Source organism: Phyllostomus discolor, chromosome 13, assembly GCF_004126475.2.
Source record: "Phyllostomus discolor isolate MPI-MPIP mPhyDis1 chromosome 13, mPhyDis1.pri.v3, whole genome shotgun sequence".
Lineage (NCBI taxonomy): Eukaryota > Metazoa > Chordata > Mammalia > Chiroptera > Phyllostomidae > Phyllostomus > Phyllostomus discolor.
In genome coordinates this window covers 28,937,716-29,009,804 of record NC_040915.2, presented here as the reverse complement: position 1 = coordinate 29,009,804, position 72,089 = coordinate 28,937,716, and the positions used below count along the sequence as shown (strand labels likewise).

General features: G+C 40.4%; 1 protein-coding gene across 1 annotated transcript; it reads right to left on the bottom strand.

Moving 5' to 3' along the window:
* Nucleotides 1-15,077: 15,077 nt before the first annotated feature.
* GABRA1 (gamma-aminobutyric acid type A receptor subunit alpha1) lies at nt 15,078-67,763 on the bottom strand. Its single transcript, XM_036013670.1, has 10 exons — nt 66,977-67,763; nt 64,609-64,700; nt 61,116-61,231; nt 48,814-48,881; nt 41,385-41,605; nt 39,039-39,121; nt 34,098-34,241; nt 26,280-26,432; nt 21,540-21,742; nt 15,078-17,988 (listed from the first exon to the last, which is right to left on the bottom strand). Exons 2-10 carry the CDS (start codon nt 64,683-64,685, stop codon nt 17,677-17,679), a joined length of 1,377 nt encoding a protein of 458 aa, XP_035869563.1. The 5' UTR covers nt 64,686-64,700; nt 66,977-67,763; the 3' UTR covers nt 15,078-17,676.
* Between the last annotated feature and the right edge of the window lie 4,326 nt (nt 67,764-72,089).

The window sequence follows — 72,089 nt, the reverse complement described above, 5'->3', positions numbered from 1 at the left end:
TCTTAAACTTACACAATATCATGTCAGTGATGTCTTAAGAATGAGAAAAAAAGAGCCAGAGAGGAGAGGAGAGGCAAAGAGAGGAAGGTCAGGTTTCCTGGAAGACTGATTGATTATATTCTTTCAAATTTGAAGAGTTTATTTGAATCATAACACTGTGCCACAACTGCTCTTAGAATCATATTTCCTTAATCAAGAGTCAGCTTCAGTTGTGAAAATAGATCTTTTTTTTCCCCCTCTGAGGTCAGCTTGTTACAGATGGAACAGCACGACACTGTTTATACTGAAATGGGTTTTGAGCTGTGCAGGAGCAGAGGTGGTAATACACGGCATGATTACATTTAATTTATATTTCATTTCTAACTCTCTTGAGCCCTGGCTCCGCTTTCTCATTTTCCTTTTTTTGTGACTTTGGTGTGTAGGGTGAGGACTACAGATTTTCATCCCTAATTCCCAAATACCTGCTTGCATCTGTATGAAAGCAACCTTCTTTCTAGAACATTTCCCTTTTGTTTTGCCTTAGAAATTTCGTGATTTTCTTTGTCCCTTGCCATCTCTCTCTGTTCCAGAAATATGAAATTATCTGAAATCTGGGCTGCTGTTATAGTAACTTAAGAAGTAAAATTATTTAATTGATTTAACTCAGACTATATTAAAACTTATTAACATCCGTATCTTCTAATTATTTGCTGTCAAATTCCAGAAAAAAATTATTTTTATTTCCTCAGAAATTGGTAAAGAACATTATTATATTTCCTATAGCTGCGGAAGAGACAGAAGCTGAAGTCTGAGCTTTGCAAAAGCCTCCATCATTAACAAAGCAAAATTTCAGGTTATTTATCATAGTTTTCTTACATGTCCACTTACTAAGGTTTTCTACCTTCTTGCATGTTAACCAATGCCTGCAAGTTTGGGACACTATTGTTTTCCTCTATGGCCTTTTTTCTTCTCAGACAAAGATTCTCTTTTCTTTTATATCATAAAATTTATGTAGAGTGCACTAAACAGTTTATAAGTGTGCATTATGCCTCTATATTGTGTGTGATCTTATTTACTGACATTTCATTTTTTAAATTAAATTTACTGAGGTGACATTGGTTAATAAAGTGATATAGGTTTCATATGTACAATTCTATGATACAATGGGGGGGGGCTCCACCCACAGGGCCCCCCTCCAGCCACCACAGATGAGAACAAGTCTACTAAGACATGATCTGCTTGGGGAGGAAAGGTGGCCGATCTCTCAAAGGAGAAGGACCAAGAGCCTTTTCCTCAATGGGCTTTTATTGGGTTTGTTTGCACAGGAATACAGGTAAAGCTCATTAATCATTGTTAGGCGGTAAGGATCAAACAATAGATAACATACAAAGAACTACTAAGGTTTATTCTGAGTCAGGGTCTGTGAGCAAAAGGGCTACAAAACTTTGGGAAACAAACTCATTTCCTGCTTGGACCCTTATCATTCTTAGCAAAGCAGGTTTCATGGGATTTTATGCATTCTTTCTTAAGCCTGATCACCTGGGGAACCCGCCCTTTCCACCACAGGGCTGCACTGCCCTCTGTCATTGTTTCAGGCTTAAGTCAGGCAGGGGAAGTAGGCAGCCAAGAGATTAGGAGACTTCTCACAGACAGAATGAGGACTCAGGCTTTGTCAAAGCTGTGGGGCGAGGGTCTATCACCCCCCTTTGCTGTAGCCCCCAAGTCCTTCCTTGAGGGCCCCCTGTGATCATGCCTGTCTTAGATTGTCCCTCCCTTGAGGAATCTTACCCATCATTGGCTAACCAATCATGCATTGGGGGCCAGGCAGGGTGAAGTAAAAGAGGCAGAGGTGGCGCACCTGCCAGGGAGATAAACTTTGTCTCTTTAGTAGCTTATGGTCTGAAGGTCGCTCACTCAGCCTTAGCCATGTGGGGGTTACAGCTTCTGAAACCAGGCAGGGTGGTTCCCAACAATAAAGGGATTCAAAATACAGTGACAAAAGATTTGGCTTGGGGTGGCAGACACACAGTGCAATGTACCAATGTATCAAGTTACTCTTTCAAATGAAGTAATTTCATTCTCCCTATGAGCAAATGTGTACTTTTTTATAATTAGGCAATAAAACTATGAAATTGTGGAATTAAAGGTAAATACTATTATTTATGTACAAAACAAGAACAAGTTGAACACTTTGAGATATAAAGTGTGGAATGTATACAAATGCTAAAATGTACTAAGAACTTTCTAAGAGAGTTGTGCATCTAAGTCATATGAGTAGATGTTTAGTGAGCTCTTCCTTAGTTCTTGGGAGTATTTTGGCTGCCATGATTTTATGTGCGTGTGTGTGTATAGTATCCCCTTGCCTTTTTCGTTCTGCAGGATTAGTATGTCTTGAATTAATATTCTTCTCACGGTGCCTCCCACCATTTCATTCTCCTGTACTAACTACCTGTTCAGTTATTATTCCATTGCTCTCAGTTTAACATTCAAATTTCTAATCATGATATTGTAGGCATCTTTTGAATTTCTTCTTTATCTCTTACGGCTCCTTTCACCAACACAGCACCCCGCCATGCATATTTTTGGGGGGTGGGGAATTACCCCTCCCATTTCATGGTGTTCTGTTAGAGTCATCAATCATGGCCTCTCCAAAGAGTGAGCACGTGATACAAGCTAGACCAATCCAACTTTTCCAAGAATTGGCTCCAGAGTAGAGGGACAAACAAGACCTGAAGTGGGTGGAGTGGAGTCATTGCAATGACTGTGTTTGAAAGAAAATTCCATGAATTCCTTGCACGGAAAAAGATCCCTTAGGAACCTTTTAGTTCCTGTATTTCTTGTCACCTAGCATAGCTTCTCCATCAATTACATGGCTTAGTCCGTTCGATAAGTTCCTTCATTTTCTGGAATGTTACCTACAAGTTAGTTTTTATTACTTTTAAGGACTTTATTAATAGACTCCTTCCCAGAGCTTCAGACTCATCCCTTACTATCCCCCATTTTGCAGCTGAGACGTAACTCTCTGTCCTTCCTTATGTCACCAGCCGTTTCTCCTCATTGTTCTCACCATGTGTCCCCATTGTTTCTCACCTGGCGCCAGACATTTGCACCTCGTGAAAATCTCGTCTCACTTGTCTGTGCATCTCTAATCCCTCAATATCCTCTGCAGTTCAACCTACATTTTCTCTGGGAGGACTTCCTTTATATTCCAGATGCTTCTGCTACATGCTTCTATAACTCTTTTATCACACCTTTCAGTGGTTGCTTACTTGCTGTGAAAGAGGAAGTTCCATAAGTTTAGAGTCTGCGTCTACCTTATTCATATTTTATTCATAGTGACTAGTTCATAAACACGATATAGCAAATATTTGTTGAATAAGAAGTAAATGAATTAACAGAAGACACACTCATCTAATTCTATGAGACATTGTATAATCATGCTCCAAATGGAGCATAACTATGATTCAGGCAGTGGGTCTTTTGGCTACTTAAAAAAAGCAAAAATAGGGAAGGAGGCAGGAAGAACATGGAGTTTGATTTGGTCTGTGAAGACACACAGGATCCAAGGAGATGCAAAAAAAAAAAAGAAAAAGAGAGAGATTTTGGCCCCAGCATTGTAAATTTTGTATTTCAAAATGGTGCTTGTGAAATCTGTAGGTTTTTTCTATGGTGGCATTTCATCGCTATGTAGATGTGTTGATGAGTAAGTTTTATCTCTCATGTCAGTTCTGGTTAGTGGTGGGATAATGAAGCCTCATTCAGTACTGACATAAATGTCTTGGTAATTAATTAGCAATATCTACCCTGGAAGAGGATTGAGGGAATGATAGGTATTTTCCACTCGTAGACCGATATAATCTATAACCCCCTAGTTGCCTTTCTGAAGTAAATGATCCCAAGAATTTCCCAGGGAGACTGAGAAAATGCCAGTTGCACTAAGAAATCTATTGAGGGCTCATATAAAATTATAGAAACCTACGATTGTCAATATGTCTCAGACATACTTATTTACTTTACAGATTTGTAAGTCAAGGGCCAGTGAAGAGAAGACAGCCTGCCCAAGAATGCCCACCAATCAATGAGCAAAAATATTACTTTTTCTATTTCCTTGTCTGGAGTTTTGGGTTACATAATCAAGTTTAAGTTTTCTTTTTAAATCAAAGACTCTGAGTTAATCAGTCATATGTCAGTTGTACCAAACTAATTTACTTTAGCCCTTCCATTTTCAAATAAGTAAAAATAATTAATAATTAGAACATGCCATACTATATATACAATTACTAGCCAATATGTGGCACATAGTAATAAACTAATAAATGCTAGCTGATATTTCCATTGTGATAGTTTAAGCAAAATATTTAAGTGACTCAACTTCCAAATTTTTTGGAAGAACTTTATGTCAGTCTTTAAGCCTTAATAAAACCATTTGTGTTCAAGGGAACAGGACCACACATTATAAAGGGTTACTTATTCCATTATGACTTCTTTACAAAACCTTTTCCTCTAACAGGGGCATCCAGCCCACAGCCCACAGGCCCCATATGGCCCAGGATGGCAATGAATGTGGCCCAACGCAAAATCATAAATTTACTTCAAACCTTGTTTTTTTGGTTCATCAGTTTTCATTAGTGTTTGTGTATGTAACATGTGGCCCAAGACAACTTTTCTTCTTCTGATGTGGCCCAGAGATGCCCAAAGGTTGGACACCTCTCAAACAGCACGGGGGTGAAGATGGTCTCGAAAACTGTGGGTAGGGCTCGGGTCATGGAAGCAGGTGGGGAAGAGCACCGGGAGACAGCAGGAGGTCGGAAGGAGGAGGAAATGGGGAAGAGAGGCAAGTGATCATGTGTGATATTTTAAACAAGGCTTTCTCTAATTCCATCTCTTTTGTAATCATGTTACAGTTTTCAAGGTTAAGTTTTCCTTTTTTCAGTATAAATTTTATGGATTATCGCATTTTATTTATGCAGGAGAAGTGGTGACAGCAGTGGCAGCAGGTGTGGCTTCGGTACTCTGCCCAGCACTCTGGAGCCAAAGTCACTAGTGTTAACGAAACAATGAGTGATGAGCAGAGGCGGCAAATAGAGAGTGATGCTGTAGACCAGGCGCTGAGCCGATTGATTGTTCATTCATATTTTCTTAATCACTGTCATAACCTAAAAGAAAGTTGTTCCCATTTCGTCGAAAGGAAAATGAGGCTTGCAGCAGTTGACCTGTCCACAGTCACATAGGTAGCAACCGAGTATAAAAGTACAAAACCTCATTGTCAACAAAGTCCATGCCTTTAGCCACTACAATAGACTGTAAGAAGCACTCACTTCCCTCCTCTCTCTCCTTGTGATTTTTACACGTAGGGTAGCACCCTCCACCATCCCTATTCAAATCAGTGCTGAACAAAAGCCAGAACCTTAGGAAGCCCTCCAGCCCCACCTTCTGTCCTGGCTGCACAGGAGTGTCCTCCAGGTGCGCCGTTTGGCTGAGCTCCTCTCAACTGTCTGGGACGGCTTTGCACCTGCTGTTCCTTCTGCTTAGAAGGTCCTTCCTCAGGCTTGTCAGCTCATTAGTTCTGTATCTCGGAAACATTACCTGACCTCCAAGGTATAAATCAGGTAAACTCCTCATCCCTTCAGCCCCTGGGATGGTTCACTCCACTGTGGGAGACCCAGGACTTTTGTACTTGCCTTAGTCACATTGTGTATGCCATGGTATTGAAACTGTTGACTAACTTTCCATTCTCTTCAGTAGATAATGGCATGAGAATAGGAGGTCGATTTTATTCTACTTCTGTCCCTAGTGCCTAGCACAGTAAATGCAACCTAAAGATACTCCAGAAAACATTGTATGAATGAATCATGAATGTTAATAGTAATATAATTTCTGAACAATTCTATGTGCTAGGCATTATACTTAGTTTCTTCGTGTGTTACCTCATTCAGTTTTTTCAATCAATCTGGAATCCAAATAATAATATTTCCACTTTATATCGGGAAAATAAGATCTAGAAAGGATATGGGATTTACCCTTGTTTACACGGAGAGTTAGTGCCAGAGGAAATTTGAAGTTTGGTCTCACTAAAGTAGACTCCATACTCATAAGCATAAGCACTGCCCTCCCTTCGTGATGGAAATGATGCAGACTTCAAGACACGTGATTGTGGAACCATCACCTTACCATGTAAATGTCATCTGTTGCTCTCCCATTAAAAAAGAAAAGAGAATGGCTTAAATGGCCCATTTACCCCTTGTTCTCACACTGCCCCAGTTGTTTCTGAATTGGAACCTCTGTCCTTGGGTACCTTCCCCTGGTGAGCATTACCTCCTGCCTGTTTATTCAGTCCTTACCTGTCCATTGGGAATAGCTGAAGTAGTGTTCTTCCCTGATTTCCTGAGCTCAAACTCACACTGTATTTTGTCCCTTCAATTTGTAGTTTTTCTTGTGTTTTTGGTGAAATTATGTTGAAGTTAAGAATGCAGTTTTTGGAGTCGATCAGAGCTGAGCTTGTAGCTGACTCAACAGTATACTAGCTTTGCCTTAAGGTTAATACTGATTGTATATGACGGATGCCTCCATGGTGAGTTACTTGGCCAGTAAGGATCTCAGGATGCATAGACGGGTGTGGGAGTGAATGGGTTAGGGCCTGAGACTGTGGGTGCCAGGCAAAGCAAATGAAGGCTGGATTGCTGGTGAAGAGAATAAGAAGAATAAGACAAACTTGAAATTAGATGAGAGGAAATAAGAATGAGAAATTGATTGAAAACCAAAGTTCTGCCTTAGAGGTTGGAGAAGTCTGCAGAGGTTGAGGTGTGTCCCATAAGGCAAATACTCACAGGGACTGTAACTTTTGGCCCAGGCACGTGCCCGGTTGCATGCAGGAGAACGTCATCTCCAAGGCAGCGGGGAACAGGGGCCGCTGAAAAGTACCCAGTCTCTGAGATCTGCAGAGATCCTTGGCTTTGTGGTTATCTCTACTCTTTCTGCCTCTGACAAACAGGCTTTTTTTTGGCTATTGTTTTATTTTTTCTTAGGTTTGTATTTACTATCTTTATGGCTAGAAAGAAGCTTTCTGGCCTCTCAAAAGCAGGCCCCTTTGCTCTTGAAGACATTTGCATTGAATGGTGCAGAGCCAAAAGGAACAGGTGGAAAGGGAATATTCACTTATATCTCCCGTGTCACACCAGGATGCCCGGCCTCCATGCCACCTGCATCATTTAGCGGTCCTGATGACAGAGCGCAGGGCCTGGCAGTGTGCTCAGGCTGCTCCCTGGGCTGCCTGGACTGCTGGGGCTGCTAGCTGCGCTGTGGTCTCTAGACAATCTGTCATTTCTGCTTTGTCCCAATAACCTTTGGCAACAACAAAGGCAAAGAGGTATCTGAGAGCCAGGGATGCCAATATAGAGAATTTTCCCTTTCTTTATTTTAAAAAATACAGGTGTCATTAGCACCACAAGAAGTCATTAGGTCTTGAGAACATTCATTTAGAATCAAGATCACCTATGGGCATGTTACAATTTTAGACTAAAAAATATAGCACCATCTTTGTTATGCTTTTTACCCCCCCCCCTTTTTTTTTTTTACCAGGTTCTGCGAATAGGAGGAACTATTTGGAGAGATAATAACTACCTATGTATGAGTATGTATGTGTGTGTCTGTATCTCTCTTTTACTCTATTTATGTATCAAAAGAAAGAGAGGGAGAGGGATGCAAACAGACCCTGACACTACATAACACACACACACACACACACACACGAAGTTATTTCCCCAAATATGAGAGAAAGAAAGAGTTAAGTGCCCACTGCACCAAAAGTCCAACAGCCCAGTTTCCATTGAGAGGCTGGGGATGTCCGAATGCCCACAGAGCTAAGAAAGATAATACCGACTACAGAAGCAGGCCTGTGGCTGGGTGGCGGGGACAGCACCACAGAGGGCGACGAGGGTATGAAGACCTGGAAGGCTCATGCCCGGTCTGAAAGGGGCAGCAGCCACTTACCTTATTTTCACCATTGCCTTGCAGGGCACAAGTCCAGTCAGTGTTGCCAGACTTTCCTGTCTCGATAAAACTGGAAAGTATACATAAACAAGCAATTTTAAATAAAAAATAAAACTGTGGACATCTACTGTATTTTTGGACTATAAGATGTACTCCTCCCCCCCCCCCAATTTGAGAGGAATAATGGTTGTTAATGTTGAGTTCTGTTTACATTGGCGAAATATTATTTTATGTTATTAAATATTTTACCACATTTTTTGCTTCAAAATCTTTCCTATTTTCCTCCTCTAAACCCTAGGTGCATCTTACAGTCCAAGAAATACGGTAATTTTCCCATTCCAAACACAGCTTCATTTATTATCCATTATCCAGTTGTTCCTTTTTCATTTACTGTTGCCCGTCTTTCTGTATATGTGTAGGTTACACCCTGGGCAATCGCCTCATTTCATAGATGAAGTCACTAGGGCACAGAGACATGAATTGCCAGTTTGCAGTTCATGGCAGAGGTGGTGTCTCACATGTGATCTCAAGTCCCCAGCCAGTGCGGTTTCCAAGATGCCTTGTTCACCTTTCTATCTAAACAATGCATCGATATCGATGTTACTAAAACCACTGAACTTTATTGTAGATATTAGCTTAGGGAGAAGAAGCTAGAGAAGATCCTTTGATTACATCAACAAATGCATATAATTACACTTCCCACGTTTGCATGTAGGAGCCCAAATTACATTTACCAATTGTGGACATCTGGGATTTATTTTGTTGGCTTCAAAATAATAGTATGTCTCAATAAGAAATATTTTCTAATAGATGGCATTAGGGTATTTCTCACTCCCGACTTCTGTTCATTGAAAGCACATAGAAGGGCTTCCAGCCAAAACCCAAGTCTCATCTCTTCACGTCTGCCACGCTCTTCTGGGATTATTTATTTGAACTTATATGTCTTTATCAACTCAGAGCTGGGTTATGAGCCTTTTATGCATTCTGTCAAAAGTAAGAGTTCCAATGCCAACGTTTCACTTAATATATAAAAGTTACTAAATTACACGTTAGAATATAAAGACTACATGGATTAGTATAAACTACTGGCCCATTTTTCTCATGAAAGATCAATTTATAAGAACAGAGTGCAGGATAGGCAGAAAAAAAGAATTCTTTTCATTTAGAGAAAGGGGTGGTTTTGGTAAGCATTTGAAATAGGCCTTGCAGGTAGTAAAGTCTCATGTGAGAGCGAGAATTAGATAGTATGTGAAAATCATCTAGTGCAACTTCTGACACTAAGAAAACAATACATCATCAAGTTATTAATTAGTGATTATTATCACTGTTATATTGTACAATGGTTCATTTTCCTGTGGAGAGGTTTATTTAAGATCCAAGGAAGACTCAGATGTGATTGTGCATCAAGATTGGACTTTTTCCTGGGGCATCAGCCAGAATTTGTTGAGAAGGCAAGGGCCACTTTCTGTGGGGCACACATCACTTTCATCTTACTTTTGAATAATTTCTAACTTAAGAGAAAGTATTTGTTGAATCAAAAAGGTTCTGGAGAATGTCTTTAACCAGTAGCACCAAAGGCTTGAATTTAAAAAGACTTTTGTATACTATTTCTTTCCATTTTTGCATTGTCCATGACGGGAAAGAGCTGAACTCATGTGGACAGCTGACTTCCAATATGTGGATTCAGTCCCCACACATCAGTTCCCCAGCTCCCAGCGGTGGTCCCTGCAGAAATAGGACTGTGGAGGGTCACCAATGTTAATAAAAAACAATTCAAAATGTTTACCTTTTAGTACTTGAATGATTTTGTTGAAGGAGAAATGCTCTATGGTAATTTGAAGAGAGCCCATTGCACCTCTCACCCCTAGATAATCATGAGTCCAGAAATCCAGCTTGTAGTCAACCATGAGGCGTCACAGCCTTCAACGATGTGCGGGTCTGGGCGGTGCTTCCTTATGACGTGCACACGGGCCACACTCTAAGACGAGATCCTTCCGAGCAGAAATTAAGCTTCATCTTTCAGGATTGTAAAACATTGATACTTATAATATCCAGAGTCATTTCCCTGCTCTTCATCAGTTGAAAACTGGAGCGAATGGGCAACGCAAAGATAGCCACAAATAGCAGGAGCCAGTGTTAACTGCCTGACCTGCAAACAGCTGTTCTGTGGTGCTGAGGGGAAATGACAGTCTTATGTATAACATCTAAGACTGGTTTTCCTCTTAAAGGACAAAGCAATTCAATTTTCAAAAATATTTGAGTTTTATTACGTAAGAAAAGCTTCTGATTTAAATGGGTTTATTTCTTCATTTTATGTTTACTCTTTCCTTTGTGGAGGACATTTATTATAGTTACTGGCCTTATATTAAATAAGATAAAATCTCCAGATTTATTTCAGTAAAATTTTTAATTCCTTGTCATTGTCAGTAAACTGTATATACTTTTCCTAGTAAAATCATACTTTACTGCTTAAATCTTTGGTCTCCTCCCACCTTCCTCGCACCCAGATACTGTTATTTTGGTTTCTGAAATAAAACCAACAAATCAGCAAGTGTAAATTGTGGGTAATGTTGATACCACATGTAAAAAATAAAATAACTTCTCAAATATGTTTTTGAGCTCTAGTAATTTAATCATTTTGATTATTTCCAAGTCCTGATATTCCCTTTAGACTTACTTTTTAAATGATTTTCACCTCCTTATTGAGACTCCCTGCTTAGTGTATCCTTGTCATAATATTTTCCTTCCTTATTTGAGCATCACTTATTTCATCATTTGTACGAACTAATGGTGCAGTAGCTCCTCTTCGTCCTCGGGGGCCTTCATCCTAAGACCATCCAGTGGTGTCCAAGACTGCAGATAGCATCCAGCCCTCGGTGCTAAGTTTCTCCCTGCGCGCACAGACCTGTGACCAAGTTCAATGTATAAGTTAGGCACAGTGAGAGAGTCACAATAATTAGTAATAAAATGGAACATAAGTTATGTGAATGTGGTTTCTCACTGCAAACCAGCAGAAATGTCTTTGTTCACAATTTTATGCATCAAAGATTTGGTTCTTACGATAGATCTTAGCAACCTCAGCCTATGTTCTTTATTCTTTCCTTATTAAGTTGAAAACTGCTACTTTTTTCACTTAAAGATAACACTTCATGGCTCCTCTCTGGCATCTCTGAACTGCCAGCATCCTCGTCCCTGTGCTTTGGGGCCGTCATGAAGTAAAGCCAGGCTGCGTGAACGTCGTCGGCACCGGCAGCGCCGCGCAGCGACGCTCAGTCTAACTCAGACGGCTCCGGCTCCGAAGGGACTGACGGGTGGGAGCGCGCGCAGTGGAGGGACTCCGCACCCAGGGATGACTCACATCCTGGGTGGGTCGGAGCAGGACAGCATGAGATTTCATCATGCTGCTCAGAGGATGCACAAGTTAAAACTTAGGAACTGTTTATTTCTGGAGTTTTTCGTCACTGTGTTCATCCTGCAGTTGACTGCGGGTAACTGACACCATGAAAAGTAAAACCACGGATGAAAGGAAGGTAGCGTAATTTTTTTAGGTTAGCCCACTATCAATGCCTTATTTTCCCCATCTTCCTGTTAAATTTCCATTTCTGGATCTTCTGGTGTTTGTTTTTTGTTTTTGTTTTTGTTTTTTTCCCTCTCTCTCTTCAGGATGGTGACTTCTGGTTACCTTGGGCATTGGCCTTTCTGTTCATTTGCCTGTAAGTGTGCTGCTGTTTCCATCAGTTTCTGTGGATAAGGAACTTTTTCCTATTTTGCCCCAAATGGAGTAAGGAGTCCTCTGTGATGACGGTTTGCTTACACAGCTCGCCCTTCACTGGCAGCATGATAGTGGAAATGGAGCAGAAGAGGTCATGAGCCCCGTTCCAGGTTAAAACACCACATACAAACATTCTTACAGAAGTTTTAGTACTGCTTTCTGAATAAGCCCCTCCTACTTGGTTGAATGGCCTTGGCCTTTCTATGAACATGAAATTACTTCTTTAGACCTGTCAAGTTCTATCGCTGCATTTGGGGAGTAGATTTGCTCAGGCCCTTATCCTGCCATTCTGGTCGGTCTGCATTATTATTACTCCTCTTTCCTGCAAACACGAGGTTCAAAAGAAACTGCTGAGAGGCCCAAGTCAATATGCAAAGTGAGATTTCTAATCCCAGTGGCCGCACTCTCTCTGCTGCAATAGCGGAGTGTCACAGAGAGCCCACCTGTCTGTGACGGGCTGCCCTCGTCGCCCTTACTCAGGCCGAGTTTCCCTTATCAGGGTGACTCTTATTGTCATGATACGTCCGTTCTTTTCATAGTGTGTGTGATGTAAGATTATTCATTTTTCAAATAAAACTTACACTATTAGTCAAGGGCATTCAGTATAACTTTTTTAAAGGTGAGTTTTGGAAATACCAGCTTTCTATGGAAGTACATTTTTAAAAAAATCTAGCAACATCACTTACTTTCAGTGTTTTGAGGAAAACCAACATACTTTTATGAATTTCTTCTCTTGTAACCACAGTGCTTATAGTAAGAATCAGAAATGTAATATGCATAATTATACTTTGATGGACAACTAATGAAGAAATCCTTTCCATATTGATGTGTGCTACATGTTATAGTTTGAGAAAGACAGGTAAATTATCAAGCAAAACCAAAGAGCACATTAATATTTTACAACACCATGGAAATTTGACCTCCATTTAGACTATAAGTGTCTTGTTGCTAAATAATGTAACTTCCACAAATGTAGATAATTAGCATTGGTTTAAATACAGTTTTACAGTTTGCTGAGGAGGATGACCACTTTCCCTTGGTGAAATAATCCTAACATCAAACATAATATGGCTGCTCTATGAACGATGATCAAGTGAATGTATGAATCTGTACAGACATTCTGAAAACAGAGATCACTAATTAGTTGAATTAGCTAAATTCAGCTGGTTTGTGTGTTATGCTTGACAAACAGCATAATTTCAAAATGGAAATGGTGAATTTCAGTATCAGGTGTTTTTCTGTGACATCAGAATACATAATAATACACAGCTTAGCTCCCGTCTCCACCCAGCACCATCGGCCAGGGCTGAGACCGAAGACACCAGGCATGTCCTGTTTCCCACAGTCCCCAGTGCTTCCTTTGGTGTCATACTGGGCCTGGTTCACACGTACATGCTAGTTTCCTGGCAGTAGCCTTTGTGACACCCAGAGTTAAGTTTTCATGTATTATTGTCTTTGACTGAGAGGTCTGTCCCTTGTCACCAGCAGCCGTCCCTAACACTAATGTGCCTGATCAATGTTGAATCATTCTTAAAAACATAGCTCAGCCCTGGCTGGTGTAGCTCAGTGGATTGAGCACGGGCTGCGAACCAAAGCATCGCAGGTTCGATTCCCAGTCAGGGCACATGCCTGGGTTGCAGGCCATGGCCCCCAGCAACTGCACATTGATGTTTCTCTCTCTCTCTCCCCCCCCTCCCTCCCTCCCTTCCCTCTCTAAAATAAATAAATAAAATCTTTAAAAAACATAGCTCAGCTGACACGTTCATTTGAAGACTCCCATCAAACCACTTGGCGAGTATAATAAATACCTATTTATTGGTAATTGTACATCCTGTGCAATGTGTTGTAATTTTAGGTTCCCTTGGATTCTCTATGAAATCATGAATTTTCCAAGAGCATACTGTTGTCTTTATCTCTGTAATCATGATACCTACCACATTACCTAAAGGATCTGCAGGTCTCAAACGCGAGCGATTAAATGGCTAAAGTCTCACTGGGCTGAGGCTATATCCCAATCCACTGACTTGTGGTCCAGGGCCACCTCACTTGTGTTTTGTTTGACCTTAGACATTGTTATTCTTACAGCTTCAGTCATGTAACTTTCTGAAGAGTGGCAAGGTACCCCTGTTATGTGTATCTTATCTTTTACTTCTCTCACAGTATTTATATTGTCTTCCTTTCTCATCAGAACTGTGATTTTCTTAATGAAAAAGGCCATGAAATGTTCATCTACATTTCTGTCAGCTGGCACAATACTTAACACAGGGTAGAGATCCAGCAACGTTAAGCAAAATTTAGTTTAGTTTAAAGTAAAATAACATTTGGAGTTAATTTATTTGACTAAATTATGGCTATAATGTAATCAAGTCAGGTAATTGTTCTTGTTTACAAAAGCTGGAGAGATTTTGGAAAACTCCAACAGAAGGTCTTAACGAACAGGTATAATGAAATTCAAACAGATGGTCAGCAGCAATGCCAAGTTCGTCCTTGTTTTGATTCCTTAGGTAATTATTATGGTGAGCCTTGGCATGGCTGTCGTTTGATAGCCTAAGTGATCAACATTCACTACGTTTTAGGAGAGCCAAGAAAACAATGAATGTGGTGGTGTAGCTAGTTTACAAATGGCAGTTTTATTCGGGTTGAGTCAGTCAGGCGAGTTGGAAGATTTTAAAATTATTAATTTTGCTAAGTCCGGAATAGCTTTTTAGGAAAACACAGGTTTTCTCTGTACAAGTGCAGTTTGCTTTGCTTTTGCCCGACCCCCAGTGCCGCACACAGATTTGGCCTTGTGTGTGGGAACCAGGTATGGGTTTATGCCTGTCATTTAAACGATTTTTCACTTGTCTTTCAAGTAATTATAAGGCAATTTCTGTACTTTAATCTGACTTGGTGATTTTAGAAACATTAAGGAATGTAACCGCTCTGGGGGAGTTTTCAAATGAAACGATAACGCTCAGTTTCCTCCTCCAAAACAACCAACCCCGTCTCCCCAGAGGAGATCAGAAAACAGGTTTGCTGTATTCACAATAGATAGGAACACACTGTACTTTCATTTAAGCATTTTGATTCTGTTCGCTTTACGTTTGCTAAATTTTGAGTTGAAGTGCTACCGGTAACATTAGATACCAGGTGTTTAATGCTCCTTCTCTTTTAAAGTGATTTATTTAAAATGATCGTCTAGGATCATTTTGCTGATACTGATACAGCTTCAGAAATCTGTGTAGCTGAAGTCCCTGCCAGCGCCTGGCAGTTCTAGGTGCTCTTACCTGAAAATGTTTTAGAACAGGGAGAGGGCAGGTCCTATTGATAATATGAAAAAAGAGTCAAGCATTCTGTCTTGTTATTGAATAATGTTAGCTTTATTATTATAATAGAATACAGTGTGACATAAAATTAAGAGCTTTTGCTAAACTCTGTAAAGCAATACATGCATCTGCCATAAACAACCCCGATTCATATTAGGTTTTATTGCCACTTCACTGCACTAGTGTGCAATAAACATTCAGTGTCATCTTTTAAAAAATATTCCTGGGCGTAAACAGGAACTGTCCTCTATAAGAGTGTAACTTTATTTTCAAGGAAGACTTAACTAGTATTACATGGTTTAGCAAAGCACTGTAGAAAAGCTACATAGAATAACTTGTCTTTGATAAATTATGCAATCAATTAATACAATAGAATACTATCCACATGTACCAACATACTCAGAAATGATAGAAATGCAGTCACTGTGTAGCAGAAAGCAGACTAAGAAATATTCACATCTAATGAGCAAAATACAGACCGAATGTGAGCTTTGATGAGTCTGGAAGATAAAATGCTCTTAATAAATACATTAGATTAATGTCGAAAAATAACAAGATAAACAGCAACACAGAAGGTAGAGCCATATTTTACTTTATTTTCTATACATGATATCTACATAAAATACCAGAGGATGAACATCCTCAGTTCAGCCTTTCTCGGCCTAGCTCGTGAAATTTAGGCAGGACCAAATCAAACAATAAAGCACATTTAGAAAGAAAACCAGAGTTTGTTGAGGAAAACACAGTGTATTTTCCTGCATCATTGGATAGCAGCTTTTGGAAATAAACATTGCCCCAAAACTTGTGCATGAATCCCAACTTCCTGGCTTGGCGATCGTGCTGACAGGTTTGTGATTTGGCATTCTAAATGTGTGTTCTAGACCATGACCTGTGGGTTCTGGATGCTAACCTTAAATAGCTCTGAAACTCTATCAGACAAAAGGAGACTTCAAAAATACCTTCTGCATAAATATTTATCTCTAAAACGTCTGGGAAGGAATGAGACAGACTAGAATTTCCATAGGGAGTATTAATGGACCTCTTGTAGTCAAAGCCCTTACATAGTATACCTACAAATATATTGCTACAGTATAAATGAAATGTAATAATATTACTCCATAAAAGCTATTTTCTATACATTCTTTCATGTATTTTTTTTTATATTTGGTGCTACATAATGGTACAACACTTATTGGAATAGTTGATATCAGCAAAGATAGCAGTAATATACAGTTGATTTTCTAGCTCTCATTAAAAGCTTTCCCGTTTTCTTTCTATTTGACAGGAGCCGAATTTAGGGAAGTGTGGCGAGACGTGAGCAGATAGCAACTGATTCCCTGCTATGCACCAGACAGCAGTGGGAAGTTACAAGCCTTCTCTGCATAGGCGAGCTTTATTCCCGTGTATCTGAAGTCCCATCTGATTCCTACAAGCTGTTCTAATCTTAAATGCAGGCTCTAAAAGTATTTCCGTAGCACTTAACATTCTAACAGCTAACAGCGGTGAGTCTTATACAGTATTTTAAGAACACAACTTTAAAAAAAGTAAAAAATGTACAATCTCATGCTGTGTATTTACATATATAATTTAAATATTCTATTTTTGTTCACTAGTCATAAATTTCAATCTAAAGCTTTTAATGTACTGTTATATAAAAGAATACATTCAACAACTCTAGAGCTTGCAAAATATTTTTGCCCTTCTAAAACATCTTTATAATGGGAATGAAGTGATTATTGGGCCCATGTGCTACCTGGAAATAGGCATGATAAGGAAGGGAATCTTTTAAAAGTATTTTATTTATTTATTTTTTGGTTTTTATTGTGTGTATATCTTTGTTAAAATGATTCCTCATCAAGTCTAGTGGCAAAAGCTGAGGTGATAGTGAAGCAGCGTATTGAGAGCATTTCTCTCCGTTGAATTAAATGTGCTCTACAGTGAGGAAATGCTCCTTTGCTTATGCAATTTCCACGAGTTTTAGAACAGCATTTAGCAACAAAATAACATGTTGGGCATTTGTAACAGGAGAAATGATGGGGTCTTTAGCTTTGGAAACAAAAAATGTTCACATTATACATCAGTTTAAAAAAAAACAAAACAAAACTGTGAGCACACCATAGTTTGTGCAATAAAGACATAGATTCTTTGAAAATTAAACATTTCTTCATTAAACATTTATAATTTACTCTTTTAAACACCTTCACATAAAAATATTTTTGACATATACAGTATCTTCTTTTTTTTGAGAATATTTGGAAATATATATCTACACGTAATCTAGAGTTATAGTTAAGTTTGACTTTGCTTCTCCTTTTCCTCCTGTCTTTGGAACTGTGCCCCCTTCTTCCCCCTCCCTCTCTCTCTCATTCTGTCTCCTCCGTGGTCACTCGGGCTCCCTCACTCTCCTCGCTCTCAGAAGCCTGTCTCTCCGCTGCACGCTCCGCTCCGCTCCTCTGCTCTGCTCTGGACTGCCCGACAGGGGCCTTGTTGTTGTTGTGTGAATTGTGGAAATAAGAAAACCTTCAGATTCTTAAGACAGAGGCAATAAAGCAGATGGGAATTACCGCATTGAGGACAGAAAGCAATTTCCAGTGCAGAGGACTGAACAACAAGAATGTGAATAAAAAGGACCTATTGATGCGGGGTGGGGGCTTTTAGCTGAGGCTCTCGGTTTAAATACGTAGCCCAGTAGACCAAGTTAAAGATTCCAAATAGCAGCGGGAAGGCTATTCTCGACAGCCGGTCAATTTTGCTGACACTGTTAAAGGTTTTCTTGGGTTCTGGTGGTTTCGTTTCTGGCTTCACTTCTTTCGGTTCTATGGTTGCGCTCTTCGCAATGGTGGCTAAGCCAGGGTCACCCCTGGCCAAATTAGGGGTGTAGCTGGTTGCTGTGGGAGCATACGTGTTGTTTTTCTTAATGAGAGGGTCCTTCACTTTCTTTGGCTGTGGAAAGAAAGAGTAAAAGCATTTTGTTCAGTAAACTGGGAGAGGAGCAAGTCTATGATTTGCTCAGTAAAAGTGACCTTTACTTTGGAACCTAAGTCTGTGCTTTATTTAAAATTTAAGAAATGTAATTTAGGACTGTATTATTGGGGTAAAGTAAAAACGCAGACAACAATATACAGTTACAAGATTAACAGTGTGGGAGATCAATGTGCCGCATGGAGATTATAGCTAACAATACTGTATCATACATACACTTGAATGTTGCTAGAGAACAGAAGTTAAATGTTTTCACCACAAAAAGAAGTGGTAACGAACTATGTGACTGGAGGGAGATGGTAGCTAATGCTATGGTGGTAATCAATTCACAATATATAAATGTATCAAATCAACCGCATTGTACACTTAAGCACACTTAAACTCACACAGTGATATGTTTCAATTATATCTTGATAAAGCTGGAAAAAATGCAGGCACAATGTTCTCCCAGTTTTCCTGTCAAGAGGTGGGGTCTGTTTCCCCACACACTGAGTCTAGCAAGTACTTGTGACTTTGAACAGAGTGATGCTGTCCCAGTGGAGGAGCCTGCCCACAGAGGCTTTGCAAACTTGGCCTTTACCATCTGGAAACACGCCACTGCCGTGTGAAGACACCTGGACTGGGCTGCCGAGTGGCAGAGACCATGGGAGACGCCCAGCCAGCACCGGGCCCCAGGCACGAGAGAGGGGCCACCAGGGGTCTGCTCGCCCTGACTGACAGGGTCCACAGGTTACAGCAGCTACAGGAGCGAGCCCCAGTTGGACTAACGGAAGTACCACCAGGCTGTCCCCAGCCGCTCGGTTGGTATTCCAGGTCACTAAGTTGGGGCATGGTTTGCATTTCAGGGATGAATTGCTGAGCCAATTACTATTTGCTCCTTCTCCCTATGTTTCAGGTGGGCGAACGATGAAGCAGAATTATGCAAAAGTATCCCGAATTCCATTCTCAGTCAGTGTTAGCTGTGCATCAGTGTCATCTATGCATTGATTGACAACTGTGGTATTTCTGAGGGTTTCTGTCATAGATATATTTTTTTAAGAATGAGTAGATCTTTGTAGTTGTGTGTCCCAACACTGTGGCCGACAGCTGCCTGGGGCCACTGAGCAGTGGAATATTGCCAGGCTGGCTAGTGATGTGCTGTAAGTGTAAAAGACACAGAGGGCTTTGAAGACTTAGTGTGAGTGAAAAAAAGAATGCAATATATCTCCTTAATATTTTGTATGGTTGGCATGTTGTAAAGATAATATTTTTGATATAGTGGCTAAAGTACATTATGAAACTTAATTTCACCACTGTATACTTTAAAAATGAAGCTAGTAGAGAATTTCAAATTACATATCTGGCTGATATTTGCAGTTCATTTATATCTCTTCTGAAATGTGATAGTCCATAAGAATGGTCTCATTCTTTTGTGTACAGTATGTTACCAGTTAAAAACTTCTCAAGTACAGTGTCTTGGACACAGTCTCACATTTTGATTAGGATTCCTTAGGATTTGAACCTGGTTATTGACATTGCAAAAATCTTACCCAGATAATATTGATGAGCAGCTAAACTTGAATCACCAGATGCAATACTCTCTGGATAATTTGTATTTTTAAATTATTGGATCAGAATAAATTATTACTTCCAGAAGACCTGGTTCTTTTCACAAGGCAGAATAGCCATGAATTATAACTGGTTAACTTACTTATTATCCAGCTCTGCACTCGGTCTGCAGCTTTTTCTCCTCTCCACATCCTTACACATACTTGGGGACTTAAAAAAAGCCATATCGTTCTTTTTTCTAATAATACTTCATTAAAATAAGGCCACTTACACCAAGTATGCATGCATTTTGCAGCGAAAGCAAAATTGGTCAAGTTTTATGAGGAGTGACAGAAATTTCCATAATTAAGTAAAAGTGATTTTCTCTGTAGTCCAAATGAACAAAACTGGTATGATTTATTTCAACACACTTAAACAGCCAAACTTACCTTATATTGAGTTCATTTCTTAAAAAGTGACAGTTTAATATTAAAGAATACATTAAAACGTGTGTTACATCCTTTGATAAAATGGACAATGTGTTCTGGTGCTGAAGAAAGGCAAAGGGCTCCAGTCTAACCGAAACTTGAGAGGAACAGACACTCCATTAGATAAACCGAAATGAATCATCCTCAAAAGAGACAGTTCGTGGAGATGTCATCTCTCCCTGTGCCAATTTTTCACAATACTCCAATACTAAAAATTCTCGAGCTAAGTGCCTTTTTTTTTTTTTTTGCAATATCACATGGAATACAACATTTGGAAATACTTGTTTGGCTTATCAGAAAATGATTGTTTTTTCACTTCTGAAAATGCTGAGCTCCCCCCAGGTTCTTTAGGAAGTTGGTACTTCTTTCAGTAATTAAATAAGGGTGGATTGTAAGCAGACTACTATATGCCCACTTGGTGTTGTGATGACCCCATGGGAAATTTCTTTTTGTTTTCAAGTGGTGCCTTGTTAGAGATTGAAAATGTAACTGTCCTGAAAACGCTAACCTGGTGTCAGAAAAAATATACTATTCTTCTCGGAACATCAAAATGAGACCTGTATTACACTCTCTGATCCGTCTGTGTCTGAGGGGTGAATCTCAGAGAGCTTCACCTGGCCGCATATTTTCTCTTCAAGTGCTTTTGAGCCCTGACCTCATTCATTTTCAGGGACCAGCACAAGAGATGAGCCTTCCGTGGAGTGGAGCGCTGGGAAAGCTGCCGCGGAGTGGTCCCTCCTTCTTTCTGGGTTACTTCTGGACGTCTCACAGTCTCCGTGTCTCCGACTTTGCCCTTCTCCCTTCCACCCTGAGGCTCACTTGCATTTTGACATACGTATTTTTCCATCAATCCTCAGAGTATCCTCTCCAACCGTGCTTTAAAATCCACTCTAAAATAGGTTCTGATTGAGAACAGCGATATTCTTGACTCGATAATTTTCTACACCAAAGACCTTTTCTGTGATTTCTCTGTGTTATGCTCCTCGAAGCAAACCTCTGTTTTGGAAAGGGGCAATATTTCCTGCCCTTTGCTTCACTGACACTTGGAGGTCATGCATTTTGCAAGCACAATTCAACTGAGGCATTATAGTAATGGTATTTATGGCCAAAGAGATTAGGTTTGAAAACTAACCTAAAGCCTATGATTTTCAAGTTATAAAAATTATAATGGTGTCTGTAAGTTTATTTGCTCCTAATGTCAGGCTTATTAAAACTCTTCTCAGATCAATAGAGATCATAGAAAAGCATATTTGAGTACAAATATTAACTTTTGTGGCTCTCCTTTCTATTCTTCATCTACTCTGCACATCTCTCCACTCACCAGCTTCTCATTAACAATAACAAAAGTATCGCAGCACTTAATCATTATAACATAACATAAAAGAATCCTCATTACCCTCTCTGCATTCTTCACCCACTTGGTCTAATTCAAACATCTCATCTAATACATTTAAAAAGACATTAGTGCTGTATCACAGGGGATATTAAAGCACTTACCTTTTCCGGAACCACACTTTTGCCATCCCAGGCGTAACCTCTCTTGGTGAAATAGTTGACCGTGGCGAACTCAATCAGAGCCGAGAACACGAAGGCATAGCACACCGCGATAAACCAATCCATAGCAGTTGCATACGCCACTTTAGGGAGGGAATTTCTGGCACTGATACTCAACGTTGTCATGGTGAGCACAGTTGTTACTCCTGTGAAGAAACAAATTATGTGGATTTGTAGATTCTTACTACAAAACTTCATCACTGGAGGTCAGCCCACCTGCACAAAGGGAAGCCAGCAGCGCCCTGGAGGGATCCCATGTTTTCTTGTTCATCCCAATTCGGTGCGGATTGGACGAGTGTTCATTTAACCCCAGGGCAGTTTGCAGTTGATGGGATGGCACCGTTGCAGGGGATCTCTTACAGGGACAGACTACTTTGCGACTGTTAATAAAATAGTGAACTTCTTTAAAAGAGGATCTTGAACATTGTGTCCTGGTTAGAAAAGGAAATAATATTCCCTCACTGTCTGCAGCTCTTGGAAATGGAAAGCATAGATCTTCACTGTCCCTGGTCCACAAGAAATCTCTAGGTCCTCACTTCCGTCTGGTGTTCATCCTGTGTCCCCCAAATGTGTATGCGTAAGCCAAGAAGTAGTTCCCTGATGGCTGATAATCAGTACGTGACTGGCATGCTACTTTGTTACATGATTAACTCTTCTGCCTTTATATGATTTTTTTTCCTGATTCTGAGGTAGCTACTCTTTTGAAGAAATTTCTGAATATTTTGCATGGAACTTGCTTGAAAGTTTACACATCTCAGAAGTGACAAAAAATTTGAACACATCTGTAATCGAAATGTCCACAATCTTTCTTTTTCTGTTAATGCTTCCTCATCTTCCCATTCTGTGAACCCATCCCTAGTGATTAAAATTGTCTATATTCAAAGCAGTTTTGGGGTCAGTTATCTTTAGTTTATTTATATAATTATATGAGTTGGTATGTAAATGGTGATATTCATTAGTATTCACTTAACAAATTAATGGTATCCGCCTACTGAATGTAATGCAGTGTACAGTTTGACTATTGTAAGGCTCCTTTTAAAGCATTCGAAATGTACTTAAAAATTCACAATAATCCAGTGTGGATGGCTCAGGCTGCATGATGTAGAAAACGTCTTCACCTCTTCCGATGACTGCTCTGAACCTCACCACTTACTACCATATTTATGCCCTGAGTAAATGAATTACCTTCCAGGGACCTCAGTCTCTGTGTCTGGAAAAGCATGATTTAGACTTCGTTGTCTTGACCAGCAGTTCTCAGAGAGTAAAATTTCTGCACAGTCACAAGATTATTTGAGGATAAAATAATAGTATGTAATAGCATTTTAAAGATGTAAATTAATTATAGCCATAGTCATCCATTGGGTCTACAATTAGTGTCAATGATTTGATTAATTTTTAGAGAATGAGTAGGATTACACAGCTAATAGGTGGCTAATTTTTACAAACTGCTTTAAACCATCCAGTATTCCAAAGTTCTTAATGAATTTCGAGGTAGATGATCTTTGTAACTATATTAGAAAGTGATAGGATTAAGAAGGAACATTGAGACTTTTATTAAATCATAGTTTTGATACATGGTCAAAATATGTAGAGAACAGATTTACTTTGAGCTTCAGAGGTGTTACAGAAGTTCTGGGGTATTATCTAATATTGCATAACCAACAAATAGTTTAAAGAATATTGGGGGCTGGAAAATAGCCCCCAAATGTACCTAAAAATATTAACCTGAGCAAAGTGCAAGACAATTAAATGTCAGTTTTGGGGAAACAGCAACCCAGTTACAAATCACAGTTCTATACTTGCTGAGTGACCTTTGGGAAAATTGGCTCACAATTTTGAACCTCTGTTTCATTTTTTAAATAATTATTTCCTTACAAATTAATTTCAATAAGTAATTCAGGGAGCTGTATTAAATACAATGCAATACAATAGTTAGGTATTTAGCACTTATCCTGACATTTACTAAGGGCAAAATAATGAGTATTACTAATGACAACTTTAGTCCTTTTGCATAAATTCCTGCTACAGTAAATTCCAGGATTTTTTCCCACAAATTTTGGTTTATGTAAGCAGCTGTCAAAAATAATTTGGGAATATATGCTCTTAAATCAAATGTATGCATAAATTAAAGCAGTTGAGAATAGCGTAAAGAGAGGGGTGTTGTGTGTACATGTGTGTGTGTGTGATGTGGTCTCCTAATCCCTGCTATAGGGGAAGGGAAAGGAAAATTGTATTGAGCATCTATTAAGTTCCAAGTATTGAGCCTGACGATTTACATATTTTATTTTAATCTTTTAAATAGCGTGACTTTATTTTAATCACACTCACATTTTATAGGCAAGTGAATCTTAGAAAAATGAAGATTGAATCTAAAACTTGGATGGGTCTGGCAGCAAGATAGCGTGACCAAATTGCCTCCAAACGCGAGCCTAGAAGGTCAAGAACGTGACATTTTAAGACATAAAATGGGCAACTTTTTTTTATTTTTGTATTTCTTTAAATACCCTTGACCCTCTCAGGCATCTCACACAGCTGAAAGCAATATGCTGAGTTCAGACAAAGAAGAATGGAAACATGTGTACTAAATAAATGTGAAAAGGCGAAAGGTCTTAAAAAGTTGTACTTTTTATTTTACTGAGCTCAAAACATTAGAACTATGTAACGTGACCGACAGAACTACTTGCCGCAGCTGAGTTTACAGATAAATAGCTGTGTTTACCTAAAGGGCACGAGCTGCCTGATTGTTGAAAATGTTAAAAAAAAAAAACAAGATTTTTGATTTATAAAATTGTCCAAAATGCTTTAGAAAGTTTCCAAACTGGAAGGATCAGATAGATGTGTTAGGGTGAGAATGGGCAAAGAGTGCATTTAGGAAAACCTTTTTCACTGTAGTGCTGAATTCATTCTACATAAAAGACAGAGATCTGGATTCTGTATAACTTGAAAAAAAGAATTTCTGCTGAAAAACAGCTCAAAGTACATATACACACAGAAGGAAGCATCTTGACAAGAATGCAATCCTCAGTTCTAAAACGTGGTGTCACCTCTAGTTAATATTGACAAATGGGGATCAGGAAAACAGTAATTCGAAGTGACCTACTCTTTTGCTCTGCCGCCGGACCCACTCTGGACCTTGATTTAGCTGTGTTCTTGGGTTATTGCCAGAGCAAGGATTTGGTGGCTTCCAGCCTGGATGGAAGCACCATGCTACATGCAGAAGGAAATAACCTTTTCTGGGTACTTGGTCTTGCTTTCTTCTGAGATAACTAATTTTTCATAACTTACATAATATGGAAGAATGATACCATAGGTATCTTTGCATGTGAGTAATAATTTGAATTTTAAGCTTCTTAAGGCTTTTATTCTGTAGTAAACGGTCTTAAATATAGCATTTTACCTAGCTGATACTTTTGGAATGAACCTTGGTAATTGCACCTTTCACTGATGACTGTATGGCAGTTATTTACAAATGAATGATGTTGCCCACAGCAGCCCCCCGTCCATGCCTCGTCAGTGCAGCTGGATGGAACAGGCAGTGGGTACAGCGTGTCTGGGTCTAAGGGTGTGTGGGTCCTTTGCCTAGTAGCTTCTGACCTCGAGCATCTTAGTGTGTCTCTTGTGCCTTAGCTTTCTTGTCTATGACACAAAGGTAATAATAGTACAGAGGCTTTTTTAATGTAGTGTTAAACCTACACTATTTAATATAGTGTACACTATATAATATAGTGTAGGTTTATTTTACAGAATGGAGCCTGCTATGAAAGCACTCAATAAATAATATGTATGATTTTATTGTTATTTAAAGTTTAAGCTCCAGATTATAACCTTCATGAGGGGAGTGGTTTAAGGTCACTGCTGCATTCTGGGTGTAGCTGAGTGTAGTTTCAAATAGAAATGCAGTGAGTGAAGGAATGAGTGAATAAGTTTATGATAATGGAACCTTTTGTTTACATCAGTATGAAAAGTACAATTAAGATAGTATACTACAACAATGGCAAGAAATACCCTTTATATGAGTACAAATTTCTAAAATAATAAATTAGGGGTGACTTTTCCTATTAGTAAAAGGTTATTACCCTTTAAGCAATTTTCCATTAGATTGCTTTAACTTGAAGCATGTAAGGCATTTAAACTATTTTAATAGAAAAAATACATATTTGTAACTCTCCAGAAGCACATGCATTATTCCATAAGTGTACTGTACTGTCTGTACTGTATTATCCCTGTACTGTCATACGACATGGTCATTAATGATCTCTCCACACGTAAGGAAACCCTGCTTTCATATATGTAAGGAAGTAGTTGTGCTGATATTTTCTTAGATTCTCAAAAAATATGCAGATATACGATTGTATATTCTGAAAGTATGATTTAAATATTAGTGTTTCCATGCATGTGCTTAAATCTAGTATGATATATTTTATGCCTGCTTCATTCCATTTATCTCCCCAAATATCAAATCAAATGTTCATTAATCCCATCCATTTGCATGCACTGAAGCAGCTTGCTATTTAGGGAAATAATTTTTTAAAATTATACCCTGATGAGAATGGTAAGTCCTCGAGTCTCTCTATTATATTAACTTCATATTTTAATTCATGATCATTTTTTCATCCTATTTGCAGCGTCACCCCTGAGACTTGCCCTCCAAACCCTCGCATGCGTGCCTTGACTGGCACTTACCAAAGACAGTCCTGGCCGGCACAGACTCTCTGTTGAGCCAGAAGGAGACTTGGGACAGAATGACGGTCATTATGCATGGCAGGTATGTTTGAATAACAAAGTAGCCGATCTTTCTTTTCAGGTGGAAATGAGTGGTCATGACAACATATTCTCCTAGAGGCAGAAATAGCAAGGTTGAGCAATGTGACCTTGAAAAAAATATCTCTGAGGTTTATTTTTTATCAAAAGCAAAGACCTGAAGATTAGACACATCCTTCCTCCATGTGATATCTGGTTCCTGAAAAGCTTTTATTCAGTAAAGGAAAAAAAAAAAAAAGAAACAACCACCACCTTTAAAAACACACCAAAATGGCCCTGAGGATGAGCTGGAGGTGCCAAGGATGTCATGGTTAGTCTTACATCCTAATCCTGGTCCGTCGCACTTTTAAGACAATTCTGAGCAAATATTTACAGGTTGTCTTGAACGACCACAGAGGCAGTGTACTAGATCCTGACCACACACCCCAGTGGCCTAGAGCAGACCAGCTCCTCCGCGGCGACCCTGAGGGAAGGTCAGGCTGCCTGGTGGAGGAGCCCTGGAGGCCAGGTCGGGAGAGAGGCACTGCAGCTCCGGCACCTCCTTCCCGGGGCTCTCTGGCTTTCAGTAAGTCACTCCGCTTCACCTCATCTTCCAAATGAAAAGAGTGGGTAGAGTCCACTGTTTCTCAAAATACATTTTGAATTCACCTGGGGAAGTTTTGAGACACACAGTTCCTCAGATCCCACCTAGATGCGCTAACTTTGAGACGGGGCCAGCTTTTGTCCTTGTCCCAGTTCCTGGCCTGGCCTGGGACACGGTGGACCAGCCAGGCTCTCTGTGGTCTCCGCATACGCCCAAGTCTGACTTTACACAGAGGTCCAAAGCAACAGACACACAACCCAAGTTGCAGGAAGGGTTTTTAGAAACTGATACTACATTTTCTTTCCATTACAAGTCTTAGCCGTTTTTAGCTTTATTCACTCTAAATATGTGCTTAGCTCATTGTAAGTGGGTAAGAGAGGAACAGGCATTTTCTTGCTAAGGAAACGTCCCTCGCTTTGGTATTCACATGTCTCTACCTCCCCCCTTACCTTCAGCTTCAGACTTTTTCCTGCTCAGCCTGAGATTTCTGTCTCTGATCATGGCCATCCCGATTAGACCCTGTAGTGTGGCCAAAACCACTCATGACGCCTTACCATCTGTAGCTGAAGGCACCAGTCCTAAGGAAGATCTCAGTCCGCTAAGTTGGCTGCTCCCCTGCTTTGCAGCAGTAAGAGTCAAGCCATGCTGACTGCCCCTACCCTTTTGATAGCCCCCTCTTGGTTCATGTTCTCTTTTTGTCTCTCATTTTTAGTTTGTTTTGATAACTCATTGATTTTCTCAATCTGAGAGTAGTTACTGAGGCTTTTGGGGGTTTTTTCCCTACCAGGTAGTAATCTTTATCTTTCTGCAAACTAAATGTCGATATTCCTTATATAGTTCTAGCTTCAGCTTTCTTTCTCATTTTTTTGGGGGGTGGGGAATCTAATAAGAAATTTTCCCTTTTACTTCTTCTCCTAGTGTTATTTTTATCCAGATGGGTGCCATGTCTACATTAAGTGGCATTGCTCTCAAAATCACAACCTATATTTCCAAGTACTTATAAGACATCTCATAGATACTGATTTTTCACTAACACCACTCACTAAACATGTTAACTGACGTTAGTTAACCTTTCTCATAATAAGTAAGTGCCCAGTTAACAGTAGTGCTGCTTCTCCAATTTGTGTCTCTCTCTTAACTAATGGCACTGTCATCTGTCTGTTCACTCAGGCTAAAAACCTGGAATGAATCCTCGAATGTGAATTAGGACTTTGGAAAGAGAGCAAGAAATCGGTTGATCACCACAGTTTTAATTTCACCTGGCAGTATCTCTCAATCTGTCTCTTATCGTGTGGCCCCTGCTCTTACCTCCTCTGTGGGCTCTTCTGACAACCTAGTAACTGTCCCATCCTAACTGCATTGTGTTTCTCAATTTTGTTGTCAGAGTGATCTTTTTTTTTTTTTTTTTTTTTTTTAAAGATCTTATTTATTTATTTTTAGAGAGGGAAGGGAGGGAGAAAGAGAGAGAGAGAGAAACATCAATGTGTGGTTGCTGGGGGCTGTGGCCTGCAACCCAGGCATGTGCCCTCACTGGGAATCGAACCTGCGACACTTTGGTTCGCAGCCCGCGCTCAATCCACTGAGCTACGCCAGCCGGGGCCAGAGTGATCTTTTCAGAGCATATGTAAATATCTTAAAATAGGGTTTCCCAACCTCAGCTCTATGGATATTTCAAACCAGTTAATTGTTGTTGTTTTTTTTTGTGGGGACTGTCCTGTATATTGTAGGATATTTTGCCACATACCTGGTTGGCCTCACCAGCAAACACTCCCCCTAGTGTGACCTTCATCAATGTCTGCAGTGTTGAACACTAACCAGCAAATGCCCTAACCTGTGCTCAAGACTCCACACCTCAGGACTCTGCACATTTCAGGACCACGTCTTGTGTCTCGGCACACGTACCTCTCAGTATCCTCACCTACAGAACTGTCTACTTGACACCTTCTGTTGGTAGATATCTTGTTCATTGATGGGTTCCTAGTTTATGCTGGAATAGGAAGGAATGTGCTGTAGAAGAGGGTTTATTAGCTTTACAGGCAAATAAAATTGGTTTCAAAGCCCAGCTGTGCTATTTTCTTACTGTGTGGCCTTGGGTAACTCCCTTTGCTCTCTGATCCTCAGTTTCCTCATCTATAAAACAGTGAGTAGCATATCTGGGGAAGAATAAAGAATAAGGGCTCTACTTAAGATCATGCTACATAAGAGTTTTACATAAAGAAGGGGAAAAATAGTTTCAAAATAAATTTTAGTTCCTTTGTCCATTTTTTTCTCTTTTCTCTCCAATTAGAATTGTTAGAAGTATTGGTAGAAGAAATGCATGTACTCTCTATAGTAGGAAATCATCCATACATCCATGTATACTTTCATTATTGTTATTAATGGTGCACCTGCTATTTAATGACCAGTGTTTGATGATAAGTAACTGCAAATTTATTTATAGCTCCTCTTTATAGTTAGAGTACTATCTCACGCTTTTAATTTTCCCACTCATGCGCTTATGGCCTCAGTGGACGGGAAAGCGAACTGCAAGGAGGGACTGGTCTTTGGCTGCAGCGCGGCCTCACACGCTCTAAGTATTTAACTCCTGCCCGTGGTGCAGAGGGACTCCCCGAGGCTTCCGGGCACTCACTGAAACGGATGCGCCCGAGTGTCTCTCCTTTAAAGGGTCAGTCAGATGTTAACTACAGTTGACCCTTGAACACAGTGGGTTTGAACTGAGCAGGTCCACTTATATGTGGATGCTTTTCAGTAAATACTGTAAATGTATCTTCTCCTCCTTATGATTCTTTTCATAGCATTTTCTTTCCTCTAGCTTACTTTATTGTAAGAATACAGTATCTAACCTATAAAACAAACAAAATATGTGTTTATTGGCTGCTTATGTTACCAGTAAGGCTTCTGGCTAACAGGATGCTCTTAGTAGTTAAGTTTTGGGGGAGTCAAAAGTTACGTGTGGATTTTCCACTGAGCACAGTGTCAATGCCCCTAACCCCTGGGTTGCTCAGTGGTCAATTGTAACTTCTTTTCATTTACGGAAGATACCTTGGGTGATGTCTCCAAGGTCATCGGAAAAAAAAACAAGTGATTTAAATATGAGAAAAATGCAGAAGATTAATTGTGTTGGAACACTGCTGAAATGCAGCCTTGTGTGGGCACAGCCATGTTCCATTTCACCCTCCCGGGGGTGTGGACTGTCGCTCCTCATTGCCCCTTCACACGGGGCCTGTGACATGCCATTATCTCAGAGAAAAATTCTGTGTCTCATGTAAGTTCAGCAGGATGAGTGTCTGATGAGTGTGTATACATGTTCCATCATCAGCTTTGTTCACCGTGTGACGTTTTGGGGAGACTCTTCAAAGAATATGATTTTGGTGGTTTGAAGAGCAATTATTTGACATTATATTTGTTTTACAAACCAATCCTCACTAAAAATAGTTAGAGAAAGAATAGAATTTCGAATCTTTTTAAAACCATCTTCCTAAATTAAACAAAATCTAACTTTTGGCAAAGAAAAATGTTTGAAGAAGGAAAGAAAAAGGCAGCAAAATCAAAATCCTGTTGTAATAACTTAAAAATGAAAGGAAAGCACAACAGAAAAATTAGTCTCTTACACTGAAATGAAAGACTATGCCCAGACATCCAGTGCTTATGCAATAAGCATGTCAAATTCTTTTCCTCTAATCCAACAGTCCAGAAGAATTGTAATTCAAATACCCTTGCAAATCATGTAACCCCGAGGGAAGCTTCTAAGTTAGATGTGACAATGTTCCTGATACAATACAATACAAAATTAAGGGGAGTAGAAGAAAAGAAGTGGGGATTTAATTTTGTAAAGCAGAATCGAGCATTCGTGTAGCCCTGGCTTTAATTCACCGTCTTTGTCGGAACCTGACGGCAGACTCCAAGGGAGAGATTGGGCCTCTAGTGTGTTTTTGCTGAATTAAAAGTCCAGGTATTGGACTGAGCTTCATATAGTTCATTCCTATGTCACAGAAGTGGGCGTTCTGACCTACCGGGGTCACTGGCGGTGTGTGCGCATGCTCACATGTGTGATGATGGCAGACAGGTGGAGCCACACCTTCTGACCTTCTGAGAGCTGGTCTGAACTGGTCCTCTCCCCACAGAGATGTTGAAGTGGAAGAGGTTGTCCTTTATTTAATCATTCTCCATGTGCGTGCCCTTTCCTGCCATCATCCCGGTCTTCTGGCGGAAACAGGGAGGCAGTGGCACCGAATGTCATTTATCTCTGTGATTTCAGGGCTCCCCAAGGAAATGTAAAATGTGGGAGTGAAGACCTTACAAAAAATCTGTTTCTTCCCAAAAAATCCATCGAGGTGGACCTGTGATGAGTGAAATTAGATCCAGAGGAAGTAAAGTTCAGTGTCGTACTGTGAAGTTGAATCTGTGCACCAAACTAAGCTCTCACGTTTGAGAAGCTGAGAATAATGATTCTTCTCCCCCCACCTCAATACTTATTATGGAAATGAGAAGAAAAAGCTTTGATTTTGTACAGATCACCTTGCAGGCTCTAGCACAACATAATGACTTTTAATGGACCAAATCTATGAGGTCCAGCCAACTTGGGGCTGGTGAGTTGGGTCTGCCTCTCACCCATTGCCCCTATTTGTAACTGCACCTTTCCTGAGAAACCAGAATGCAGGTAGGCTGCATCCTTTGGAAGCCAGAGTGAAAGAGGTCTCCAAGTTCACTGGACTAAGCTGCTCATTTTGCAGACATGAGAACTGGGACATAAAGAAGGGATACAATGACACGTCGAGGTCACTAGTGCTAGAACTAGAATGAAGGCACTCTCTCCTCTGAGCAACATTTGTGGCTTGTGAATACCTCTACTGCATGCATACTACTGCACTTGAATTACTAATTCCCTGAGAGAATTTCCCATTCTCTGATAATAGATGGGGAATTTCTTGATGAAAAGTTCTGTGTCTGTTTTTCTGAATGTCCTGGATCTGAAACAGTGATGATTTGGCTCCTAGCAAATACAGATTAACAAGCGAAAGTCCAATCCTGCAGCAGTCCTTCCTTGATTATCCAAGGCTGGATTCGTTTGCTTATCATTCACTGAGTGCCGCCTCTGTTTCAGCTACCACAGCCAATGATAGGGTTACAAAAACGGATATGGTTCCTGCCCTCACAAAAATGTCAACCACAGCATTCACCACCCGTTTTGATAATTACAGGGTACGTGTTTGTCTTTGCTTAGACTTCACGAGAGCAAGGTCTCTGCCTTGTCCATCAGTGACTCTCTGGTGCCTGCCGCAACATCCAGCTCTTAACAGCATTTTAAATAGCATTTTTAAAAGTTGACACTGCTCATTTTAAAATCTTTTCCAACTAACTTGTGAGGAGAAAGTTTTTCAGTATTTTCTGTACTCTGTGATATTTTCAGGACTATGACTACAAGTAGTACATACAGTTTGAGCATTTATTATATAACACTGTGATCAGTGTTTTAAGTTGTCTCATCTGTGATGCAAAATTATAGACTCCTCGTTCTCAGCAGAGGTCAAGGTTTCTAATCGGACAAGTGGCCTTCACGAAGCCACAAGGCTTCTTCTAAGGGGCGGGGCTGGGGTCAAGTCCACATCCTCCTCACCGCAAAGCCCAAGACCTTCCCTCTGCTGTCTGCATTTTCTTTAAATTTATTTTTAATTAGTTTTTCAATTTTTAAAAAATTTTAATTTTTGTTCAAGTACAGTTTTGTGCTTTTTACTCCCAACCCAGCCTACCCCACCCCCTTGTTTTAGTCCACGTGTCCTTTATACTTGTTCCTGCAAACACTTCCCCTTTTCCCCTGAAATTCCCTCCCTTCTCCCCTCTGGTCACAGTCAGCCTGTTCTCTATTTCAGTGTCTCTGGCTATATTTTGCTTGTTTGTTTGTTTTATTGAAAGGGGGAAGCCTCAGAAATACAAATTCAATTACTTCTATGTGGATTTCTAATGTTTGTAAAACTGAGAAACAGTCTTCTCCATGTTTCAAAACAAGAAACATAAGATGCATTAAAGTAAGCAAAAGACAGATCCTATGAAGCAGGGGTTGTCCAATAATCACGCTAAGAGATATTGACCTGTTGCTTAAACAGGTCAGAATGATCAGGGTCCCAATAGAGAGTCTGAAACCTAAGAAAGAAAGCTTTTGGAGGAAAAAAGCACTTCTGACCTTATGTATTATTAAATTGCCTCTCTTTAGATATTATAAATCAAAATGAACTAACTTAAAATTTTAAAAACAGCTGGAAAAGTAATCATCAAATCTTGCTGACACAGTTAAAAATATTTGGATCAGAGCAGGATAAGTTTTTCTAATTGTTAGAAGCCAGATTTTATTTATAGTTATCTGGCCCAATGATCATATTTAAGTTAGTCACAAACAAGATTTTCATAATTAAGCCCTTATTTCTTGAAACAACTTCAAAAGTGTAAAATTTTGGATCCAGCTGCTTAATATTATTTTACTTGGTTCTGAGCATTTCACTGGTAAGGTAATTATCACTCTAGGAAGGATGGCACTGCGTCCACTTTTAGTTCCAGAGTGAAGTGATCAGTAATGTGATTATGTCCTGCAGGGTTTAGCTGAGGAGGCGCCTCGGCGAGAGATGCAGATGGTTTGTACAAGGAATTGGCTTTTCGGTGGCCTGTGGGTGATGATCACTGCTAAAAACTCACCAAGGTTCATCGAATCATGCAGTTAAATGGGGTGTAGGTGATTGAATAGCGGACATTTATTAAGAGTGTCTTGTGTGCCAGGAACTGTAATAACTATTTTTTTATGGATGCCGTATTTTTCTTCCAACAACCTGTGAGGAGACCACAAACGATGGGCAAGGTAGAGGAGTGGGGATTCCACCCAGACAGTCTTCCCCGAGAGTCCACACACCTAACCACGGTGCCACACTGACCGCACAGGGCCACTGGTGCATTTCACAGAGAAAGAAGCACAGGACAAAGGACATTAAATGACGAGTCCGAGGTCACAGGTTTATACAGCTTACACTAGTTTTCGGCTCAACCGTTCCCCAGTTCAGTGCAATTTTTTCCTCTTCTTATGCTTTTGAAGGGCTTACTGGATTGTCACATTCTCACAAAAATTCCTTATGCTCCCTCCTCCATACCTGGAGTGACCAGACGGCACTTACCGGTGCTAGACTGAACAATGCCTGAGTCCACTGTTTGTCCAAGAAGATCGTACTGGTTCAGACGGGACCCATCTTCTGCTACCACCACCGAGCGTGCTGGCTCCCTGGTCCACTCATAAACGACCTCTGCTCTTGTGTAAGCATCTGAAAGAAACGGCAAATGGTCCATGTTCATGCCACTTTCCTTCCCCTAATTAGTTGGTGTGCTCTATCAGCCTCATGTTTTCAAGCTCACGGTTCCAGGGGCAGGCTAGGAAGAGAGAGCCTGTGCTCCTTACATTTTCCCGACTCATTCGTTATCTGTTCCCTCTTATTACAAACAGTTATTAGGCATCTGCAAACGACAAAGTACTTTTCTGAGGATACAGAGGTGAACATTAACAAGGTCCCCTGATCTTAGGGAATGTGCATTGCACTGGTGAGGACGATACCAGATAAGCTAATCAATGTATAATTTCAAGTAGTGTTAAATGCAGTATAGCTGTATATAGCAGGTGAGGAGGTAGACAACAAAGGATGTGGGGCCTGTCTTAGTTATGGGACTGAGAGAGGGTCACTGAAGAAGTGACATTGATGTAAATGCTCGAAAGAAATTTGAGAATGAGCCATCCAAGTCTTGGGGAAGGGTTCTCTGGATAGGCAGGCTAACCGGTTTCCCCCTCCAGGGCAGGAGAAAGCTTGACCTGCTCGAGGATAGACGGGAAGACCAGCATGGCTGCGGTGAAGTGCGGGAGAGAGGAAGTGAGGTTGGAGGCAGTAGCCTGGGTGCAGGCCGTGTCGGGCAGGGTGCAGGTCACGATACGTGTGAAAAGTAATGCTGGAAATTTCATTGAGTGCCTATTTTTAAATGAATCTGATTTCACTTTAATTCTCCTTTTTATAGATATTTACTATGATGATGATGATGATGATTTATGCCATGTATGTAGCTGTTTATACTTCTCAGTCATTGTCATGTTTGCCACTTGATAACCTCGGCATCCCCCTGCAGGGGAGGTGAGGTCGCTGTCCTGACCTGTAACCTGGGCAGGCTGGGGCAGGCGGTGTGCACAGTGAGATGGGAGGAGGACGAATCCCATAGCTTTTCTGACTTCTCATCACAGGGCACCCCCTTCACGTAGGTTGTAGTGATGGCACACATTCTACTCTGTTTAGGTATAGAGTGACACTAAAATTTAAAGAGCATTGCATTGGAAAAGCAAACTGTTCCCAGGGTTTTTAAGAGAAGGACATGGTAGCAACAGCCGGCCTTGCACTGAGACAGTTACGGGCCCTCCTCTGCATCGGGCCGAGGAGGCACCATGCCCGGGCGCACCATGCTTGGGGGTGGCCAATGAGAATGCTTTCCTTTCTTTTAAACTCAGAAGAAAATGCATATAAATACAAATGTGTAAAGTATAAATACAATTTAAAATAAAATTTTAATGTACATATTTGCAGAGACGTTCCCATGAAAGTCGTAAGGTATCCTGACTTGCCCTGCCCCCCACCCCAAGGTCACCAGGCTCCGGTGTTTTGTCCGTTTGCATTTGCCCGAAGTAAAATATTAAGAGATATAAAATAACAGTTGCATCTTTACACACACACGTACGCAGCTGCCTAAAGAAAGATGTGAGCCATGCCCCTCATTCTGCGAACCAAAGCCCCTTAAAGTGACCGCTTGGGTTTGCAGCGAGCGGTGCAGAAGAACGTAGTCGGTGCGCCCGAGGTGGTCCGTGGGAATCGTGTCTGCTCCGGCATCATTTCCGGGCCAGCTTACAATCGGTTACCTTTTTCAACAAATCGTTGTGGAAGTTTGAGAGAATGCACTGGTATTAGTTTAGTAGTTATTGCTTCTTTTGTGAACGTGTAAGAGGGACAGACAGGGAATTTTGGAATTTGTTTTCATTGCCTTTCCTTTTAAAATTGTGGTTGTCCTCACTGACTTTATTTGTAATGCACTATGTATGAGGCAGCTTTTTGTATAAGGCAGGCGTACTGAATAATTTCTAAAGATTTTATTCAGCACTTATTTAACTCTCTGCCATTTCTTTTTCCCCGTTTGCAAGGCCCTGTGCTCGGTGATCAGCCAGGATCCAATCATTTAGCCAGTCCTTCCTACGTCTAGCACTTGCCTGGATCTTTTTGTCAGAATATAATCTGAACCTTTCCTTTTAGAATCCAAGCCTTATTTTGTATTTTCCTCAAAGACCAGTTAAACGGTGCCAGCAGCATCGTGCATATTGACTTGGGTTTCTGGCCTCATGAAGAAGGCTTTGTCACCGAGCAGAAAGGGCAATTCGGCGTGGCAGCCCGGATCTAATAGAGAGTGGGAAGGAAAAAATTTGCTTTTCCAAGTATCGTTCTTACCAACATATGGATGAAATTACTTTGGATGCTTCATAAACATTTATTATACAGTGTTCTACTAAATCCTGCAAAATCTTCTTGTTCTCTTCTCTGATTGGTTGGCAAGATGTTTGTTTCGAACCCGGGGTCAGAGCATGCTTGGCCCACTGCTGCCTCAGTGTCTTCATCTCCAAGACGGGCTGGTCCGACCGGGTCAGAGGAAGGACCACACAGGAAGCGCACACCGCTGTGTCCTCGCGTGCCAGCGGCAGGCAGTGCCGCTGAGTCATGCTGCTCTGTGCCTCTGAGTGTGCGCCGCCTGAGCCCGCCTTTCCATGCCATCCTCCCAGATTTAATCACCACAGGCCTTACACCCGCTTTTCTGAGCCATCTTTCCTGACACTCAAACAGGGAAGGTGTATTTAAAACCTGATTATCGTGATCTTTATCCTTTGAACAAACATTTATGGAGTGCCTGCATTTTATTAGGCTCTGTGTTAGGAAATCCTGAACAAAATAGATCCTATTCCCATGGAGTTTACAGGTCTCCAGACAAAAACAAAGTGTTAACCAATAACTAAGACTAATCATTATTGCACAGATAAGCAGGATACAATAACTATGTGTTGTGATCAAGAAGACTGACGCAAATTTTGGTAAGGCTATCAGGGAAGGCACTAGGAGGTGATACTTATGCTGAGATGTGGAGAGATTAAAAAAAATAGTCAGTCATGCTGAGAACCAAGGGAAGAGGGAGGGACCCAAGCAGAGAGAAAAGAGCACCTCAATGAAAGGCTCTGAGGTGGAAAACAGATTACTTAGGGTTCTTTAATTTGAATTTTCTTACATGAGAGACTGTTTATTTTCTACTCACTATTCATTTCCTTCTTCCTAAAATACATTCAGTTTTCTTCATGATGTCAGTGTGCCTGGCTAAAAATATTTCTTCCCAGCCTCCTTTGTGGTTACCATTGGCAGTGAGACGCAGCTCTGATTAATGAGATGTGAGATGTCTGTTAGGATTCTAGGGAAAGCTTTTATCTTGTTGACACAGGCACCTACTACTTTCTTCCGTGCTCACTGTTCCTCTTTATCTTGAAAGCAAGTGCAATAGCTGGAGTCATAGCAGCCATTTTGTGACCAAAAAGAACATCCAAGGACATCTTAATATATCATCCTTGTTAAGATGCTGAATTAATCAGCAATCAGCCAGTAATCACTTACCTTCATGTATCTTACATGAAAATAAAACCTTGCTTTTCCAACCACTGCTTGAAAGCATTCCCCAGTAATGTACTAAACATGTAATTAATTATCTCAAACAATACATTTTTGAAGATAGGGGCACCATTCATAGTCATACCAGGATATTAGGCATAAATCTGTACTGTTCCAGGCAAACTATGATGCATGATTTCCCTACCTGTAAGGTTAATTCGTGGATTGAAAGGGCTGATGCATATACAAGTGCTTACTGCACAGGTAATGCACCAAATCATTGTTAAAAATGAGATTGGCAATCAGGAGAAAACCTAAAAACTCATGGCACAGAACATTCATAAAAATGGGCAAAGAATGGGGGGGAGGGGTTTATCGCCAAAGACCTATTTAGCTGACAACTGTTGAAGTGGTGTATGGTTGGGTTTCAGTATAGAATCAGATTTATAAAGAAATGTGTCTCCCCATGACTAGTGCTGCTGGAAGCCCAAAGGCCCTCTGCTCTTTCCTTTGCTTGCTGTCTTCCTACACTACCACTATTTTTTTCTGTGAATCATACACCTTCACCAAAACAGTTGATTAAACTGCCTGTCTAGAGGGAACAGAATGCTGGCTAGGTAGTCCAGGGGTTGACTCAGTCCTGGCACGGACTCCCCTGCAGAAAACCAGAAATGCATCACTGCTGTGCACTCTGTGCCTGCACATCAGTCGGAAGCAGAAGGGTGAGGGCAGGCAGAGACCCTGACTCCGCCAGGCACTGTTCTCTCGGCTCTGCTACTGTGTGCCCACACACTCAGTAGCCAACAAAACAGGAAGTTATTGTGGAAGGGGTTTATCTAAAACACCTTGAAGAGCATTCATGTATACATGAATTTCATGCAATACGAAAACAGGCCAATAACATCCATAAGATACCGATTAGGGTAAATTCTTTCCTGGCTACATCTATTAAGTATAAGCTTCATTATTATGAAACAGCTAATTATTGTCCTTTGCCAGCTACCAATATTTCCATCTGATAAACAAGTTGAATCATTCTTAAGTTAAATAAATGTCAGTGGTGATAGAAAATAAACACAATCGTCTTCATTTACTGGAAAGAAAATGTTGTCTATGAGGTGTAAGCATCCATAGTCTAGTTCTTTTTCTCTGAATTTACCCTTGACAAAAATAGAATTTTCCCTCTAAATAGTTAAATACAGGAGATAAGGAATAACCCCTTCCTCAAATAACATTAAAACGTGAAGTCAAAGATGGTTACTTATAGGAAGCACATGCAGCAAATCACTATTTAAACTTTCTTGACAATCTTTCTCTCTCTAACAGACATAACTAATTGGAGATCTCTTGCTTAAAGACTCACACAATTTTAAAAAGTTATGGAAGTTTACTCACAGCTTCCAAATTTTAGTGGGCAGGCGTGGGCGTCCATGGGGAAGTCCTCCAAGTGCATTGGACACTCAGCTCTCACTGTCAGCCTTGTCATTTAGGACACAAAGAAGAGCCTATAGATTAGATACTTCCTGACACACACGACTGGGATGTTGTTAACTATAGCAAATGTATGAACAAAGCAGGAGAGACTGGCATAAACTATAGCACTACAGTGAGCTGTTAATAATCAGTTATCTTAAAAACATTATTTACAATGATGCCTGGATTCCATCCATTTTTATTTATTTTGAGAAAGTAAGCAACACTTGATTCTGTACAATGGGCAAGCCTTGCTAATGTTTTTAAAAATAAGCGTCATCAACTAATCCACCTAGCTGCAGCAGGTCCCTTTGAGGGGGAAACTGGATATAAGCAAATACATGCTTGCAAACATACTAATTCATCCTTGGTTGAGTAGAAGACGTGGAGAGCAAGGGAAAGAAGAGAATCCCCCTTTCCTGAGTGCAGCCCTCCCTGCCTCTTGCCCTGAAACAGGTGAAGCGGGACCTGTGTCCGCAGGCTGTGTGTGACTGAGGTTGATGGAAGTGTGCTTGAGAGAGAGGCTGTGGTCTCCCTGTGTCCCAGCCACTTGGTTCTATTTGCAGGTCCACTGCCCCGCTGAGGCCAGGATGTTTCTCTGTTTCCCTTTAGTCCTCATCTTCTGGGAATGTGAATTCTACTCATGTTTTAAAAAGGGTATTTAAGAAAGGAATTTGCTGAAATATATTCTATTGCCTTGGGTAGAATTAAGAGGGAATTTATGCCCCAGTTCCTCACGTGATAATTGGGGAATAAATATTCACCAATATTACTAGGTAGCCCAAGAAATGTGGTGAGATAGATTTGTAGCCAGTAAAATCAGGAAATGAATACAACACTGATAAAAGCAAATCTGAAGTGTGTAAATTAATGATTAAACTTTCGTTCTTAAGTCAAACCGTGAAGGAAAGTGTTAACGCATCAGCAAAAGTGGTGCGGCATTTAGGAGATGGGCAATATAGGCTAGTTTTTGGTGAAGGATACTGCGTACATTAGAACCATTACTTGGTAAACTTTTCAGTATATGCAAACCCCTATCCAGAACACTGGCAGCTGTGAGGGATGCAGACTGGGTTTAGGGTGTTTCACAAGGCAGAGTATTTCGGATTTCAAATACCAATAGGTACAGCTCGGATGCGCTGGAAAGGTCTCAACACACCTGTCTCCTGATCCTGTATTTTCATTCTCTTTTGGGGGTTTTCATCTTTTAAGTCCTACTATGCTTTTACTGGTTGAATCCAACATCAAATGTGGTTCTTGAAGGATGTTTTTCTGTCTTTTTCATTTAAATATTTATGTCTAAAACTGGGAATTCTGGCAGCTTTCTCCAAAGACAAAATATCACTCTATTCCCATGCTACACAGAATCCACCAAATCTAGGATTTTGCCTTCATTACTTTTCATGCCAAAGGAATAACTGGGTGGTCTGAGTTACCAAGTGCTGGCCAGATCTATAAAAACAACATTTTAACAAGTCAACTGGGTATGAAATAACTGCTTCCCTTAAGAATGAATCCTGAACAATTCTTAGTTGTTCATAAATTATAAATAGTTTAACTACCTATTGTGTATAAAAATATTCAAAATTTTATTTGAGTGTTGTTTCCTTCATCCAGCCACACATGAATGGTAGGTGCTAGGCTTTCTGATCTCTAATTTCTGATCTCTGGTCTTAATCTCTAATTGTGGGAAATGTTTATAAGTCATAAATATATGATCTCGAATTTAAGCAACATTTTAAAATATCTGTGTTCTCAACCTAACTAATACTGTCATTGTGAATTCATGTACCTCTTCACAGTGTATACTTCCACATGAAGCTGTCGTATTTAAGAATTTTGAAATTTCCCTGGTGTTTTTCCCCTTCCTTTTAATTAGAAACAGTTTCAGATATACATAGTGGGGTAGCTTTTAGAAATTTAATCTAGACCTCACTGGAAGGCAGGAATAAACAAGGTTCATTGTAGGAAAAGGGAGTTCCTCATACTGCATTAGAGCAGGTGGGAGAAATACATTGAGTTTCTGGATATATATTGTAAACACTTCTTACAGTTTATCTAATCACTTTATTGAACACTTAACACCCATGTAATATTTAGCTAGCTTATTTTTCACAGCAGAGTAATTGTTAATTGAGTAACCGGGGGAGAAAAGAAACGCAGACACCCCCCCCCCCCCCCGCCCCATGTCCCATCAGCCTGATGGTCACCGGCCCAGGGAAGAGAAAGGGGGCGGGGAGACTCGCGCATGGAAGCGGCTGTCCTTACCTCATGGTGTACAGCAAGGTGCCGTCCTCCGTGATCCGCAGCAGCTTGTTGGGCATGGTCATGTTGTGCGCCACGGACTTCTTCCCGTTGTGGAAAAAGGTATCCGGGGTCCAGATCTTACTCGCCATTAGATTGTTCAGTCGGAGAACTGTCATGGGTCCTTTAAATTTTAACCTTTCATCCTTCCAGCTTTGACGGAAAAACACATCTATTGTATATTCCTAGGTAATTTTAGAAAATGGCAGAGTTCACTGTGATATATTTTGCAATGCAAATAGCTTACACAGCAGTGCACAATCTTTGCAACTTTAAAAGCAAAATATGAGCTAGATGATGTTTCCAGACGTAAACTTGTTGTAGCCTGTACATGTTGATGTCAGGTGAATCACTGGTTGGCATCATCATTTTTTGAAATATTGCAAATGCCCGCCCGAAATATTTCTTGGTCTGAAAAATTCTGTTGATTAGCTCTTTAGATACTGTAAGTGAAAGAAAAATAACGCCGTACTCCTACCCCACCTTCACTACACCAGCACTTGAAGAGATAGAATATTTCCAGAGGTTATGACAGATGGGAACATTTTTAGTGAGACAATTCCAATTATAAAGATAAAGCACAGAGTTTTGGAGGCCCCTCATGGTCTCTGAAAACCCTACATCCAATCCCAAATCACCCATGGTTCCAAATCATCCATGGTTCCAATGTACGTAGGACAATCCCATCTCCTTTTTAGCTAAATTAAACATTTCTTTTTAAATCACAGATAATGTATGTAGACTTTCAACTCTACACAATGAAGATGAATATGAAAATAAGGGATCTGTTTCACTGGTAGTTTAGATCTTTTCCAGAAAAACCACAAAGAATGTACAGCATGAGTGTTTGTGTGTGTGTATGTGTGTGTGTGTGTGTGTGTATAGGACACACGAGAAATGTGTGAAGCTCATCATCATTCACAGCCAGGGACTCTTTATTTGAATAAACACAGCATTCTTTACGGCAATACCCAGAGACAAACATCTGCTAATCTGAAAACAAGCAATGTGACTTACCAGCTCCTAAAATTGAAAGGCTAATATCCATCTTCCTTGCAGGATTTGCTACACTGACACTAAATTTGGAGCTCAGTAGTTTGAAGTAAGATTACTGCATTCTCCATTAATCTTAGCACGCTTTAAACTAGAAGGAAGACTAACTCGAAAACAGCATGCTACATTTTCTTAATCCCCTAAACCCTGATGCATCAGAAAGCTATTTAAAAAAAGAAGTAGTATACATACCAACTTTTGGACATGCAAAAAAATGTCTGTGTTTACACATTTCGTGCATGAATTAACTGTCTCTCAGACTTCTACAAGATTGGGTAAAGACTGAATGAAGGTTCATCCTCTGGCTCCCTCTGGTATTGCTGGGCCCTTACTGATCAAGTAACTAACAATTATCATTGGATAGTTTAGAATGCACCAGGCATAGTGTGAAATTCTGCTTGGAACAAAAAAGTGTAACATGACGCCAATCTACCTTTGCGGTCAAGAGAAGTTACCTTCTTTGTTGGTTAGATTTTTCTGTGTCTGGAAGTGTCAGGTGAACGACACTGGGATAGATGAGACAGGAATTTACTTGCTAAGAAACATTTGTCTAAGCATCTGTTAAATTTAGCACAGGAGAAATTGTTTAATTTGGACGCTGTAAGAAAAACTCACGGAGGAGTGGGATGGGCATAGCGCGGTATTTTCCATGAGGAGAGCAATGGGGAGGGAACCGTGGGCTCCGCCAGGAAGCGGTGCAGAGCCCAGTGTCTGCCAGGGGCCCTGAGTGGATGGGTTTACTCTGGGTTGCCTGGGCACGTCCTCGTCTCTGGACAGCAGGCAAGCTATGAGAGGAGGACATAATAATGGTATTTCCATTGCTTAGGAACAGCTGCATGAGCTCTGTCCTCTGCAACCGAATTACTTTAGCCTGGTCAGCAGCGGAGGGAACAGGTATTTGTGAATCAAAGATCCAGGGGTGTCTAAACAGACTAAGTTCCCATGAATCTAAAAATTGTATCCCATTGTTTGCTTGCTCCATGGGGATTTTTGAAAATAAATGTGAACGTAGAAGAAATTTCAAATACAGTTATTATCAGATCTTTGACGAGACATACACCAAAGTCATTGATTTCAAAAATGTGTCAAAATGTGAAAAAATGCTGACATTTACCAGAACAATCATATTTACTGCCAGTTTTACTTATCTGTGCTAATTAATAGCGAACAATGGCATCCCTGAGTTCATTTAAGATACTCTCTTTTCAAATATCAGACTAGTCATCCAAACGCTTGGGGCACATACACATGGGGAGCAACACTAACTGGGGAAGTTTTCGTTTCCATTTTCCCCTCTCTCAGGGGCGGAAATGGAAACTGAAATAGAAGGAGTTGATGATGATCGGCCAGAGCCCCTTGTTAAGGAAACTGGGACAAGGGGGAGGAGAGGGCAGAGCTGTAACATAATGGTTATGGATGTAAATGCTACACCTGCTAACTAGAGCTGGGCTGGCTGTGCCTGCTGAACAGCCTTAGGACGTTTTGTCACCTTCTCTAAACCTGGGTTCCCCAATCGGTAAAGGGGGGATGGTGGCAGTACTTACTTCATCTGCCTGTTTGGGGAAGTGAGTTCATATAAGTAAGTAGCTTGCTAGACTGTCTGGAACACAGGAAGCTCTCAGCAAGTGTAAGAAGTTATTATATGTCTCCTATTTTATTTTATTTTATTTTAATGAACACACATTTATAATGCATTTTTATGTAGCTGGGAATGAGAAAGCACTATTTCTCTGAAACGGTGGTAGGACAGAAAACCTGAGAAAAGGGAGAAGAGCGTCACAGCCAGGCAAAGCAAAGACAGGAGGCAAAAGACACGACTGAAGAGGAGACTGTCTGAACAAATAGGAGGCTGTGCTGAGGGACCTGTTCAAGGTTCTGAGTTCTAGGCCCCACCTCTCAAGGGACAAGTCTCTCCAAGTTACCCTGTTCTGCAAATGGTGTCCCTTGAGAAACTGAGGCTAATTTTGAAGACTGGGATGAAAGGTGTTTTGTCCCTGAGTAAATACTGTGCTGGAGTGTCCGCGCTGGCACCGTGCATTACCATCCGCGTGTGCACTCACCGACTGCACTCTGAGTTCTGGGGGAACCAGGGCTCTAGCCGTGTGCTGCCGGGATATTTCTGTCAGAGCCCCGTGTCCTGGGAATGTGCTGTTCGATGGCTAATTAATGGTTTTTAAAACAAAGTTAAGGAGTTGTCCTAATTTTGTTTTCTATTCCAGTTGAAGTCATATGATTAGGGAGCCGTGGAGTCTCCAGGGACAGACGGCCTGAGTTCAAGTTGCTGCCTAGCTGGGTCACGTTCCTCTTCTAGAAAATGTGGATGATAAGAATACTTAGCTGAAATAGTTGGCATGAGGGTTAGATGAAACGTGGTCTGTAAAACCCTTAGCATGGTGCATACCATATTGTAAACGTTCAATGATGTTGAACGAACGTTGTACCACTTTAAAAACTACAAAGCTTCTCCTGTCTTAAAAAATAGCTTTGTCATTCTGCCTTCTAATTTCGATAGCTTCTAAATCATACTGCTCTATCTTATGCATAATTCTACTATAATGTGGTTTACATGATTAATCTTCTCATAGTGATCAGGCGCGTGTCCACTAGCCACTTAGCAAATCAGTTGCAGACCGATGGCAGGTTTGATTACAGAACAATTAAAATGTTGTCTGCTTCAGGAGTTTTAAGCAATAGGGAGTATCAGTGGCATAGACAGCCTGCCCCTCCTTCCCGTCTGATATTCGACCAAAGAAAGACCATGTATGAAGAATAATTCATGACAATCATAGAGTTAGTAATGTTTCAAAACTCCTAGCATGTACCTCTAGTATAGACAAAAATAAAGATATTGCTTCCTTAAATCACAGTTAATCTGGAGCAATAGCTCAAAGGCAGGCCGGATATTTTTCAAAAGAAAACTTTTTGATTGCCTAGGACTTTATTTGACCACTGTTCCTTTACAATTCCTATCAGGTTCCTCTCCTTTGTGAGTTATCATGCTTGGTGCTGGACAGCGTAGCCATTTTATTATTATTATTATTATTATTACTATGATGATTATTAATGCGGTTGTCTGTGTGTGATGTCTGTAATGCTTCACTGAGTGGAAGAGAGCTTCACCAGGGTGAAACATCCAAAAGCCCCCTATTCCCTGATACTCTCCTACTTGGGGAGAGGAGAAGCGGGGGGAGTGACTTAATTTGACCAGTGAATTTGGAAGGAAAAATCAGCCTCGCTTCTCTCAGCCTTTTCCACTTGTCTTTTCCATTCCGGATGCTAGCTGTTTGTAACCCTCACAGATTTTTCTGTTCCTCCCTGCCGGAAGCTTTGCGTGGCCACCTGCACCCCAGCAGAGGGAGGCCAGCACTGTCTGTTGACTGGGTGGGTTGATCTGGCTGAGCCTGACGTTCGCTCTCTGAAACCCACTTGTCTGCAGTTACAGGCCACCTGCTACACGGAAGGTGACAATACAACAGTATCGTCATTATCAGCAATAAAGGTGATACTGTTGTATTCCGTATCCCTTACTGTATTGTCATATTTCCCAAAAGGTTCAGAACTCAGGTTGGAGAAAGGTGGTCATTTATCGAGTCCATACGACTTTAAGTTTTAAGATGACATAGACTCTTAAACCTGTCACCCACTCACTAGTAATTCAGCACTTACTATTAGCCAGCACGCACTGACCCTGTGAGGGAGGGGAAACAAGTGTGTCTTTAATGCTTTTTGGCATCACTTCAGGAAAAGAAGACATTTATATGAGAAAAATAACATTATAAAACAGTGCTTTCCATGAGGCCAAAAGTTAAATTGTATTTTACAGTCAATAAATGTGATTACAATGCCGAAAGGGGAAAGTTAATTTGATATTGGATTAATTAAAGAAAAAAAAAACATTTTCATTAGGCGTTTGGGTCTTGATTTGGGCCTTTGTGGAAATACAGGACTTAGGTGGGCAGAGAACAGAGGCAGCTGCCGTGAAGGGCACGTAAGCAGTTCAGGGGCAGCGATAATAACTATGATTTATTGAGCACTGCCAGTAGACGCTTTAGTTACATATCTCATTTAAAATTCCTAATAGCCCTGTAAGAGCAGGTAACCAGAATAATACACCCAGCACAGGCTTAAGTGATCTGCCCGAGCCTTGCTGCTGACGGTGGGAGAACTGTGCTCGGCCAGCCTGAAGCCTGGAGCCGGCCCCGCGGACCCCCGAGGGGTCATTGGCCCACAGAGGTGGTCGAAGTGAAGAGTCAGTATAGGGAGCAAGTGGGGACGAGCAGTGAGATCACTCAGGACTTGCAGGGCATGCAGGCAGAGGAGCTGAAATGTGACTTGAAACCTCACTGGGGTCTCTGAAGTGTTTTTAACTGGAAAAGGGGCGTGAGGGAATAGTGTTGTGGGAAGAGAAGTCCCCACGTGGGAGGGTGACGGTCAGTCCTTGGAGAGCACTCAGTGGAGCCACAAACACTGTGTCACACGTGTTCGGTGAAGTGGCTTCCCGGCTGACCACAGTGACCAAATGTGCTGCCAGAGGAGTAAATCCACAGTTGTGGCTAGCTCTTAGTGCATTTGTTTCTTCTAGAGAAATAGTGGCTGACATCTGTTGAGTAGTTACGTGCCAAGAATTTTTAAGTGTTTTTCACGTATTAATTCACTTCATACTTGTGTTCATCCCATGGGGTGTTATCATTACTTTCATCTTACATATGAAGAAACTGAGGTAGAAAGATATGAAGCATCCTACCCAGGGAAACACCCTGGTAAATGGAGGAGCTGGGATCATAAACCCAGACATGCTAGTTCGGAAATCCGTATTGTTACCCACCACTTTGCTGTCTCTCAGGTGCTCCGATGACCCTAATTTGCATAATCAGTCCATTTAATAACCTGTTTAAGATTTAAAGTATCCAATTACCATGAACCAGCATTTCCCAACATTTGATTCATTGAGTATTAGTTCTACAGAACATCAACAAATATTGCATGAAGAAAAAGGATTTTGGACAAATGCACTCAAATGCAAATGCACCCAAAAGTAATGAAAGAAACTACTCAAAAATATTAAAACCATAAACAGTGTTTGTATCTAAATAGTGGATTTATGAGTGATTCTAAGTTCCTTCTTCATTTGGTTCTGCACATTTGAAATATTATATTATGAGCATGTCCTATTCTTCAAAACAATACCACACATACTGTAATAAACTCTGGGTTTGTATTTGCCTTCAGCTCTTCCTGAGGGATTGAGAGGAAGTTCAAGAGGAGGAGACATAGCTGCACAGTGATACATTCAATAACCTGTTTTAAGATCTAAAGTATCTAATTACCCTGAGCCAGTATTCCCAACGTTTGGCTCCTAGAGTATCAGTTCTACAGAATGTCAGCAAATGTTGCATGAAGAAAAGGATTTCGGACAAATACAACTGGAAAACACTGATGTGTTTTCCATATCATCCTTACCTCAGGACTTGTCAGAGCTTTTACCACGCACTGTAAATTTCACACTTTGGAAAATGCTGGTCTAAGTTGCTATTTTCTATAGCTTTTATTCTGAATCATCTGAGCTACTAGGAAATCAGAGGACTCTTATGTTAAGATGGTGTCGACAAAGTGGCATTTCAAAAGTAATGTTCAATTAATATATCCTTGAAATGTTAATAATGACATGTCTCCTTTGTGGTTTTTTGCTTACGCAGGAGCTTGGCTGTTGGCACTGCGGAAGCATATAGAACCTGCAGGGCCCTGCCAAGCCCCAGTCTCTCCATCAGCTGGAAGAGAAGTTCGTGTTAATCATTCAGGTCGGGAACAGAAAGAACAGGTATGGATTCATTTTACTCACACTGTGGGTCATAATTTACCGAGTGCCTTTCGCAATGAAGATGAATGTTTCCCACCAGTATATTTTAACCATTTCTCTGTCTGATTCTGGCCAAGTATTCCTTCAGATGTTATACCCTTTTCTACCTTTTAGCCAAGAACAATTCAGAAATTACAATATTTATGGCTATTCTATAATAGCGCTGGCTACCCAGAAACCTAGCATCCTTGAATCAACATGTCAAACGGTAGATAACTCACACAATTTGGTTTACAGCACATAAGCCAAGGCAAAGCAGTCATGTCAGGGATGGAAGAGAGAAGACTGCACTGACCGATGACCATGAACAGTCTCGGCCTGGGAAGTAACCGGGTGTTTTTCCTTGTATAAATGTTATGTAAATATCATGTCACGCACACAGAGGGACACACACGCTGTTCCCTAAACATTTAGTTTATATTTTTCTTTCAAGAGGAAATGGAGAAAATACTCCGAGAAAGCCAAAAATGCAGTGTCACTTACCATGTCGTGGTCTGAGACGGGCCCGAAACTGGTGACGAAGATGTCGGTCTTCACTTCAGTTACACGCTCTGGTGAAGCAGGAAATTGGGACAGTGACTGTCTGTCAACAGCCCTTACTAGGTGGCACCGCCACATACTCACACCCAAATGGGGAATTTATTGGCTTTGATTAGCTATTTCTAAAATTGGCCCTCTGTGCGGTCCTGATAATTTACTGCTTACGCATGAAATTTCACAGTTAATATTTTTTAGTGGAGAACAGAGCCTAAATATGCTACTTTGGGAAGCAGAAACTTGACGAAGAAGTCAGCTACCATTTAATGAATTCTTCAAGAGTGGACACACTTTCCTGGCTTATACCAGAGCCATTTCACATTGTAATAAAAACGTGTTAGCATACGGGCATGGTCTCACACAGCTCGCCGTATCTTCCAGGTGTTCAGACTGCTCTCGGGGAGTATATACCGTATGGTAGCGAGCTTTATTAACTGTTTCTGTGCGCAAGGGTATGTTTTATAAATATTGCTTTCTGTCACTAAATCATAACTGAATTACCCAAATTACTCCCTGGAAAACTCTGACAACCCATATAAGTATCTTCAGTTTTGAGGATAAAAGGAACCTATTATGGCAGAGAAAAGTTCATTTAATCGATTCCATTTCAAGTTCAATGTGATTTTATTTTATTGGTCTCTGAGGCATATATATCAACCAATAAAACATATTTATTATCGTTTGCTGACAACTCAATGCAGACATTTTCAAGGAATGACATTCACTCACCAAAAAAAAATAGAGAGAAAAAATGTTTCTTTCATAAAAGGAAACCATTTGTTGAGCGATGAGAATGAAAAAGATGACTTTGTAATTTTCAGTGTTAGCTCTGAGAAATAGCAGCCCCGTATGTTTCATTCATCAGAACACGGGGTCTCTGTCATAGGGCATTGGACTGGCGATCCAGTATGTGCAATAATGCAGTCATTTGGGTGTCAGTTTTATCCCTCAACCATCCCCTTGTAAACAGTTCATTACTCTCAGAATGAATTTCTCCCGAGGAGGTCAGGTTACACAGTACATACCATGTGTACCTCAAAGTAGACAATAATTTGGGTGAAGCTAGGCCCTTCAATATCCAATGCAATGTTTCTTGGGTTTGTTTTTTGCAAACAATTTTGTCGGTCTAAAATGCTTAAAGAGCCCTTCGACATAAAAATTATCTGGGGTTTACCCTTTAAAAACTTCAAAATGGAGGACAGAGTTGGAGACAGAAAATAAAGTTGTGTGTTTACAACGCCCTTCCAACCTCAGTTCTGACATGCCGCGGCAGCTGAGCAGCTTTAGAGGCACACACAGCTGCCAGCAGGAGGTCTCCGCCGTGCTAACTGTTGCCTCCTGGGCGAGGGGTTCCACACGCACCCCTCCCAGCAGTCATTTGTTCCCCAGGCTGATTTTCAGTCCTCGCAGATTATGAACTATTCGACTTAGGGTGAACATCTTGAAAATCTGAGCGACATCTATGGAATTAAATTATACCCACTCTTCATTTTTGTGTTTGTAGCAGGGACCGACCATTAAATGCATGCTCCCATGGGAAGTTTATGCATCCCTGTCCGCACTGGAAGTGTGTGGGGCAGTGTGGGCCAGCTCTCCTGGGCCCCTTCCTCACTGTTACCTATTTCTTGAGTACAGGGAGGGCAACATTTCTGCACTTTAAGGTATTTCCCCAAGGGAGCTGACTTTACAAAAATTGGCTTACCAGATGTTTTAGGAGCAAGCAATCTGTTTTAGCTAGCATGATAAAGTGCTCTGAAGAAGAGAGATATCCACTTGCCAAATACGGGTGCTGTTGCCCTCTGTTGTTTTTAGATTTCTAGTAGATTACTATGCTGCATAAGCAACAACTGATAAAGGCCAAAAACCTATTTGTAAAGATTACGGTGCCGTTCCAGCAGAACATAAAACACGGTTAAATTTACATACACTTTTTTGCACACATATTGTTACCATGCCATGTAGGGGTTCGGTGTAAATGGGAAACACATCGCATCAATGGCTATAACCACACTTTCAAAGTCTGTTTCTTCATTCTTTGGTCTATCCTGGCCCCTAAGTGCATTTACCATACCAGTTCATCCTCTTCCAGTGATTCATCTTATTTTCTACTAGCCACCGCCCTCTGAGATTTCCCAACACTCACCATTGTAATACACCAAGGCATATACCTGACCAAGAGCCCTCCCCTCAGGAGTCTCTCAAATAACCTTCTCACCATGCACTGTAAGTGATTACAGTGCGATCACTTTAAGGATTACATATCCTTAAAGAGATGGTGATTTTTGCTGTTTCTCCTCTCCTACCTCCCAACATACTCACAAACCCTAAAGCTTAAGGCAGAGACATTGCCAGGTTCCCAAACTGAAGGCTGCCCGTGGGGATCGCAGTGACTGTGCAGCTACAGAATGAAGGAGGCGAGTGATGGCATCAGAAGCGAAGAAGCCCACACAGCACGGTGAGGCCTGGGACACTGTCTAGAGCCAGGGGCGTGAGAATGAGAGGGGAGAACAGCGGCTGTCTGCACTCCCCTCTCCACGGTGTCTCCCTGGCCACACACCCGGGGTCCTTTGGTTTGTCATCGGCTGTTACTGGGTGTCCAGGGGAACTGAAGGTTTCCAGTGTCGGAAAACTCCACTTATTATGTAAGCCCTGGAAGGTTAGCCATACATGGTAACATGCATGCATCCCTAGGAAATCGTATTTTAAATAAATGTGGTCAACTTTTTTACCCAAGTGTTTTCCCAAAGTGCTTTGGTAGTGCTACTCTAAAAAGTTGTAAGAGCTTTAGGGTAAGCATGAGGTCAGTATAATGCATTATGTTGTTTATTTTAAAAATAAAAATAATAGCCCTGGCTGGCGTAGCTCAGTGGATTGAGCATGGGCTGGGAACCAAAGTGTCCCAGGTTCGATTCCCAGCCAGGGTACATTCCTGGGTTGCAGGCCATAACCCCCAGCAACCGCACATTGATGTCTCTCCCTCTCCCTCTCCCTCTCCCTCTCCCTCTCCCTCTCTCTCTCCCTCTCCCTCTCTCTCTCTCTCTCTCTCTCTCCCCGCCCCCCCTACCTTCCCTCCCTAAAAATAAATAAATAAAATCTTTAAAAAAATAAAATAAATAAAAAATAAAAATAAAATAAAATATACCTCGATAGTGTAAATTTGGAAATTTCAGAAATATACGAAAAAATTATCATTCCATGGAATACCACTATCCACATTAATCCACTGTTAATGTCTTGATGTATTCCATTTTTCTCTGTTCCGATATATCCTTAATGCTTATCCTCAAACCATATTCTCAGTTGAGACCCGTGTCAGTGACCAGAACTATGTACGCCCTTCACTGCAGCTCACCGGGAATCCCCTGAGTGGCATGTGAATTGGAGTTTTAAGGTAGCCAGAGGATTGTTGTAAATGAACTTCAGCCAAATTATAAACAGCGGGTAGCTTGCTTTTTGGCCAAGGAATGGTGGTCTGGAATCAAGACCTCCTCAGGTCCAAGAGCAGGCTTACATGGAAGCTGTGCTCCCACGCAGCTTCTCTGACTGAGATCTGGGGGAATGGTGGGAGAGCATCCTTGCTCCCAGTTCTAGGAAAATTTAGTCATCTCCTCCTCTCCCCTTCAGACAGAAATCCCCATGGGGTGGGAGGAGGGAATGCATTTATGTAAATTATTATTTAAGGAACGCTAGAACATTAGAATCTGAATCATTTGCTCTAATGCTAGGCTTTACTGACAGCGCTAGACTCTAAAGTGTTATTAGAAATACCTAGAAAGTACTCAGATGCTTTCTATGGATCACATGAGGGGAAGACAAGATATTTTTACGCTTCAGAATACTCTATTTCAGAGCATACAACATGAGTCAGGAACTTCTAGTGAAGTTCAGCTGGAATGATTATACACCTAGCCGAAGTTACACTCGAATGAACCCCTTGGGTAACTAGGAAATAGTGTGAAGATGAAAATCACTTGAAATAATTTGGTTGGAAGATATGTTGAAAGAACAGATCAATCAGCAAGTGTTTTTCCATCAAATAGTATCGTCACAATAATCTTTCCCTGTCCAACATAAAAAAAAAATGAACAGATTCTTTAAATATATAAACACGCTCAAGCGTCCCAGGGACAAATAGGGGCAGAGTCATGTAGAACGGGATCGTGATGATGACGGATGTTCATACAGTGACTGGGTGATGCCTTCCAGTAGGTGGTCAGTGTACATGGAGTGTTCGATGATGAAGAAAAGAATTAAAATCAGTCTCTGAACAAACACAGCCTTCAAAGACATGTTTTATCTGTCCGTACGTAACACACAGACACACACGTGCACACACACGTACAAATGCCACCTCTGCACTCCACAACTGCTAGATGGCTGGAGGTCTCTCCTTCCTGGGGGCTTCCTACAGTGCCGATAACCTGCTGATAAGCACTGAAATAACAGATGCTTTGCAGTGATAATTCAAAAAGATGATTAGTGCTCGAGGCAGAAATGAGAGGAGCAGTGGAGTATAGTAAGCAGTAAGCACATTGGATTAAGAGCCAAAAAGCTCAGAATTTGACTGTGATTTTCCTGGAGGACAAGCTGCATGGTGTTGGGTCGAATCCTTTAATCTCTCTGAGCCTGTTTTCCCCCTTTTGAAAGAAGAAATAGTTCTCATACAGTTGACTGTACTGCATTGGAGTGAAAGTCAAATAAGATTGTGAGGCCAGAAACACTCACTTTGAGACGCGTTTGCTGGGTCCAGACGGCTGTTCTAGGTTAATGGGAATACATTGGTGAGTAAAAGTGCAAATGCTCTCGTTCATCTGTAGCACATTATGGTTTGGGGGAAAATATAGTTTAGATTAAAGACATAGATCAGGTAAATAGATAGATATGAGATATATTGTTATGTACAAACACATGCAAATTATACTAATAAATTTCAGATTGTCGGGAATTCTCTGGAAGAATATCTTTTGAAGAGATGACTTTCGTACTGATACCTCAAAGACAGGAAACTTCAGGGATCAGCAGATCCATGGAAGAATGTTTCAAGAAGAACAAGGAACAAGATTCATGGTAAGTGTGTTGTGCTTAAGAAACAGAAAGTTTTACATGTCTGGAGCCCGGTGTCACCGACGACCACGGAACAAGATGACACTCTCACGGCAAGGTAGGGCTGCAGCTGAAAACCTTTGTGCATTTTGTGAAGCCATTGACCTTTCTTCTAGTGCAAAAAGAAGCCTTTGGGTAATGAAGTGAAATTGTGTCACTTGAAGTTTAAGAAGGTAGCTAATGCTGTGTGCATAATGGATTGTAAGAGTGTTTAAAATGAGGGGAGGAGGGTGGAGAGAGAATAAACAGTCAAGAATTATAGATGGTGTTTTATGAGAAATGCCTACCACAACAGCTTATTTCCTATGTCATCAGCCATATTTTCACTGGAAATGCCATCTACTGAGGAGCTCAGAGTAATAGTCACTGTGCCTGGTTCCGTGGACTTGTAACTCAGGAAGGGGGTTTACTGCCTCCTTTAAGCTATTCAGTCTATGACCTCACTGAGGTGTTCACTAGATGGAGACTAAGTGGACTAACATTAGTCATCCTAATAAAGTATGTCTTCAGATTTCATTTTGAAATGCTTCCATTTGGAAATTGAAACTATCCTGAGCTTCCTGCATAAATACCAATGTATACCCCTGGACTGGGACAGTGTTTCAGCTCCCTGCCGATCTTTCTGTAAGAACATGTTGGCTCCATCCTTTGTTTCCCTCCCTTCACTCTTTAGAACCGTTGGCAACTTTTCCCAGTTGGTATGTAGTGCTACGTGATTTTGTTCGTGTTTAGCTACTAAAGATGCAGAGTAGAGACTGACACTTCAAGGTGTCTAAATAGTTCCCGATCCTTCATTGGTTTTGCATTTCAAGAACTTAGAGGATACATGTAACGGCCAGGGGGGAAAGTGAAGTTTATTGTGGCAGACGTTCATCTCAATTCCACGGAGAAATTTCCTCCTTCCCGCCTTCCATTACGGTAAGTTCCTCCTGAGAGAGGGCTAGCCTTTGGAGAAGATATGACTGCTGTGTTGGAGGAATGAGTTTCTTCCCTCTGTGTAAGTCTTGATCAGTATGTGTAACCTGCAGTCGCTTTGAAGTAAGAAACTTCCTGTTCCCGTTTTAGTTATATGAGGATGATAATGTAATGTAACAGTCTTGGAGACAGATGCCATCCACTTAGGACTTTGTCCTCTCTTAAGTTTTCCAAAGTGGCAGCAGCCGTGACAATTAGTAATGAGATTCTCACCTCAAAAACACTCGAACATTATTTTTCAAATCAAGAGTTCTGATTGTACCTGAAAAAGGAATTCATCTACAGAAACGATTTTTTTAAAAATACTCAACATTGTTTCTAGAAAGAAGACGAGAAATGGAAACTGTATGAAAGGTCCGAAGTAACTGCACAGAAACAAAACCAACTGTAGCCATTTACGAATCAATCATTGGGCCATTCTAAGGGGAGCCTACTCTCGGTGGCTACATTTTATCTCAGGAAATTCTTGGCAATGGACTGGTAGATGATTTATATATACTAGCAAAGGATGAGAGCAGGAGGTTTCTACACATGCTAGAACATTCCTTTGGGTATTCGGCTGGATTCATTAGACACGCTGACTTCACGCGCCGACTGGCGCTGTCAGCCGGCAAAGGTTCAGAGGTGCTCTCTGTTCATTTTCACAGTTCCTCCTGGGCTTTTGGTAACTGCTTCTCCACGGAAATTCAACTGAGTTATAGAATGCCTAGATACACTATTTCTGTGGAAATAGATTGCATTATGCCAAAGTCTGAGCATCTGCTACACACCCTTGCATTAACAGCTCCAGGTGAAACTACAGCAAATTCAAAAAGAAGGGTTCCAGAGTAGAATTTCAAAAGATAGCACTAAAAGCCTTTATCTGGGAAGGTAAATATAACAACAGCAGCAGCAAGTGTTGGATAAACCTAACTTTTTAAAATTTGATTTTTACATTGTCAGTATTTTAGAATCTTTTTATCAAAAACTATTGTACTATGATAGAAGTGGCTTGTCCTCTAAAGTTTGGAAATTCTAGCTTTTTAATATACATACGAAATTTGGGCATGAATAAAATGTCCATCTCAACATCACACAAATTAAAAAAAAAATAAGAAAAAAATCACATGAATTTCAGATCTCTTATATTCTGATAGAACAAAACTGAATTTTTAAAAAGTATTAAAGTATACCATTTTCTCTATCCCTTAGTAATCTAAACTTTATAGAGTTGCATGCAATTTCACAAGGATTAATCCAATTTTTTCCCAGAGTGCTCAGTGTTCCACCTTTGCATATTTTGACACAGAGACACATAAGCCAAGCTCCCAAGCCAATTCCCCAGGGAGCCACCACCACCTGACCATCTGCACGCACCTTCTACCAGCCAGATCACTTAGTTGGGGGCATTTAAATCTTAAAGCCGAGCTCTCTTGTAATAATTGGGCTAAAGGAAGTCTCAAAGGTCTTACACAGGCGCACAAAAAAGTCCAAAATTAGGAAAATTAGGAAAATAAGGAGAAAGTCTGCTTGGAGGCAGAGATTGTTTGTTACATAACATGCTAGTGCTAAAATACCTTGAGAGAAAACTCCAGTTACACTCCAGTTCCAAATACTTAATTGAACTGATACCCCCAATTAAGTAAAATCTAACACAAGAAACAAAACCCAAAATCTCTCACACTCACAGGAAAAAGAAAAACATATTTCACTAAATATCGGTTAAGTAAGGGTAAATACAGTCCACTCTTCTACGTCGCGCTGCTTAATTTTGAGTAACGCCTGTATTCCTCCTGCCTACGTGTTTACTTATATCTACCTCTCTCGTCCCTCCGGGCTCGTCACACGACGGTGCGCATCCACCTGTTCTCTCTGCCTTCTTTATCTGTCTGGTTTTAGAGAAACTTTGCGAGGTACCCATCATCCTACACGCTATTCATTGAAATTCAACTTAAGGGCAGAGTTTAGAAATTTTAACAATATTTTTAGTAAAACCACCTGCAAGGAGGGAGAGGGTGAAAATACTGTAATTCCTTTAAAATGCGACTCAACCGAGATCTCACTTCCTTGGCACTGCGCTGGTTGAGTTCCATCTTAAAGTGGTTTTTGCCCTAATCTGTTTTCCAGGGAGTGAAATAAAACTGTTTGTAGAAGAAAAGGTGTTTGGGGGACCGAACGTGAGCACGAGCCTGTGACGAGGAGGAAGGTGACCCCTCAGCCTGGGGGCTTCTCCCAGACACTGAAACTGTGTGTGGTTAACCCGGCTCACTCTGGAACTGCGTCATATCATCAGTACAGTGTAGCCTGGTCTGTAGAGAGGAAAGGGGGGTGGTAAATATGGCAATGGGAGAGCACTACTTCCATTAAAAACCCAAAATCTCCCTTCAGAATTGAATTTTGGATCCAGGTTTATGGGTGGGTTTTGCCCCCCTCCCGGAGTGCGGGCGAGGCCACTGTGGCGGTGGCTGAACTGCAGCCCCGGGAGGTGCAGCTCAGGGGGGGCATCATTTAATGTTCCAAAAAGTTGGAGAGAATCCAGGTTTCTTTCGTTTACTATAATCACAGTCAGTAGGGAAAAAGTTGGGAAAATGCATCTCGGATACGCGTGTCCTGTGTCCCTGATTTACAACGAAAAGAGGAATTCTCATTCGTGCAGGCGTCCCTCGTGACTCAGATCAGTCCGCGTTCGCGTTGCCACGCCTTCTCTCCTTCACCTTCGCCGCCCTCTCGCTTCCCTCTACTCTCTCTCCTTTCCTCGGTGCCTCTTTTGCTCTCCTTTCGTCTCTAACCTTCCCATTCTTGTCTTGCCCTCCTTCCTGGCTTCTGCCTTCACCTTTCCCCAGCCATTGTACTCTTGTATAGTGACCATGCCCCAGTGCCTTTCAAAACCATTCCTTCAGCCCCTTGTGGCAAGGAAGGAGTCGACCTCCATAGCTTCCCCTTGAAGGAAGAGATTTTAAATGAGAACAAAATCCACAATCACTGACGATTTTTATTTGTGTTCTCTGGCTACTAATTATGTCAGTTCAGTTCATGTAAATGTTTATTTACTTTGTACTTAAAATATGAACAAAGCCAACTTAATTTTCTCTTTATGTTCCTGACTAGAGTATATTAAATGATTGTAATTCCAAACATTCTATACCTTTTTATCTCTTCTATCTCAAACAAAATGTCCCTTCCAGGATATCTCTTTTTTATATGCTATACTTTTATTTCCATTTTCTCAGCATGGTTGTTGGCCCTGTAAATGTAGCCTTTTAAAATAGTGTTATAATATCTGCACATTGAGTCCTATCATCTGGATACACCAAGTTATATATTTTGTTATTGGACTTGGGCTGTACTTTTCTGAAGAGTAATGCTGAACCTTCTGGTGCAGTGCGTGTCTGAAAAACAGGTCATGACAATTTTGCACACATAACAGTTGCTTACACTAGTCTCAAATCTAAGCGTATCACATTTTCGTATTTTCTGAGGGCATTCGGAACAAAATATCCCTGCCTTCTGCACAGCGTTGTTATTGTTAGAAAAATCATACTTTTGCCATAATAAATATAGTGGGCGCCATTGGTCTCTCAAGAGTAGATTACCCCAGCGGTGATTATAAATCCACTGAGGAAACTTTCACTCCCTTACAAGTTGACAGTCTTTCAAGTATTTCTTCTATGGAGTCTTTTCATCTGAAAGCAAATGGATGATTTTTTTTTTAAAAGTCCATTTTTGAAATGGAGATCTACTGGAATGCTTGTCATATTTAACCAACTAGAAATCTATGGTAAAGAAATGAATAAGTCTACAGAGAAGTACATAGTAGATCATTTCAGTTTATAGCGTCCGGAAATAATGGTGTTAACATTTTTCTCTGATCCTTTAACTGACTATGTTCTTTTCAAAATCTACACCCTATGTTTAATATTTTAAAGGGTGCTTTTCAAAGGACAGACATTCTCAAAATGTACTTAAAATTTTTAATGACTCTGGAGGTACATATAATAAGCATATACCATTACAGTCCTTAAGGCTGAAAAAATGTACTCCAAAAAATTAGAGTTTAAGTTAGTCATTATTGAAGTTTTTCCTAAATGTCATGTCCATCAGATTGAATTCCAGTACAGTACAGGATGATACATAAAATGGAGAGGAAATATTTGACCTACTTTTTAATTTTTAATGTTTATTATGTTTATTATATCCTTAAAATCACTGTTTATATGAATCATAAACATCAGAAAAAACATCTTTAGTAAAGATGATAAATTCATTCTTTCCAATATTCCCAAGTCTTTGAATTCACTATTACTATAGCATATTTTATCCATTTCAATTAAAAACAATGTACCTTGTGGCTATATGTGGTCAACTACCTATTTCTCTTCTTTAATACATGTTTATTTTTTGTTATCTTGGGAAATTTAATAGATAATAAAAGTAAATTCTACCAAAATAGTAATGTTGCATTATGAAATATAGTTATCTGTGCTAATAGAAGGGGTGTGAGTGTGTGTAAAAGTCTTTAAAAAACTAAATAAGTTGCACAGAGCTTAGAAAGAATACTCATATTCACATGTAAAAGTATTAAATGGGATTTTGTAAACTAGAATAAAGATAAAATTTTTTTAGATGGGTTATAAAATTCGGCTGATTTCGTGAGGCTGTATCACAGAGCAGGAAGGAGAGTAAGAGATCAGGTGCTTGCCCATCAGCACGTTAGCAAGCCTGGCGTTCTGAAAGTTATGTCACTGTCCTGATGACCCCTCTTTTTTTTTTTGGTACATTCCTCCCCTATCTGCAGTCTTTCTCATTTATTTCAGATTTTGTGAAACAGGAACCGTCTTCCTGGAACCAGTTCAGGTGCTGAGACACACACAGATGTCATACTAATGCATTGCGTACACAATTATGCACACTGTTTTGTCATCCATACGTTTTTGTTCCTTAAGATTTTTTCCCTAAGAATCTAGCAAAGAAACACTAGGTGGATTGTAAAACCCCAGGGGATTCGTATAGCATGTCCTAGAATGAATGCTGGAAAGGGGTAAGAAAAGATACCAGGTGAGACCTTACACACAGGTTTGACTTGTGTCTGTGACGAAGCAGTTTCCCTTCAACCTTGAGACACTGATGGCATTTGACCGCCTCAAATCCATACCCAGGTGATCGCACTACCCAGAGTATTGAAAAAGTTAATTCTAAATCTATGCGACCACTGAATGCTTTAAAATCAAACTGTGAATTCTTATTATTTGCATATCTTTGCTATCTAAGTGGAGAAGAGATGAATTTCTTAATATTGCCATTTAATTATAATTTAAATATTGTTATGAAATAGTTTCTATAAATTCTTTGGAGAATATGCAGCATCAGTTATAATTGGGAATCCTAGATTCTAACTTTGGTTTCCTGTGTGACTTTGAACGTTGATTTATTTCCTTGCTTCCTTTGTTTTACTCCGAGATCAATATTTTGTTTTGGCTTCATTAGTCTTTCTTTAACTAAATAAGATAGGTTGCTCATCTTATTCAAGAGTTATTCAAGTGTAATGTCTAACACTATTTACTTTAATTGTTATAAATATTGTATTAAGTGCTATTTTCTTTTTTATTAGTATAAGCAATTAATTATAATTGACCATAATTAAAATGTATTAGTATAGCCAATTAACCATTCCAATACAAAGAAAAATACATTGCTACTTCAGAAAATGAGTTTAAGTTTGAATGCATGCTTTATAAAAAAACACTATCATCTTATTCGCCTTTTATCTCAGAGGTAGTGTTATCTAGCTCTGTATCTAGTGCAAAATAGTAGATCAATAAGTAATATTCCAAAATGAATGTTTAAAGCAACAGATTCAGAGGTATTCTGCTTGAAATCAGTATGCCGGATGAAGTAGGTGGACTCTTTAGGCTGGAAGAAAGATTATTATCCCCATTTCTCCCTGTCAGGTAAAAGTAACATGTCTTTCAGGTTATTATAATTTTGTATATGCCTTTTATGGCATAAGGGTGTGCACATGGAACTACCATGTAAATTCAGTGACTACTGATCAATCTATTAAAAAATAGGATTAGTCATTTAACTACATGCTGCCATTTCCATTACTTTACCACTTAGATGGAAAGCCACGCTCTCAGAAGGAGGGTTTGATATCATTCTCTAAAGTACCCATTCTCTAAACGGTGACCCACCTCCCAGTCCTGGTCTCAGGCGATTGTCATAACCATCTAGGAGTCGGTCCAAAATCCTGGTGAAGACGGTGGTGTTGTCTTTAAGTTCATCTTGTAACGAGGGTTGTCCGTTACAGCTGAAAAAAGCGTAAGGGGAGGTGATATCTAAATTATACAGTTCTACTAATGCCTTTTCCCAAATAAAACCTTCCCCAGATTCTTCTCCCTTCCTTCTATTGCATCTTAATTGGAAAATTCCTTCTGGTAAAGTAAAAAAAAATATGTCATATCTTAATTCCTACTATTTTCTCACACTTGTTCTCACGGGTGATAAGTTCTTTATTATAGTATTTCCAGCTATGGAAGGAAAATTACCAGGAAATGAGTTCTGTCTCTTTACATTCATAATTCTCAGCATGTACACAGTGCTCTAATGCAGTTTTTCTGGGCAAGCTAGAAGGTGTATGTGTGCTGGAATAAAAACCGGGGAGACTTCTTTCCAAATTAAAAAAATGTGTATATTGATGAGCTACCAAAATAATTATTTTATTTTCATTTGATTTAACGTATAACATAAGCCTAAGATTTCACCTCCTAACATCCCATTCTTTATCTGCTTCATAGTTGTATACATGTACATTTCACGTTTTTGATGTTCTTTCAAGATCTTAAGATGAGAAAAACAGATAAAACTTGTTTCTTAGTATAATTATATTTTACATGAGTGTGACATTTCTGTTCACCTTCAGATTTATAAACCTATTTTGAAAGTTGTATAATTGGTTTATTCAGACCTCTAGTTAATTGAATTTTTGTCATTTCTTATCTTAGAAGTAAAAAAAAATCCCTTGAATAGAGATATGGTCCAATGTTCTTCATTTATGGTTTACTGAGCTGTAATGCCGGATGAGTGTTTGAGAAAACACAGCCATTTGTGAGCAGAGCTTGGTCTAGAACCCAGTTTTCTTCAAATTTTAGTCTAAAACTTTATTTCCATTCCTCTGTATTGGAGTAATTATTTCTACTTAAATATTTATAGTTGGAGGTGTAGTTATTATCCTTGCCCATTACTAATCTTTGAGTTTCAGCGATACAGTGACTGCAATTCAAATATTGGGAATGTTTTGCATTGATCACAGTGTTATCTGTGCTCCTGGAATCCTGTTTTATGTAATGATTAGGGTGACACCTCCAAATCCTGTGAGAGAAGAGACTTCTATTTTAGGATGGATCACACTCGCTGTTGTATTTCAGTGATAGCTCTGACCTTGAGTGAAAGAATGTGAAATAGAGTATAAACTAAGAAACTGCCATGAAAATATCACTTTCATACTTTATATTTAATAGGCTTCAACGCCAGTCTCGTGTGTTTATATTACTGATCAGTCTAAGAAAAACCAGCAGCATAGGAAACCGGGATTCTCTTACTTTATAGGGGCAAGACATACAACCGAAATATCATTTTAAAACCAAACACTATTACTTAGGTAATTAATTTTATAGTAGCAAAATGTAATGACCCTTTTTTTCTGGTAAATTTAATTTGATAAAGTTATTGTAACTAAAAGTTATTAATGATATTAAATACATGAAAAGTACCTCTATTAAACAATGTATTCTCCTAAATTCAACATCAATATCATGCAGATTGAGGGTTTACTCTGCTTTGGCAACATTAAGCATCTCACTAGTTTTTGAAATCAAATTTCCAGTGAGCTCTGTGTCTTCCAGAATGTCTCATTAGTAGATGGCAGCAGTAAAGCAAAAAAAAAAAAATAGTTTTCTGAGTGGAATTATTTACAAAAGCTCTGTCAGAGCACCAACTGCCATGCACGCATCCTTCAAGGATGTTGGAAGGTCATCTTGATAAAGATAGAAAAGAAATGTTAGCGTGTACACCTGAAGTTGCGAGCAGGGCCCAATCATGTAGTTACTGAAGAAGGCAATAAAATGAGAAGGGGGAACGTAAGAGCGGTGGCACGACAGAGCACAGCCAGATTGTTAATATGACTCTTAGACTGTGGAATTCTCGACTACTCTTACCTCTACTCCCTTTGTTTTCACAGCTTATTCAAATTCAGGAACTGCTTCCCTCTCCCCACCCCCGCCCTTGCAGTTTTATCCTAGGTTGTTTTCATCATTTTGTTTTGCATTGGAATATAAATGCCAAAAGATATATATCCCCCCACTCCCAGAAAACCAGTTCTGCTGTCCTGGTTGGAATGGTAATTCTTTTTAAAAATGTGATTTTATAATCAGGTATTCTTTGTCTTTACTTCTAACTTATTATGCCCAATTGTAATTGTCAGAGAATAGCCTTAGGATAAAGATTATTTATTTGCTATTAAACACGCGTGCCAATGTAATGTTTCTTAAACTCAATGTATAATTTGAAGGAAAACGTCAGTTACAGTACCTGATTTTTATTCCAAGTGAACCACTGTATAATAAAACACTGTGCACTGACTCCATCTACAGGTCATTACGGTAGTAACACTTCGTATAATTTTTCCAAAGCAGTGAAGAGCATTTACCTCCCCAGATTAAGAGTATAAGGCAATAAAACATTTCCTTTTCATCTGGCAGTCATTATTTACCACACACAGGAGCAAAAAATAAAAACAGCTTCTCCATTTAAAGCATTCTCCGAAGTTCATATTTCCCCAGACTGTTCTGTCTCTCTGCCTCACTCATAAGGGCTCACTTTCCATTACATTTTGAAGAATCTTAGGTTTTTGTAGTATGTCCAAGACTCTCTTATGGGCCACAGGAGTAGAGTACACAAGAAATATAAAAGCAAATAAAGAACAATCTGAAATATTTGGTCATTTCTATCATTGCTACTATAATATATGCTTGATGGGGTCATTAGCAAATATTTTGAATATAGGTAAGCATATTATTAAATTTTTCTGATAACTTGTCTCCATAGTATTTATGCTTAATTTAAGATGTTCAATTTCATCTAATATTCTTAAATATATTTTGTTATATCTTACCTCTACTGGTTACATAAATAATGTTTTCAAACATAATATGTACCTGCTTTTAATAGAGACTTATGACTTTTCAGATTACAAATACAATTTTAAACTTCACTTCTATATAGTCACAAGTCTCTCTATGATTTTGTAATTGGCTAAAAAATTTCTGGTTGAAAAATCATCTCACATAGTATGCAGACATTAATTGGGGAAACTTTTCTACGAATCGGGAAACTGCAGGTTCTGTTCAGTTACAACTGAACAGTGGGAAAAAGTTCAGTTTAAGACTTAAATGTTGAATTAATACATTCCTGAATAAAACACATTCAGTGTATTCAAACTAACATACAAATAAGATGACTATTTTTTTCACACTGTTCTTCTTTGTTCTTAGCTGGGGTTTTATAGCAGTTAAGTTTTTTTAAATTCCCTTAGTCATGAATTCATCCAAGGGCAATTTTCTTCCCCCTGAAAGAATAAATGAAAAGTTACAGAAATTCTCATGCAGATCGAAAGGAAAGTTTCCCCACCTTCTTCCAGGCAGTGTGCTCAGTAGGAGGGTCCAGGCCCAAAGACAGTCAGAGAGACCCAGGCTTTTCTTCCTCATCGCGGGCTTGTGCAGCTGCAAAGTAGAACAAGTCGAGATCAATGTCTCTTATAGGAAACATCAGGTTAGAACCACTAGGGCTGACTGAGGCAGTTCAGATGAATGCTTTGAAGTCAGGAAATGACCTCACTGGGATATGACACCTCATTGGAAGCAATGGAAACCTGGACCATCCACTCTCCACTTTCCCCTCCACATCTCCATTCAGAAATATATCAGTATCTTAATTTCTCCTGTAAAAGAATACAAGTTGAAATGCTTTCAGGTGACAATATTGCTCAACATAAAAACCGTGAGTTTTTTTTTCTCTCTAGGTTTTCTATTTCCAATATAGTTTGCACTACTCTCTTCTTGTATTTTCTTTATCGTCTGAAAAATTTGACCTTTCTGATTCGAGTTCCCACAACTAAACTGTGCACTGAAATTTTTAAGCTGGTGTCTGCCACTGAGACGGCATGTTTTCGGGCTGGATTGGGTAGGTTAACATGCTCTGGTGACTGAATTCATCCAGCATTCTGAATGTGTCTTGATTTCAGAAGCAACTGTACTTATCTTTAAAAAAAAACATAGGAGACACACTGTTGAATGTCAAAGTCGTGCTCACATTTTCTGCCTGTGATTGCCTGGTTAAACATGTTCACTAATGCTTCTGTGAGGCTAAAGGACACCCTTCATAGTCCAGCCATGTGCTGATCTCTCTCGCACACACATGCCGCACTCACATCAGTGCACACAAACATGCCCACACATATCTTTCGAGCCCTCTCAAATTTCGCGAGGTTGCTGCTAGAAAATGTTTCATCTCAAACAGATGGAAGCTGAGTGCTTTGCTTCGCATAAATAAGGGACTCTTTTTTCCCCCCTCTTAGGTGAAGTGTAATCAATCACCATCTGATTGTTGAATTTAGACTCGGTAGTGGGATGCTTGAGAAATGGAGTATGGGAAGCTTAGAGAATTTTTTAAAATTAGAATCTATTTGTAGAGTCAGTTTTTAAAAACCTGTGCGCTACCTGCTTGAAGAGCAGATATGGTAGCGCTTTATTTAAGGTGCTGTAATTCATTCTGTTCATAGCAAGAGAAATGTGCAAGGCATTTGTTAGCACTTTCCAAAATCTATAGCAAGTCTTTTAAAGCGTATTTTTTATTAAACACTCTATAGTTTAATGCGGTATGCCTTTAAAGACATCTACCCAAATGCTTTCCACACTCTCTGGGGTCATTTATATCAGTGAAAACCATCACAAACAGGCTTGTAAGCAATGAGACATAATGTGTTTAGAGTGAAATGATCTAGAGATAAGAACCGTGAGCTTCTTAGTTTTTACTTAATTTAGTGTCTGCCTTTGACACAGATGAGTTGCATATGACAGGAAGTATTAGATAAATAATGTTATGTTAAAATATTGCATTTAAATTGCATGATTATAATTCACCCTTTTATTAATCTTCGACATCTGCTATGAAGGAAAAACAACTTATCTTACCCTATTAATATTTGTTGGTTTTTGTTTGAAAAAGATAACTCCTGAAAGGGTACATGAAACAAAATAAAACACCACCCCAAGGCAAGGTACCATAGCTTTTTGTCCTCCTCTGACATTTTAAAAAGAGAAAAACAAGCCCATCATGGCACTTGAGTTGTTGAGTGAGAAAGTTTCTTGCAAATACAAACATAATAGTTTAAAAGAAACGCTAAGCTCCCTCCTCGCCCCTTTGCACCTTCAGCCTCCCCCCACCAAACACACACTCCAAAAGCCCACATCCCACGCCACCCATATCAAATGATAAGTTGAGTTTTTGCTGTTCGGAATAGGAAAGCCCCCTTCACCAGAGGGCATTTCAACAGCGTCCACTGAAAAGGAGGAGAGAGGCATTTTTGCAGCCAGAATGAGAGCATGCCTCGCCTAGGGGGAAACACGGAGACAGGTTTTCTGTCCCAGTGTTCTTAACTTTAGGCTATGCCCACCAACGCCCCTCCCCACCGCACCCCAGCTCCCTCTTGGAAAAAAGAAAATAAAAGATAGACCAAAACAACAGGTCACCACCCACCCTGTGGAATAAATTCAAACCTGCTTAAGAAAGGGGGAAAGAAGAGAAGAGAGACAGAGTAGAAAAATAATGCTCCTCTGTCGCTGCGGTTCCCAGCCTGAAAGAAAAACATTCGTTGTTTCTACCTGCTGTGGGATCGGGCTCTCGTCCTGTTCCCTCTTTCTCCGTAGCATTCCAGTCCCTCTGGCGAGGAAAAGCCACCCTCCACGATCAGTGTGTCGCGGTCCGAAGCCGCACTTACCTCGGGGCCCCCTCTGGGCACAGGATCGCTCCAGACCCGGGGAAAAGTCTGCGAGAGGAAATCGTAGCGAGCCTGGAGCCAGCGCGAGTCCGCGAGTCCGGGCGCACCGAGCGAGGGGCGTCCTCGCCCTGCCTCTCACTCACTCGATCTGAGCCATCATGGACTCTGCGTGCTCCTTCGCCGAGGATCTCACACCCCAATTTGCTTCCCAATATCCAATCTGCAGCTATACAACAAAAGATTTCTCTTTACCAAGACAGTAGTAATACGTCCCAGGGCAAACCGGATGTGAAATAGGCGGTGACTTCATGCCAGAGAGATTTTATTTTAGAAAGGAAGGTGGTACCAGCCTCTGGATCTGGAGACCAATCCGCCCATTTTTTATATGCAGCACAATTTAACTTGCACCGCTCTGGCCCTAATCCCCTTCTCTCTAGCTGCAGACCCAAATCCTTCCACAATCTGCTGCAAGCGTTCCCTTTTGGAGGGGAGAGTACAAATGGGGGAGGAAAGGGGACGAGACCTAGGACCAACACTCATGATTTTTTCACACTTTCAATTTAGGAGCACGCTATTTTAAGGTGTGCCCATTAAAAATAAGGCTGAGCAGTGTAGCTATGCCGCCTTTTATCAAATATTTAACCACTGCATGCATATGAATGAACGCAGGCTCCGGAACAGGGAGGTTACACATGTGGAGAGCGCGCTCGCCTCCCGTCCATCTCCCTCGCTTGCACTCCCACACGCATGTCTGAGTCCCCGTGCCTTGCACAGTCACGAATGATGAGGAATGGCAGGGCAGAGTTCTGGCGGGCAGGGAACTGGCTGCCGGGTTTAGAGAGTCGTTCGCACTTGCACAGGTTGTGAACGCTGCCACCCCACCTTCATCTGTAGCTCAGAGACCAGGGAAAACGCGCTCCAGACCCAGTTTTTACCCTTTGGATGCGAGTGTTTCTCTGTTTACGTTCTGATGGAGAAACCACGGGCTCTTTAAATATGAACCGTGCTGGGTTGCTAGGGCACAGTTCGTTTTTTAACTTTAAATAAGTCGCCCAGATCATTTCTAGGTTTGAGAGTCGTATCTCCATTTCCGGAGCCATCCCTTTGCCTCGCACTCCATCATTCTCCGAATTAGGAAAATGGGAGACGGGGAGGAGAGATGAACAAAAAGATTTTCAGAAGTAGGACCAAACCCTCTTCTGCTTTTTACCTCTGCCCTCCTCTGTGACCCTCCCTGCTGGCTCTCCACCCACGGACCATTACACATTTAGAGAGAGAGGGTGTGTTTCAGTATCACTCTAACTACATTTCCAAAGAATCGGGGTCAGCGTTAGTTGTCTCCTTGGGTTTTGTGAATGGGTGTTTGTACACCCAGAGAGGGGATGGGTGCTGTGCTGTTCCTGGGATCGCTCACTGAAATGACCTCAAGTACTGGGAGCTGTTCCTTCAGCACTTTCGCCGGGACTGGGTCGGAGATGCTGAACAGATGGGATGTCTTCAAGTATCGCTTCTGGTAAATAAGGTCCGAACTTCTAACTTTGGTGAGAGCCTCCTGGCCGTTTTTTCACAAGGGGACCTAGAGCAGAGGAGATATTTCTGATAGGGCGGAGCTTGGCTAAGCAAAGGAAAAACCTCAATGGCCAGCCCATACCACTTATGGGCTTTAATCCCACAAGTGTTCCTTGACCTTGTGCTGAAATGCAGTCGTCTCACAGGACAGGTGATGGAAATGATCAGGAATACGACACTGAAGACCGCATTCACAGTTGGGTTTGGTGACCTTCTGAGTTTTGAGAGGGAAACGTTATTGGGAAATTATTTCAGAAATACATCTTCAAGGAAGGGAAGTTTGAAGACCAACTTATGATACCCCCCCCTGTTTCTGGGCAGGAGTTGCCTACTCTGTTCGGACTCAACAGATGTGAATGTATTCGTAAAGCTGTCCATTCGTAAAGCTGTCACATCCGAGCTTCCCTTTGTGATGTGACCCAGTTTTTATTTATTTATATGCTTACCCATTAATTCAGTTATTTATTGAGTAGTTCTCAGAATACAACGCATTTTAGTGAGGTTTAAAAACCCTAGGTTAGCAATTAGAAGACATTATTTTCTTATGTGAAAATATGCATAATGCAATTCCATCATTTGGTTTCAATTCAACAAAGACTGATAGTCCTAAAAATGTGACCTTTTAGTCTATGTTTTTCTCTTGGTTGAATTATCACAGCTTCTCTTACTCTCCTCTACAAACTGAGGGTAACGCTATTTGCTGTACCTGATGAATACAACCAAGTCACCCTATTGATTGTTTTCTGAGCACAGACACTGCAACTTTATCATCTGAACAGTGATCTCTGAAAACAAATCCAATCATATCTCGCTTCGGACTTAAGAAGTCATGTAACTGTCCAGAAGTAACCAATTGCAAAGTACGTCCATACATTATCAAACAAATACTTATAAATAACTATTGGGTATATCTTAAAACTATAGCACACAAATGCAAACGAAAATAACCATACTTAGATTTTCTATTTCAGATGTTCTCACAAGCTAGTTTTTACTGGATGATGTATGTATAATTTGTTTTGGGATATGTATGTTTCTAGTAAATAAATTTAACAACTCATGGCCATTTAAAATATCGATAAATTGATCACTCCAAACACAGAAATTGCAACTATATATTGTATGGTGTTATCTAAGGTATTAACATATGCACATAACACACACCAAAGAGTAATATATAAAAAATTAATGGCAAGGAAATAATTTACTCTATATTGTCTTGTTAACTGAATCTTTTAGGTAATTGCTGTCATTTTCTCCCCCACCCCCAGGGAAATAAATGTTTTCAAAGTGTGTGTGAATCTGATTGAAGTTTTGAAATAGTAATAATAACCATCATGTTTAATATTCTTAAAGCGTTAACTTGGTGCCAAGTAATGTGCTGGTCAATTTGCATAAAACATGCAATTTAATTCTTACAACATGAATGCGAGAGATAGTCTCAATATCCCCATTTTACAAATCAGCCAACAAATTATGAATCAGAGCGTGAGAGGCGTTCCCAGGTTTGCACGGCTCGTGAGTGAGTGTGGACGTTGGAACGCAAACCCAGATCTTCTGACTTCAAGGCTTGTTCTCTCGGCTGCACTTCCATGTTACTTTATTTCCTTACTGCGTGGTAGCGAGTTCAGGTTCAAGCCTGTTTTGCTCATCTTGTACCTATGCTTGACCATCTTTGTGTCAGTCACGTGAAACCTTCCTCTGAACATTTTCAGACACTTCCACACTGAGGTCCTTTATTACAGTGATCCAGTACATCCGACTGTGGTGCAGTGTCAGGCTCCCGTTAGGAGTGCAGAGGGTTCTGCCGTTTTCCTTCTGCCTTATGAGGCCAGCCGCAAAGGCCTTCCGGTCACTAGTTCTGGGCAGAAGGGATTCGAGGTCAAACCTAGGACCAGGGATCCTGGGGAGGCCTAATAGCTCTATTTCTAGTGTTGCAGGCTGGTACATTTTGCTTTTTCTGTCAATTTTAAATGGCAGGAAGCCCTGACCTAATTGAAAAAGTGTACTGATTCTTTTCAACAGAAATGTTTTTACTTTCCCCAGCTAAATGTGAACCAGATGAGAAAAATATAGCAAGAGTGTTCTCATTAATTCAGGGTGGTTTTTATCATTTACAAAAAAATTGGGGTGAGTAAAAATTGTAAAATATCAAACATGCTTCAGCTGAAATCTAGAATAAAGCAGTCTTTTCCAGTGTGTTTGCATGGCTTAGATATACACACTGAAAGTACACTTTACAGTTAACATATTGTGAAACATCATTGTCAGTGTGTAACGATAAACATGCAGTTCTAATTAAACATGTTGCATGCATTTGTGTGTGTATATAGAAGATTTACACTCACTAAACTAGTCTTTTATTTTTCACTTTCCCGTGTAAAATGTAGACCGTCTTGTTCATGAACTATGCCAGCACATCCAGGGAGCTAGCCCTTCTTTGATATTTGGCATTGAAGTAATAGCTTAGCTTGGAGAAAGGAAAGAACTGTGATGTGAGTAGTAGAGTAATTGTTGTACCTCAACCTAGACACATTTTTCATCTGGATGACTGAGAGCAATTCCTCTGCCCAGGCTGAATGGCTCGTTTAATGTCTCAGTGTAGTGAGAGGCGTGGCAAGTCCAGTAAAGCAAAATCAAATTTCTCCCAGAATATTTGAGTCATAAACGTTTGGCACCCCAAAGGGACTTAGAGGTTGTTTGCTCCAACCACTTTGACAGATCACACATGTTATGTTATCTTTCCTGTGCTCTTTGCAGAAGTGGAACCAGAAGTCGAACCCAGGTTAGCATGGCGCGATGAGCACTCATACATGGGTACAGATCTGAAGTCCCTGACGCCTAACAGCTGTGTGACCATTGGCATGTTACTGAACTTTTCTTAAGTTTACTTCCTCATGTTTTAAAATGACTTAATGAAAGTAAAACACAACACAACACAATAAAAAGAGGTAATGGTACCTCGTTAGCTGGTTGTGGCGTAAGAGGGAAAACATAGACCTCTTGCATAACACCTGTGAGACATCCAGGGAATGTCATTTCCTACTGTCTCTTTTATCTGAACACAGACGCATTATTTTTTAGCATTTTACTGTTTTTATAGCATATTCATGTAGCTCATAATACTGATTATATTATGCATACTTTGCCTAAGATTTATCTGAAACACCAGGTTTTCAGTGAGACTGGACACTTCGACAGGCCCGCTCCCATACTACCTTAAATCCTAGGCCTATATTTTTGTTTATAAGGTATTCAGAGAAAAAGAACACCTTCCCTTACACCTGCCTTAGCCATAGAATATTTCACACATATCCCGAACCAGGGCGATTTGCAAAGAGTATTCCTCAATGTAGATCCAACCACAGCATGCGTTCAAACCACAGCTACCGCAGCCAGCCATAGACTCTCCCAGAGCTGCGTTTTGCATCATTTCCCCGTAAGATCTAAGAAGGACCCAACCAGTACCCAGCAGGAATAAAAGGCATTGGTGAGAGACAGACTCTGTGTAATAGTCAGATAAGTAGGACGCTATCCAATGTTC

Excerpts from the sequence above, each read along its gene's own strand:
- GABRA1 (XM_036013670.1), bottom strand. The coding sequence starts at position 64,685 with ATGAGGAAGAAAAGCCTGGGTCTCTCTGACTGTCTTTGGGCCTGGACC. Across the intron at positions 39,122-41,384 it reads ACCTTGCTGTACACCATGAG|GCTGACAGTGAGAGCTGAGT; the intron begins GTAAGGACAGCC and ends CTAAATGACAAG. Across the intron at positions 17,989-21,539 it reads AAAGTGTGGTTCCGGAAAAG|CCAAAGAAAGTGAAGGACCC; the intron begins GTAAGTGCTTTA and ends TTCTTTCCACAG.